General features: G+C 47.2%; 2 protein-coding genes across 2 annotated transcripts; one reads left to right on the top strand and one right to left on the bottom strand.

Moving 5' to 3' along the window:
* The first annotated feature begins 30,728 nt into the window (after window positions 1–30,728).
* LOC117866837 (protein NRT1/ PTR FAMILY 1.1) lies at window positions 30,729–58,929 on the top strand. The gene is made up of 5 exons (XM_072290255.1): window positions 30,729–30,849; window positions 53,295–53,689; window positions 56,980–57,126; window positions 57,277–57,830; window positions 57,965–58,929. Exons 1-5 carry the CDS (start codon window positions 30,729–30,731, stop codon window positions 58,839–58,841), a joined length of 2,094 nt encoding a protein of 697 aa, XP_072146356.1. The 3' UTR covers window positions 58,842–58,929.
* Window positions 58,930–59,075: 146 nt separating this feature from the next.
* Window positions 59,076–59,925, bottom strand: LOC117866838 (uncharacterized). Its single transcript, XM_034751127.2, has 3 exons — window positions 59,780–59,925; window positions 59,596–59,630; window positions 59,076–59,402 (listed from the first exon to the last, which is right to left on the bottom strand). Exons 1-3 carry the CDS (start codon window positions 59,859–59,861, stop codon window positions 59,274–59,276), a joined length of 246 nt encoding a protein of 81 aa, XP_034607018.1. The 5' UTR covers window positions 59,862–59,925; the 3' UTR covers window positions 59,076–59,273.
* Between the last annotated feature and the right edge of the window lie 12,164 nt (window positions 59,926–72,089).

Below are 72,089 nucleotides of genomic sequence, written 5' to 3'. Positions count from 1 at the left end.
AGCACGTAGAGTGAAATTCTTCTTTACCTTTGCATCCCATATCTAAACACCGTTGAGCCAAAGATCTTTGAGCTCATCAATAAGGTGCTGCAAATAAACATCAATGTTATTTCCTGGAGATTTTGGCCCCGGTATCAATATTGACATCATCTAGAACGGTTGTTTCAAACACAACCAAGGAGGCAAATTGTAAGGGATTAGGATCACAGGTCGTGTAGTGTATGTCACGTTCAACATCCTAAATGGATTGAAACCATCAGATGCAAGACCCATCCTAACATTACGAGGATCCAAAGCAAATTCCTTATAAATTTCATCCACGTGTTTCCATGCCATGGAGTTAGCAGGGTGCCGCATTTTTCCATCTTGAACAAGTCCCTCCTTATGCCAACGCATATATTCAGATGTGGTCGCTCTCATGTATAACCTTTGCAGACGAGGGGTCACTGGAAAATACCTTAGGATTTTCTGTGAGACACGCTTCTTAGGTGCAGCATCACCACTAGCTGCCTCCTGTTGGAGGTATGCCCTAGAGGCAATCATAGAGATGATGATATTCCATTTGTATCCATGATTTGTATATTGTGTTCATTGAATATCCATTAAAGGCTACTTGAATTGATTTGCAATTATGTGAATTGTATGTGAATCTCTTTACTTGTATGGTTATTCTAAAGTTGTCCCTAGTCGGAGTTCATGTGAGGACACACATGAATATTAGACTAGCACATGTATTAGTTGATGACTATGTTTCACAAGTCATGGACATGGAGATGTTGAACTAATAATGTGGATACATGTGGAGACATGTGTTAGGACTGACCCAACACGAGAAGTAGTTCTCTCTTTAAACAACATATACGCTTTGTCCTTAGACCTGAGATTGTCGCATGTATTCTAGATGTGGATCGACCTACTTAGGGGCTACCAAACGCTACGCCGTAACAGGGTAGTTATAAAGGTAGCTTTCGGGTTTGTCAAGAAGCATGCTATGAGACATGGTCAATCAAGAAGGGATTTGCCCCTCTCTGATTGAGAGTGATATCTCTGGGCCCCTCGAGTGATCGGATCTGAAAATGCATGGCCATGCTACGTACGGTTAAGAGTTAACCTACAAAGGGATTCCGAATCACAGGATCGAGAAAGAGCGGTCGGCTTGAAGCTAGATCAAATATCGTGAGGCAAAGGGAATAGCATGTATATTATGTTGTGATGGTTCGTCTGATATGATCTTCGTGTGCGTATAGGAGTTGGCACGTCTTGCTAGAGGCCGCTACCGACTATTGGGCCGAGTAGGAGTACTCGGGCCATGTCTATACGTATCCGAACCCAAAGGGTCGCACACTTAAGGGGCTGGAAGCCCAATTCGGATTTGATCCGAGTTGGATTAGGTTTAGGAGTACTAATGGGCCTCGGATCCAGAGGCCCATCAGGAACCCCTATAAATAGAGGGGTGGGGGCGCCCTAGGGTTTCACACCTTTTGGCTGAACACACTTGCCGCGCCTCCCACGCCCTCGCCTGTTGCAACTCGCGGATCTAGCAGTCCGGCTTGCGACGCTTCCTCCCTGCACGTGTGGATACCTTGGAGGTGTTGCGCCTGCAGCACTTGGACGAGCCATCGACGAGCCGCCGACGAGCCACGACGAGCCGACGACGAGCCGCGGCACCGGAGGCGATCTTGCTGTGCACGTGGACGAGCTGCTGAGGAGCTGCTGGACGTGATCGACTACGTACGACTACGTTGATCGACTACGTACGACTACGTGATCGTCTTCACTGCACCGACGCATATCTACATCTTCCGCACCAGTAGTGCGTCGAGTGGTAATCCCGTGATCCTTATACGGCAGTTCTTCCTGGTTATACGCGGTAGAAATTTTGATTTACGCTAGCGTAGCCTACCTCGTATCCCAACACCTCCTTCTCACTTAAACCAACAGGTTTCCATCTACTCTCTCCACATGTTGGACATTTATCCAAGTCAGCATATTGTTTTCTAAATAAAACACAATCATTGATACATGCATGTATCTTTTCGTAGTCCAGCCCAAGATCACGAACTACCCTTCGCACTTTATCCAAACTATCTGGAACACAATGACCTTCAGGGAGCACAAGCGAGAATAGCTGAAGCACAGCCTCCACAGCACTGTTACTAAGACCAAACATGCACTTAATCTGAAATAGCCTGACAATGAATGAGACCTTAGTAGCCTCCTTACAACCTGGATATAGTTCTTTCTGCGTCTCAGTTAATAACTTAAAGAATTTCTTAGTGCTTTCATTTGGCTCTTCAGTTAGGATTTCTCCACGTATAGCACCACTGATTAGTGAGGAAACCAAATCATTCATAGACGGACCATCGCCTAATTCACCATCATTGCCAACTCCTTCAGTGATGCTCGCATATGAATCCTTTTCTTCTCCTTCCCCTTGGATGAAACATTCATAAAAAATTATTTCAAATTTCCTCAACTATTCTGTATGACATGGAATGGCATCTTGTACATGGACATGGTGCTGTATCTCCTTTACAAGTGCCTGCAAATCTAGTCTCCATAAATTTCTTCAATCCTTTTTGCCACATATCTGATACTTGTGGCAGCCGCATCCAACTCCGATAATCATTATGCGACATTAATGTCCTGCATATACAGTTAGTTGCTCATATCAGTATGCTAATAAGTCCCTACTTTCTCCATCTATATATAATTACCTCCACGTCATCCGACGTCCGGCCGTCGCCGCCCTGCTGCAGCCGTAACCAAACCCTGGTGCTGTCGCCGCCCTGTAATTACCCTAGGGCAACAACAAGGGTAGCGACGCCAAATATTAGGCACGAATGCAATGACCAGGGTCATAAGATTAAGCAAAGCCCAGCGCCATGAAAAACTAAAGCTCAACCCAACCGTTTTTTCCTTTGACACCTTGCCTCCAATCCTCGTCCAGTCCGCCTCCTCTCGTCGAGCCCAAACCTCCTCCCCATCCTCCTCCAGTCATCCTCCGCCAAGATCCGCACACCTCCCCCTAGATCCGGTCCCCTCCCAAGTCCCCGCTGCTCCCCATCCGCACCGCCCAGGTGTAATGACCGACCCAAAAATCTTCAAGTTAATCTTAATCTAAATCCCTAATCCTGTCTCAGCTTTACCAAGTTTAAGTACTCAACCTCCAGCCCCGGTACCGACCCCTGAGATCCGACCCCTCTCCGTTTTTCCCCCAGTTCCGACCCCGCCGACCCCAACTCACCCGCCGGATCCTTCTAAGTCTTCCCACAGCGCCTCCCTTCAATCTGAGTAGTGGACCATCCGAGACTGACCAGTGGACCCGCAAATATCTTTTTTGCAGATCTCCCGCGGCAAATGCACTCGAGTAGCATGCCCGCTTTAGAGTTCCCCTGCCGCGTGGCTCAACTTCTCCGACACCCGCCGCTCCGCCTCGTCGCCGGCCATGACCGGATGGATTCTTGCGCCCCCTTCCCCAATCGCAGCGGAAGCTTCTCTGCAACCCTTTCTGCAGCACCTCGCCTCCCGCGCCCATCATCACCTCGCCGGACCCCCCGGCTGCAGAACCCGATGCCGCCCGTCATTTCCGTCACCCTCCACAGTCGCGCCGCCTGGTCCGCGCTACGCGACGATTCCTCCTCCGCCAGCCCAGACCACGGCCGCGACAGCTCCTTTTCCGCCTTGTCAGAACTACGCCCCCGACAATCTGTTGCTCCACGCTCGCCCGCGCGACCGCAGCCGCCTGTCTTCTCACCTGTGCGCCCTCGTTTCTAGCACTATTTCCCCGGTCACTTCCATCAGATCCAACGCGCGACGACGCCCGCCTCCGCCAAATCTCAACCACAAGCAAAACCGTGCCTGCGCTGCCCTGTCCTTGGTAAGCTACCGACCCTTTTTCCGTCTCAGCCGACCCCTCATTTTGCCCGACCCCTTTTTTGTCTCGTCCGACCCCTCTGTTCGTCCGACCCCTTTTTCCGTCTCGTCCGACCCCTCTGTTTGTCCGACCCTTTGTCTTGTTCTCTATCCACTGAAGCTTGAACCTCCACACTTTTTCCGTAGCTTTTGCTACCGGTTTCTGGGCTAAAAACTTGCAAGTGTTACTGTTGAAATAACCGTCTAAGTGCTAACTCTTGCATTTGCATTCGTGTAGAGTTGAATCTCGCCGACGGCGTCTACGAACTGCACCCGGTGCAAGAAGACGGAGCAGTAGCGGAGCCGCCGACCGCAGGAGCTGTAGTAGAGCCCTTTGAGGACCAGTTTCCCTTCCCTCCGCTTGAAGGCAAGCCCCGGAGCATGAACCCAGTTTTTCCTAAACTTGCGCATGCCTTCTTATCTTGTTTGTGCATTTACGTATAGGAGTTGTTTGGAACCGTAGATGCATGACTTAGATCCCTTGATCTGGACACTAGCTGTTGGACCGAGTAGATGCTTTGCTTAAATAGGAAACTGTAAAAGCCAAGTGATTTCCTATCACTCGCGAGTTGTAGGAGTTGGTTGATTCCTCTTCTGTTACAACTATAAGGATTATGGACGGGGCAAGGTTTTGGGTAACTCTTTGGTGGTCGGCTGATCGCCCCGTTTGTCTATGGAACTTGCTAAGGCCCGACAGTGGTGGTGTTCGTGATCAAGTGTTTGAAAGTACTAATCTCATACCTAGTATGGGATGGGGAAGCCTAGTACCTGATTGAACTAGGGCGTGGCTTATACCCCTGCTGTCCCTGGAACAAGGTTCCCATGGTGCATCATGTTGGTGCAAGTGCGGTCACAGTACGGTAGAGACTGGGACTGTGGAGCATTGCATGCCAAGGGAAGTTTGGACCTGACACGTGCCTGGGAATTGATGGGGACTGCCGACGCAGGAAGCGACCCTCGTGGTGTGCGGATGTTGTGAGATTAGGTTCGCCATGCATGGTTAAGAAACTCGAATCGATTCGTCTGCCTCTCACAGTTTGAGACTGCTTGATCGCTATGCTACCCTGAGTAATAAAGGAATCTGATGATGACATGGTCTTGATGTGGATCTATATACCTTTTGGTTGGTTCTATGTTTGCTTAGAGTAAGTTGCTAACTTAGACCGGATAATGAACTTAGAACCTGAGCTAAAACTTGAAAGTAGGGATACACCTAGTGCTTTTGGCAAACAAACCCCTCAGCCAAAGAGCCTTGCATGTCTAGAAGTGGTGGAGTAGCTTCCTCCTGTTGGTTAAGTCTTGTTGAGCTTAGTAGCTCAGCCTTGTTGTGGCTTCTCTTTTTCAGGTGAAGTTGCTGCTCCTGAGCCCTCCTCTTTTGGCACTTGGCCACCCCAACTCCCTCCGGGTTGGACGGTTGAGTGGGATCCCTCCTCGGACAGCGAGGAGAGGGATCACTGATGTCCCGGTTGGCCTCACCAGGGATGTTCGACCCCGAAGAAGTAGCTTCCGCTCGTTGTTTACCTTCTGTTGTTTTCCTATAAACCTTGTAAAAATCTGATGTTGTTTTATGGCAGAACTAAATGGTTAATTTGTTTAACTCGGTGGACTTGTTGTATTCTCTGGAACTACTCACCTTCGCGTGGGTTTTGCTATTTCGGTCCTATTCAAGTGGTTAAATCGGATGAAATTCGACGGCACTTCATGTTGACTTGGTTAAGGCATGAGTGTCGCGTATTAGGTGACTTAACCATGTTTAATCAAGCTAATCTGAGGTGGATCCGCCACAGCTGGTACCAGAGCTGGTTTAGCAAGACAAAGAACACAATAGGCCCTAATCACTTCTTTTAATTAAAAGTTACAATGAAACCTTTTGAAAAATCTCGTACGATCGTTAAGGATGACCTTAGTACGAGAGGCCCTAGGGGATTTTGGGGTTGTTTTTAGGTGGCTAATATTTATTGGTTATCTTGCTAACCCCCAGCACTTCGCCACGTGTATCATACGTGTGCCGAGTCCGCATCACGAGTATGCGAGGGTTGATAGGGAGTTCTATTCAATGGACCCTATCATCGCTGTTGTTTCGCCCACGTTTATCATACGTGCGCAGGTTCCGCATGTTAATTCATACGAAGGGTGGTATGGTTCGATTCCAACGAGCCTATCATCACGGTTGTTCGCCATGTCTATTATATGTGCGCTGATTCCGCATCACGAGTATGCGAAGGGTTATACGGTTCCATTCAAAGGGGACCTATTTCCACGGTTGTTGTGCTGTCCATGCAGCCTTGAATGCATGGGTGCCGTTTCTATAGTGAACAGTAATGTTTGGGGACGCTTTCATGGGTGCTGGCATGAAAGGTTCATGTGGTTGTGTTTCCTGCAGGTACACTAACCGCGTTCGTTTAGGAGACGTTTCTAGAACCGACTAGCTACTATAGGGAGAGACGTAATGGTTGCCTTGCCACCGGCATTAACCGCGTAAGCCCAAGTTTTGGCAGTTGTTTTGGTTAAGAACGGAATAGGCCGTGTATGCGTCATAAACTAAAATCTGTAAAACCACCCTCCCCAAAAGCAACCTTGCTTGGAAAAGCTCTTCTTCGGTTCTAAGGACTTCTAGTTTCTTCCAGCTGGTTCTCGGTCAAATATGAGTGCTTTTCTGTCCGACCCTTTCTTCTATGAGTCCTATCTCATGTTGTTTTGGTTCTTGGTTCCAGATGGCCGCCCCCGGACACGTTCTATACGGCGCCAATGGCATCTCTCATTCGACGTGCTTGCACTTCGAGGGTTTTCCTGCTATTCTGTGGGACACCTTGAAGTGGTTCGGTTATCAGTCTCCACCTTTGTATGTGGGACGGATGTACCTGGAGCACGGCGTCCAAAGGTGCAACGTGCAAGCAGTGGTACCTCCACCTCCTGTACTGCCCGAGTGGCCCCAGCTCGGAATCTCAACTTACGGTCACGCACTGGAAGATACATGGGAGTCAGCTGCTCTACAACTCCTCACTCAGTTCTGTCAGATGCACCCGCTGGAGATCACCCTGGACCCGATCGGCCTTTTCCCTGCCAGGAATCGGCTAGACCCGACGTGGCTCGACCGCGTCAACAACATCGAGGTGTTGGCCACATCCCACTCGATGATCACCATCTCCACCAACATTAGATGCATGTCAGCCTTATACCGGCTGATCGAGCTTCAAGGCTGAGCCATGGCTGTCTTCGCTCGGATTGCCGTGGATACTCAGGGACACCTCAACGCCGCCAAAAGGGACATTGTGGGCCAAACATATCAACTCATCCAAAGAGGCATCCAAATCCACGACATGCAAGACCGAATCTCCGAGCTTGAGGGAGAAGTAGCCAATCTGGTGGACGGCATGATTGAGCTTTCCGAAGAGAAAATGGAAGTGGAAATGGAGCTGGCAGTAGCTAATGCCCATTTGGACGAACATCACGCCGAGCTCGACGACATGCATGCCCTCCAGATGCAGTTGGAAGAGCGAGAAGACCCTGAGGAGGTCGAGGAAGCGTCCAGCATGGACATTGAGGAGGATGATGCCCCTTCTCCAACTCACAGTGTTTCCTCGTAGATGGAAAGATGTAGGAAGCTAATCTTTTGTTGTACTCCTCGGCAACCTAAGTTTTGGATAGTCCTGTAATAGGTTATCCTGGAGTTGAGTACTTCCTCTTGTACTGTAAGACCTGCAAAGTAAAGATAACAGTTGAACTCAGATCTTAGCATGGCCTTTGACCCTTTTTGCAACACGTTTGGGATGCCAGACCGTGTGAGTTTGTGCTGTGAACACACGCCCGTTTTCTGTGGGTCTATCCAAGTTTGGCCGACCCCGGGTCGCGAGGTCGGACACGCCCAACCCCTCGAGGTAGTTCTCCACCTCTCCCGACCCCTTTTTGTGTGGTTCATTTTGCCGACCCCTTTTCTTGTGCTGTTTTGCCTAGCCGACCCCTTGGCCTAAGATCGGATATAGTGGAACTCCTGGGATAGGGTTATGGTTCACCCGAGGTCATGTGCAGAACTAAGATAGTTGCTAACTAAGATGGCAAAAGGAAGTGTGTGCCTCCTTAATAAGAGTTGTGGTTGTGTCGCCTTATCGCCAAGAGTTGCATTTGCGGATTTAACACATGCGTTCCCACATAATTGGAGTACTTCTGAGGTTATGGAATTAATGGGACGTTGACTCTTGCAGATGGCGCATCGCACCAGATCCGGCTCTATGCCTAGCAGCAGCGAGCAAAGACAGGATCTTCCCCCACCCCCGCCTCCATCTCCACTAGAGGCGATCTTAGCGGCTCAAATCGAGCTGCTGAGGCATCTGGTACAAGGACAACAACAGCAGCAGCCCCATGGGGGAAGGGCCCAACAGCAGCCGCACGTTGCTCGCTATGAGGACTTCTTGGGGACGCAGCCCCCTTTGTTTCAGAAGACGCAAGACCCGCTCGACGCAGACGCCTGGGTTCGTACGATCGAATCCAAGTTCGAGCTCCTCACCGCCTCATGCCCCGACCATAACAAAGCCCGGTTTGCGGCTCAACAGCTGCGTGGCTCCGCCAGGCTCTGGTGGGATCACTACCACGCCATGTTGCCGGCCGACCATGTTGTCAGCTGGAACGAGTTCAAGACAGCGTTCAGAGGGCATCACATCTGAGAAGGTCTCTTGGAGCGCAAGCTCAACGAGTTCCTGGCTCTTACCCAGGGAACCCGAGATGTCCTGCACTACGCCCAAGCCTTCAATGACCTGTGTCGTTATGCCGGCTATCATGCGGACACAGATGAGAAGAAGTCGGACAGATTCCGCCGAGGACTAAGCTTGGAGCTCAGAGAAAGGTTAAACCCCATTAAGGTGGATACGTACAATGAGTTGGTCAACTTAGCCATCTCACAAGAGGACTGCATGAAGGCTCTGGCAGCCGAGAGGAAGAGGAAGGCTCCACTAGCAACGCCCAGCCCACCTGCACAACGTTTCAGAATGGTTCCACCCCAGGCGCCCAGCCGACCCCAGCAGTCGGGAAGATAGGTTGCCCGACCCCCACCAGCAGTAGCACTTCGTTATCCGGGATTTCAACCTCAGGCTCCGCGGCCGACCCCACCGCCGCCACCGCGCTCTGCAAATGGTAACCACTGCTTTACCTGCGGCGATGTGGGGCATTTCGCCAAGGACTGCCCCAGAAATCAGAGCCAGCGCCCAGGGCAGAGCAATGCAATGCTCAACAAAGGGAAGAGGCCCAAGATGCAAGTTTGCCAAGGTCGGCTGAACTTCACCCACGCAGCAGAGCTTCCTGAAGGTGCGCCGATAATGACGGGTACCTTTCTGATTCACAGTTTTTCAGCTTTGGTTTTGTTTGACTCAGGAGCCTCACATAGTTTTATCGGAAGAAAGACCCGTGACAAGTGTGGGTTACAGGAATGCCAAACAAGAGGGTCTTTTAGGATATCCACCCCGGGTGGAATAATCACATCTGATAGGATGAGTGTCAATGTGCCTATCCAGCTAGGCCAAAACCTTTTTAAGGAGAATCTTGTTATCCTTGAGCTAGAAGGGATTGATGTCATTCTAGGGATGGATTGGATGACCAGACACCAGGTTGTGCTAGATGTTCCAGCCCGAGCTATCCAGGTCAAATCCACCCACCAAGGCCCCTCTATTATCCAATTGCCTCGCCAAGAAAATGTGAATTCTTGTGCGTATCCCGCAATTGAGGCCAAACCGAAGGACATCCCTGTAGTCTGTGAGTACCCCGACGTGTTTCCTGATGACTTGCCGGGCATGCCGCCCGATAAAGAGGTGGAGTTTTCGATAGAGTTGATCCCCGGCACTGCCCCTATCTCCAAAAGACCTTATCGGATGCCACCCGCTGAGCTAGCCGAGTTAAAAACCCAATTGGAGGAGCTGTTGGAGAAAGGCTTTATCCGACCCAGCACTTCACCTTGGGGTTGCCCAGCCCTGTTTGTGAAGAAGAAGGATGAGAGCCTATGCATGTGTGTAGACTACCGACCCCTCAATGCGGTGACTGTCAAGAACAAGTACCCCCTTCCCCGCATTGATGATCTGTTTGATCAGTTAGCTGCAGCAAGAGTGTTCTCCAAGATCGATCTTCGGTCCGGTTATCATCAAATCAAGATCCGACCCTGTGACATTCCCAAGACTGCCTTCTCCACCAGATATGGACTCTACGAGTACCTAGTCATGTCTTTTGGACTCACCAATGCACCCGCCTATTTCATGTACCTCATGAACTCGGTGTTCATGCCCGAGTTGGACAAGTTTGTGGTGGTGTTCATTGATGATATTCTAGTGTACTCGAAGAACGAAGAAGAACATGCCGATCATCTTCATGTGGTTCTTCGACGGTTGAGAGATCATCAGCTTTATGCCAAGTTCTCCAAGTGTGAATTTTGGTTAGATAGTGTCAAATTTTTGGGACACACCATCTCTCGAGATGGCATAGCAGTTGACCTCAGCAAGGTACAGGATGTCATGGACTGGAAGCCTCCCACTTCAGTTCATCAGATCCGAAGTTTTCTTGGAGTGGCAGGCTACTATCGGCGTTTCATACCGGATTTCTCCAAGATAGCTAAGCCAATGACTGAGCTGCTGAAGAAAGAGGTCAAATTTGTATGGAACAACAAGTGTGAAGAAGCCTTCAAGACCCTAAAGCACTTGCTGACCTTAGCCCCGGTTTTAGCCTAACCCGACCCCTCTAGGCCGTTTGATGTGTACTGTGACGCCTCTGGCACTGGACTTGGGTGTGTTCTGATGCAAGACAACTGAGTCATTGCCTATGCCTCACGGGCATTACGACCTCATGAGCTGAACTACTCGACCCATGATCTTAAGTTGGCGGTAGTGATTCATGCCTTAAAAATATGGAGACACTATCTGATGGGCACACACTGCAACATCTACACCAACCATAAGAGCCTCAAGTACATCTTCACCCAAGCCGACCTCAACATGCACCAAAGAAGATGGTTGGAGTTGATAAAGGACTATGATTTGGAAGTGCACTATCACCCCAGCAAGGCCAATGTGGTGGCAGATGCTCTTAGTCGCAAGAACTGTTGCAACTGTTTGTCGACAACAACCTTCACCGAGACACTGTGTCACGAGATGGGAAAACTCAGTTTGGAAATTGTTTCCCATGGAGCCCTCGGCCACATATCACTTGAGTCTGCTTTGGAGGATCAAATTGGGTCAGCACAATTGGAGGATGAGGAAGTAAGGCGAATAAAAAGGAAGATTTCATGGAAGGATGAAGGGTATAAGCATTTTCGACAGGATGAGAGTGGGAAGGTGTACTATAGAGACCGACTTGTTGTACCATCTGACCCCAACCTTAGGAAGCAAATCCTAGATGAAGCTCATCTCTCCAAGTTCTCAATCCATCCTGGCAGCAACAAGATGTATCATGATCTCCGTCAAATCTTTTGGTGGAGTGGAATGAAGCCCGAAATTGCACGGTATGTTTCGGAGTGCGACACCTATCAATGTGTCAAGGCCAGCCATCTAAAGGTAGTAGGTACCCTGCAGCCCCTACCTATTCCCTCTTGGAAATGGGAAGACATCAGCATGGACTTCATAGTTGGACTACCCCTTACATCACAGCGACCTGACTCCATTTGGGTTATAGTGGACTGCCTGACCAAGTTTGCCCACTTCCTTCCTATCCACACCACCCACACGGCCAAGCAGTATGCAGAGTTGTACCTTGACCGCATTGTTTCCTTACACTGTGTGCCTAGGACGATCATCTCTGATCGAGGAGTTCAGTTTGTAGCACGTTTTTGGGAACAACTACAAGCAACCATGGGCACCAAGCTCATCCGTAGCTCAACCTATCATCCTCAAACCGATGGTCAAACTGAAAGAGTCAATCAGATCCTTGAAGACATGTTGAGAGCTTGTGTCATCCATTACGACAAAAATTGGGACAAGTGCCTACCATTGGCAGAGTTTTCCTATAACAATAGCTACCAAGCTAGCTTGAAGATGGCACTGTTTAAAGCCTTATATGGCTGGAGATGTTGGACACCCTTGAATTGGTCACAAACTAGAGAAAGACAAACCTATGGTCCTGATCTAGTGATAGAAGCCGAAGAGCAAGTGAAGGTAATTCAAGCAAATCTCAAGGCTGCCCAATCTCGACAGAAGAGTTACTCTGACAGGAGAAGAAGACCCCTGCAGTTTGACACTGGTGATCATGTGTATCTTCGGGTCTCCCCGACAAAAGGAGTGCAACGGTTTGGAGTGAAAGGGAAATTGGCTCCCCGTTACATTGGCCCATATGAGATTATGGAAATTGGTGGACCAGTTGCCTATCGAATCCAACTCCCGGAACAGCTCTCGGCCATACATGATGTTTTCCATGTATCTCAACTGAAGAAATTTGTCCAAGTCCCAGCCGAAATCTTAGAGCAAGAGCAACTTCAAATCGAGCCCGACCTAACCTATGATGAATACCCGGCCAAGGTTCTTGACCAGAAGGAGAGGCACACCCGACGCCAAGTGGTTAAAATGTACAAGATCCTCTGGAGAAACCACACCGAGGATGAAGCAACGTGGGAAACATAAGAGTACTTGAACAAGCATTTCCCAGGTTTCCTTTCCAACCAAGGAGGTAAGGACTGCACGCCCCCACTAGTTACCCTTGCACCAGAATCTCGGGATGAGATTCTTTTAAGGGGGGTAGGCTGTAACGACCGACCCAAAAATCTTCAAGTTAATCTTAATCTAAGTCCCTAATCCTGTCTCAGCTTTACCAAGTTTAAGTACTCAACCTCCAGCCCCGGTTCTGACCCCTGAGATCCAACCCCGCCGACCCCAACTCACTCGCCGGATCCTTCTAAGTCTTCCCACAGCGCCTCCCTTCAATCTGAGTAGTGGACCATCCGAGACTGACCGGTGGACCCGCAAAGATCTTTTCCGCAGATCTCCCGCGGCAAACGTGCTCGAGTAGCATGCCCGCTTCAGAGTTCCCCTGCCGCGTGGCTCAACTTCTCCGACACCCGCCACTCCGCCTCGTCGCCGGCCACGACCGGATGGATTCTCACGCCCCCTTCCCCAATCGTAGCGGAAGCTCCTCTACAAACCTTTCTGCAGCACCTCACCTCCCACGCCCATCATCACCTCGCCAGACCCCCCGGCTGCAAAACCCGATGCCGCCCGTCTTTTCCATCTCCCTCCACAGTCACGCCGCCCGGTCTGCGCTACGCGATGATTCCTCCTCCGCCAACCCAGACCACGGCCGCGATAGCTCCTTTTCCGCCCTGTCAGAACTACGCCCCCGACAATCTGTTGCTCCGCGCTCGCCCGCGCGACCGCAGCTGCCTGTCTTCTCACCTGTGCGCCCTCATTTCTAGGCCGTTTCCCCGGTCACTTCCATCAGATCCACCGCGCGACGACGCCCGCCTCCGCCAAATATCAACCACCGGCAAAACCGCGCCTGCGCCGCCCCGTCCTTGGTGCCCAATGACCACCGGTGTCATCCCCGAAGTCCTGCTCCACCACCCTCGTCGCTCAATCGCCGCCCCAGCAGCGCACTCCATCGTTTCTTCCCGGTCTTCGCGCCGCTCCAACTCTCTCTCTCGTCCGCATGGCTATAAAAGGGAATGCCGGAGCCCTGCCAGAATTCCCCTCTGCCATCGCTGCCCTCCCACCTTGCTCTCTGTTCGTGCTCAAAGTGCCACTGCCTAAGTCCCTGCGGAACTCTCCTCTCCACTCCACTTCCGCCCTTCCCAATCCACCCAGCCGCTTGCTCCTCCGCGCTGCGCAAAAGCTTGCTTGTGGTCCACAAGAAGAACCGCCGCCGCCGGAACCCCGCCGGATCTCGCCGCTGTCCAAAGCCTTAGTCCTTCCGTACAAGTCTACTTTTTCCCGACCCCAAGCTTCACCTGTAAGACGAAGGTAAGCTGCCGACCCTTTTTTCGTCTCGTCCGACCCCTTTTCCGTCTCGTCCGACCCCTCTGTTCGTCCAACCCCTTTTTCCGTCTCGTCCGACCCCTTTGTTCGTCCGACCCTTGGTCTTGTTCTCTATCCACTGAAGCTTGAACCTCCACACTTTTTTCGTAGCTTTTGCTACCAGTTTCTGGGCTAAAAACTTGCAAGTGTTGTTGTTGAAATAACCGTCTAAGTGCTAACTCTTGCATTTGCATTCGTGTAGAGTTGAATCTCGTCGACGGCGTCTATGAACTGCACCCGGTGCAAGAAGACGGAGCAGTAGCGAAGCCACCGACCGCAGGAGCTGTAGCAGAGCCCTTTGAGGACCAGTTTCCCTCCCCTCCGCTTGAAGGCAAGCCCTGGAGCATGAACCCAGTTTTTCCTAAACTTGCGCATGCCTTCTTATCTTGTTTGTGCATTTATGTATAGGAGTTGTTTGGAACCGTAGATGCGTGACTTAGATCCCTTGATCTGAACACTAGTTGTTGGACCGAGTAGATGCTTTGCTTAAATAGGAAATGGTAAAAGCCGAGTGATTTCCTGTCACTCGCGAGTTGTAGGAGTTGGTTGATTCCTCTTCTGTTACAACTATAAGGACGATGGATGGGGCAAGGTTTTGGGTAACTCTTTGGTGGTCGGCTGATCACCCCGTCTGTCTATGGAACTTGCTAAGGCCTGACAGTGGTGGTGTTCGTGATCAAGTGTTTGAAAGTACTAATCTCATACCTAGTATGGGATGGGGAAGCCTAGTACCTGATTGAACTAGGTCATGGCTTATACCCCTGCTGTCCCTGGAACGAGGTTCCCATGGTGCATCATGTGGGTGCAAGTGCGGTCACAGTACGGTAGAGACCGGGACTGTGGAGCATTGCATGCCAAGGGAAGTTTGGACCTGACACGCGCCTGGGAATTGATGGGGACGGCCGACACAGGAAGCGACCCTCGTGGTGCGCGGATGTCGTGAGATTAGGTTCGCCATGCATGGTTAAGAAACTCGAATCGATTCGTCTGCCTCTCACAGTTTGAGACTGCTTGATCGCTATGCTACCCTGAGTAATAAAGGAATCTGATGATGACATGGTCTTGATGTGGATCTATATACCTTTTGGTTGGTTCTATGTTTGTTTAGAGTAAGTTGCTAACTTAGACCAGATAATGAACTTAGAACCTGAGCTAAAACTTGAAAGTAGGGATACACCTAGTGCTTTTGGCAAACAAACCCCTCAGCCAAAGAGCCTTGCATGTCTAGAAGTGGTGGAGTAGCTTCCTCCTGTCGGTTAAGTCTTGTTGAGCTTAGTAGCTCAGCCTTTTTGTGGCTTCTCTTTTTCAGGTGAAGTTGCTACTCCTGAGCCATCCTCTATTGGCACTTGGCCGCCCTAACTCCCTCCGGGTTGGACGGTTGAGTGGGATCCCTCCTCGGACGGCGAGGAGAGGGATCACTGACGTCCCGGTTGGCCTCACCAGGGATGTCCGACCCCGACGAAGTAGCTTCCGCTCGTTGTTTACCTTCTGTTGTTTTTCTTATAAACCTTGTAAAACTCTGATGTTGTTTTATGGCAGAACTAAATGGTTAATTTGTTTAACTCGGTGGACTTGTTGTATTCTCTGGAACCACTCACCTTCACGTGGGTTTTGCTATTTTGGTCCTGTTCAAGTGGTTAAATCGAATGAAATCCGACGGCACTTCATGTTGACTTGGTTAAGGCATGAGTGTCGCGTATTAGGCGACTTAACCATGTTTAATCAAGCTAATCCGAGGTGGATCCGCCACACCAGGTCAATGAGGGAGTACCATCGCGATGCTAGGGGTCGTTTTGCCTAGGGTAACAAGCTCATAAAGTTGGAGACGCCGTCAAAGGCCCACACCATGGGAGGTCGGGGCCGCCGTGGTGACTCTTCTTCCTCACGTCATCAACAATTACACAGCGGCATCAATAGGTGGCCTACCACGCGGTCGGTTTCGAGGGGGTTTACCCTGGGGAAATCTTTTCAGGTGAAGATAACTATCGACTTCGACTACGAAACTGAGTCCGACATAGAGACGGATGACGTTATTGACCACATGTGCGAGCAGTGCATCGATGAAATCGTAATGTTCTTACTTTCTTATATGTTTTTATCTATGTATCCCTCATTTGTACTACAATTCAAAGATGGTTAAGATAGTCATTGAACATGACAGGAGTGTGAACAGGGGAATGTCTATGTTTTTACCTGTGTATCTATGTCAGAATGTCAATCATGCATAAAACCCTCAAACATTAATCATTGAACATTAAAATAATCTGAACATTGAATGTCAAAATGTATTGCAGACTGATTTTATTTAACTGTTTGATGTATTGCAGACTGATTTCGATGAGTTGAAATCTACTTTCAAGAAGTACACGAATCATGCCAACGAAAAGTACAACAAAGTGGTGCGGGAGCGCCATGACCTTGCCAAGAAGCTTGACATAACTAAAGAGAAGGCAAAAACATTAGTTGTAGTAGTTAAGAGGCTTGGCAAGAAGAAGGTAGACATTAAGTAGGTCTTGGTTCACAAAGTGTTTAGTTTCGTCTGTAACATAACCTCTAGTGCTATGATCCCCATCTGTCATGTTCTTTTGGACTGCCTGTGTGCATGGTGGAAAAATGTTGCTTGATAAGCCTCATTTTGATCAATGTCTTTGCTATGATCCCCATCTGTCATGTTATGTTTCATCAATCTGTTGGTTTAGCTGTAAAAATGTCAAAGCCTTGCAACATTGCGTATTTCTTGGCAATAACCCGTCGATATTGCAACGAAAACAATTAATTATTGCAACGAAAAACACACGTGGCAATGTCGCCTACCTATTGCAATGAATTTTTAAATGGTGGCAATAATGCCTACCGGTTGCAACGAAAACTCAAATCGTTGCAATAACCCCTACCTATTGCAACAAAATTTGAGTTGATGGGATGATGGCTGTGGCAATAGCCCTTAAATCTAGTAGTGAAGGTGGCCGGCTATGTGATGGACATGGTCCAACTAGAGGCCGACCCAACTGCGCCAACGCCAGTGCTGGATCATCTCAAGGCCGCACCTGGTCGCCTCAAGGCACTACTGAAGGACACCGTGGTGGAGTGCATGAAGAACGTCTTCGCTGTGGCAGAACCACCAAAATTAACCCGGTTAAAGTGTACTCAACCTCACCTCAAATGCGAATGGTCACTTTAATTGAATTCAAATGGTAGTTTGTTGGGTTATACCCGATAAACCACTTGTCTCGGATAAAAAAAAGCATACTCACACGAAGGTGAGTCTAAAGTTTACAACAATCCAGATAGATTAATACAGGTCCCAACTTCCATTATTACACCACGAGTTCAAAATGCATAAAGTAAAGTTTTTCAGAATTTAGTAGCGGAAAATAAAACGATACAACTAACATCGATACAGAATACCATGGCAAAGCCGGTCATGATATCAGTCACCACGTTCCTCGCCGTTCGAGGACGGGTTCCACTCAACCATCCAACTCGGAGGGAGTTGGGTCGGCCAAGTCAAACTAGCAACCATTTTCTCAAAATCAACACTACCTAAAAACATAGCCACAAGCAAGGCTGAGTATACTAATACGGAACAAGACTTACCCGTCAGGTGGTAACTACTCCACTAACTTCTAGACATGCAATGCTTTTTGGCTGAGGGGTCAGTTTTTGCCAAAAGCAACTAAAATAGGTCCTTACTTTCATGTTTTAGCACCATGTTCTAGTAGATTAACCATTCTAGGTAAGCACCTGTTCTAAGCAAGCATGTTGATCAAACATTTTATTTCAAACATCATCATTAAAATAATCATTCTCTATTCCACTTGTTACTTAGTGCAGCATAGTAGTCAAGCAGTCTCAAACTGTGAGAGATAGACGATTCGAATTGAGTTTCTTAACCTTGCATGGTGAAGCTAATCCCACGACATTGCAAACCACGATGGGTCCACACATGTCAGCCGTCCCCATCAATCCTCAGGCACGTGTCAGGCCCAGTTCCCTTGGATACAATGCCCCACGATCCCGGACGTCGCTATATCGTGACTGCACTTGTACCCACATGATGCACCAGGGGAAACTCCATTCCAGAGATAGTAGGGCGGTCTGCTCATGTCTCTATTCAATCAAGTAGTAGGCTTCCTTGTCCCATACTAGGTATGAGATTAGTACTTTCAAACACTTGACCGCGAACACCTTCACATTTCAACCTTAGCACATTTATTACTAGAAAGACGGGGCAAATCCACCGAGTTAGAACCAAAGCCCATCATCCTTATGGTTGCAGTATAAGTAAGCAAGCAACTCCTATAACTCGCGAGTGAAAGGAAATCACTCAACTTTTACTGATTCCCTATTTAGCATAGCAACTACATGGCTTAACTTACTAGTATTCAGCACATAGGTACCTAGGATCATGCAACTAAGATTTCAAGCAACTCCTATGAACTTAGTGCACAAACATAACAAGCATAAGTAGTGCATATTTTTAGAAACCAGGGTTATGCTCCGGGTCTTGCCTTCCTGTTCTAAGTAAGTAAGAAGCTCATTGGATGCTTGACTGGGCTCTTGATCGGCCTCGACGTGATGTAGCTTGGCAGGTACTTCCTCTATCATTGGGAGCAGTTCGTACGTCCCGTCTGCGAGATTCGCTTCAATACGAGGTGCATATGCAATATTTCAAGATTTTACGATTTCACGTGCAAGATGCATTCATAGGACATTACAGAAGTGTAAAGCTTACAATGAACACGTAACCCAAGTCAAGATTCAAACTTGAGTTCTTCATGAGATAAAGTGATTTCGTGTTTTAAACCCTGGGTTTGATTGATGGTGATTGTGTACACATATAAGTTTTTAGAAACTTAGATTTCACAAAGAAGGGGGGGTCACTTAAGGGTTGCTCAAAACTCATTTGGAAAGTTATCTTGTTTCTAATTTTTTTAAACAACTCAAATTATCATATTTGAAGTGTATTTAACTACATGCATTTATTTGAGCAAGGTAAAACATGTATCAAGTAGAAACCAGCATTTTTCCTAGGGAAACAATGCTATCAGGAACTCAACAAAGGTGCTTTCACATTTTTATCTATTTTCTTCCATTTTTAGTGTTAATAACAAGATCTAGCCTAGCAGTACATTGTTTGCCTTAAGCCAGTGTGTTCAACACCTAAACTAGTGTCACAAAATTCATATCTAGAACAAGCATGAGACAAGTGTTCTAATAGAGGTGGATGTACATTTTTACAATTTTTTTGTGATTTATGGGGCATTTATTGACTTAAAAACAAAATAAATCCTAGAAAAAAAAATCTACAATAGTGACATGATCAAAATTATTTTTTAGTGAAACTACTTAACACCAGGAGGCTAACAAAGTTGGTTTCACATTTTTAGCATTTTTCTACACTTTCTTATGCATTTTCAAAGTTTCAGCCAATTTAAACCAAAATAAAATAGAAAAAGGAAAAAAATTTCATGCTTAGGCCCCTGGAACTTTTAAACTTCGCAGCTAGGTCCTGGATTCTTACGTGGGGGACCCTAAAATGATTTAGGGCTATGCAATGTAGTCCCTGGGGTGGTCGACGGCTTCTCCGGCGAAATCTCCGACGAGCAGCGGCGCTAGAGGGGCAAGGAAGGGCACGGGGGCGACGAGCTGCTCACCATGAAGAGGCGCGCTGAAGATTTCGAGGGCGGAGGCGGCTTGACGGTGGCTGTCCGTGGTGGCGCTTCAATCACGATGGCGGGGAAGCTTCTCCGGCGCCGACAGTGGTGCGGGCGGCTGAGAGGCGACTCGTTGAGCTGTGGTGGGACGTGTGGTGCTCCGGTGGGCTCAGGAGGCGGTAGGGAACACCGGAGGGTGGGGCTCCATGGGGAGGTGGCGGCGGCACGCTGTTTTTTTGGCGGCGGAGGGGAGAGGGGTGCGGGTGAGGCACCGACGAGGGGCTGGGGCTCCGTTTATAGCCAGGCGAGGGTGAGGAGGAGCCAAGGGCACTGGAGATAAGCTCGGGCTGTGGTTGTGTGAAAGGAAGAGGGCGGCGATGTTGTGGTTCCTGGGGACATGGTGGAACTCAAGACCATTGAAGTGGGCCTCAAGTTTGCGGATTTCCATGCAGTAAGAGTCCATGGACTCCTTGGTGCAGTCCCAGTTCTTCTTGACTTGCTTGATGACATCCTTGGAGTCACCATAAGCAAGGATGCGCTTGATTCTGAGGGAGATAGCGATGCAAAGGCCGTGGATGAGAGCTTCGTACTCAGTGCTGTTGTTGGTGGCCTTGTAGTGGATCTGGAGCACGTACTTGAGCTGCTCACCTTTGGGGGATATGAAGAGGACCCCTGCATCGGCTCCTTCAAGGTTGAGGGCACGTACATAGTCTAGTGTTCAGGCCTCTCCAAGGAGGGCGGCTTCTAGATCTCCATCCACTCGGCCATGAAGTCGGCCAGGATCTGCGACTTGATCGCATGACGTGGGCAGAAATCGAGGTCAAACTCGCCGAGCGCCACAGACCACTTGACAACTCGGTCGTTGACGTCCCTGTTGTGGAGGATTTTGCCGATTGGGTATGAAGACACCATCTGGATCTTGTTGTGGCAGAACTACCCAAATTAACCTGGCTAAAGTGTACTCAACTTCGCCTCACATGCGAACCGACACTTTAATCAAGTCAATCTAGTAGTGTGTCGGAGTCTGTCGGGTTATACCCGATAAACCACTTGTCTCGGATCAAAACAAAACATACTCACACGAAGGCGAATCCAGAGATTACAACAATACAAATAGATTAACTCAGATCCCACTTTAATTATTACACCACAATAGTTCGAAATTGCATAAAGTAAACTTGTTCAGAGTTTAAGCAGCATAAATAAGGCGATAAACTAGACGTCATAGCAGAGATGTCATTGTGAAGCGTGCCATGTCATCAGTTACCGCGATCCTCACCGACCGAGGATGGGTCCCACTTGACCGTCCAACCCGGAGGGAGCTAGGTCGGCCAAGTCAAGCTAGCAGCACATTCATCGACATCTACCAAATTACCTGAAAAACAAGTTACAAGCAAGGCTGAGTATACTAATACTCAGCAAGACTTAACCATTGGGTGGTAACTACTCCACCAATTTCTAGACATGCAAGGCTTTTTTGGCTGAGGGGTTTGTTTTGCCAAAAGCAGCTAAGATAGGTCCTTACTTTCAAATTTTAGCCTCAGGTTCTAGTTGATTAACCATTCTAGGTAAGCACTTATTCTAAGCAAGCATGGTGAACAAGCAATTTAATCAAGCATCAATCTTAATCATCATCCTTTGTTCCACTTCTTACTGAGTGCAACATAGTGATCAAGCAGTCTCAAACTGTGATAGGCAGACAATTCAAATCGAGTTTCTTAACCTTGCAAGGTAGACTTAGACCCATGACATATGCTACTGCCGTGATGGGTTCATATATATCAGCGATTCCCATCAATCCACGGCGTTTGTCTAGAGCCCACTTCCCTTGGATACAAGGCCCCACCGGTCCTCGAAACGATGCCGTGCCGTGGCCACACTTGTACCCACATGGTGCACCAAGGGAACCTGGTTCCAGAGAGAGCGGGGAAAAGTTCCACACCGGTTCAATCAAGTACTAGACTTCCCCATCTCATACTAGGTATGATCTTAGTACTTTCAAACACTTGACCACAATCACCGTCACGGTTCAACCTTAGCACATTTATCACTAGACAGACGGGGCATTCCACCAATTCAGAATCAATTGCCCGGCCTCGCCCGTCATCCTTATGGTTCCAACATAAGTAAACAGGCAACTCCTATAGCTCACGAGTGACAGGAAATCACTCGACTTTTACCGTATCCCTATTTAGCATAGCAACTAAATGACTTATCATGCTAGTATTCAAACATGGGTACTAGGGAGCATGCAACTAAGGTTTCAATACAACTCCTATGAACTTAATGCACAAACATAAGTAACAAAAGTATTGCATAATTTGGAAACTAGGGTTATGCTCCGGGGCTTGCCTTCCTAAACTGTGTTAGTTTGTAGGTCGTTGGAAGCTTGGCTGGGGTCTTGTTCGGCCTCGATCTGATGCAGCTCCGCAGAATGTTCCTCTTCAGCTATTAACAGTAGCTCGTACATTCTGTCGACAAGGTTTGCTTCTACACGAGATGCATATGCAACAGTTCAAGTTTTCATGCTTTCACATGCAGGATACAGTTCACGAATTATTGCAGAAGTGTAACATGCATTGTGGCCATATTCACCTAGACAAGGATTTAAACTTGATTTCTTCATAAAGTAAGGTGTGTTACAATTTAAAACTCGGGCTTGACTTGATGGTGATTGTGTACACATATAAGGTTTTAACATCTTAGACTTCACAAAGAAAGGTGGGGGTCATTTTGGGGTTGCTCAACATTCATTTGGAAAGTTATCCCATTTCTGAATTTTTAAACAACTCAATGTCACATTTACCATATTTTAAGTGTATTAACTCACATGCATTTAATTAAGAAAGTTAAAACATGTGGCGACCAAAAGCTAGTATTTTCCTAGTTAAATACAGGCATCAAGAACCTAACAAAAGTGATCTTGCATTTTTATCTATTTCCTTCCATTTATAGAGCAAATAACAAGATCACACCTAGCATTCAAGCATTTAACTCAACTCAGTGAGTTTCACAACTAAACTAGTGTTGCAAAAGTTCTATTCAGAACAAGCATGCCAAAAGTAAATCAACCGAGGTTGATTCATATTTTTCTCATTTTTCCATGATTTATAAAGCATTTATTGGCTTAAACCCAAACTAAATCCTAGAGGAAAAATCTACAATAGTAACATGTTCAAAACCATTTTTCTGTAAAACTACTATCACCAAGAATCTAACAAAGTTGGATTTGTATTGTTAGCATTTTTCTACATTTACCTATGGATTTTCAAAGTTCAGCCGATTTAAAACAAAAGTAAAATAGAAAAGATAAATGTTTCGTGCTCAGGCCCCTGGAACTTTTGAATCCTTACAGATAGGTCCTACACTTTTACACGGTAGACCCTAAGAAGATTTGGGGACTTGTAATGTAGTCCCGAGGCTCGGCCGGCGGCACTCCGGTGAAAATCGAGTGAAGTCCGGCGACGAGGGGTTCGGGGAAGGGTAGGGTTGTGACTCTCACCGTGAGGGATTGCACTAAAAGGAGCTTGGGTGGAGGCTGGCCAAAGATGGTGAATCATGGCGGTGCTACGGGTGCGGCGGCGGTGAGGTGTCCGGTGCTGGTGGTGGCGAAGAAGGCCGGAAGCAGGCTCTGGAAGCTTCAGGAGGGCTCTGGTGCTCGACGACGACTGGGGGAGGGCTCAAGGATGGCCGGTGACTAGTGCAGGCGCTGCGGGCACGGTGGTTGGCCGGTGATGCCGTGGGCGCGCGCGGGTGAGTTCTAGGGGTTGGCGGGTGGCAATTTTGTGCAGCGGTGATCCTCTTTGTCGCACACAGCTACTGGGCAAAGGGCACGCATGAGTTGTCGTGTCGCCGATGAGGACTAGCCAAGTGGTGGAGCCAGTGATGCATGGTGATGTGGCGGCCATAGTGGTGAGCTGCGGATAGAGACGCGCGTGGGCACTTGGCGTTGACTGGCTGGGAGGATGCGCAACAGGTGATAAGGATGCACGCGTGGGGCTACTAGGCGAGCGCCGGTGAAGGTTGGGTCACGTCACGATGGCGGTTGGCTGGCGGCCTATGTGAACGCCGAGGCACCGCGTGGCGTGGTACGACGCGACACGGACTGAGCGGTAACCACGCGCTGGTGCGCATGTGCGCCGCAGTGGCGTGTAAGGCAGGGAGTTTTGAGCCGAGTTTCCGCGAGATTTTGAAACAAAACTTGAAATTTTTCGAATACAAATGTTCTTGTACAAACTTCAAACTTCAACTTGTACAAAGGCCTCAGGTCCAAAACTAGGCTAGATTTGAAGATAAAAGAGTGTAAACTTTGGAGGAACGTCGGTTTAAAGAAATAGTTGGAAAAAGAACTAAGTTTGAGGTTTGGCTGAACTTTAACCCAAATTTTGAACACCTTCCACTCCAAATCAGTGAAAGTTCAAATAACAAAAGTTGTTTGTTTTGAAAAGTTCTACAACTTTTATATTGGCAAAATGTTGAGTTGTCATACAAAATCTGTTTTTCCATTTCCCCCCTTTTGAGTGCTTTTTGAGGCATTTTTCAACACTTGGTGCATTGGAAAGGCTTTCAGATGTTGGGATTTGAACTTTTGGTGTTTTTCTACCTTCCCAACCTAAAATTGCTTGTTTTATCACATTTAGTTTCTTGTTTGGCCCTGTTTGACTTCAATTTGCCCTTTTGGTGCCTTTCACATTAAATTTGAAATTTGTAACTTGCAAGTGGCAACTTAAGGTTTAGAGATTTGAGTGCTTAAACACTTTATTAAACCTTTGAATTGTTTACTTAAACTAGGGATGTTACACTTGTGTGCTTGGAAGTAATGATGCAACTTTCTTGATGAGATTAGAACTGCGTAGAGCAATTTCTGAACCTACGTGTACCGGATCTTGGAGTCGCTGAGGACCTCACTGACATAGTACAACGGTCACTACACCGGTCACTTGCACGGTGCTGACAACATGCGTTGTTGCGGAGATGTAGAGGTACAACGTTCTTGATCGGCCGGGGCCATCATGACGGGAGGAGTGGTGAGAAAAGCCTTGAGCTCTTCAAGTGCCCTGGTGGCCTCATCATCCTACTCGAATTTTTCCTCCTTTTTGAGCAGCTTGAAGAAGGGCAGACCTTTTTCTCCAAGTTTGCTGATGAAGCTGTTGAGAGCCGCCATCATGCCGGAAAGCTTCATAATGTCCTTCTTGTTGAATGGTTTCACCATGTTTCTGATTGCATCCACCTTGACGGGGTTGGCCTCGATGTCGCGCTTGCTGACCATGAAGCCCAGAAGCTTTCCAAACGAGACACCGAAGACACACTTGCCCGGGTTGAGTTTCCAGCGGTGAGCCCGAAGGCTGTTCAAGGTCGGCTATGAAGCTTTCCTCATCCTTGGTCTTCACAACTACATCATTGATGTAGGCCTCGACGTTCCTACGAAGTTGCGTTGTGAGGCAACCCTGAATTGCCTTCTGGTAAGTGGCGCTAGCGTTTTTCAACCCAAAGGACATGGTGTTGTAGTAGTAGATGTCGAAGGGCGTTATGAACGCCGTCTTGTCTTGGTCGGCAGGGTCAAGGGTGATCTAGTGATAGCCCGAGTAGTAGTCGAGGAAGTAGAGCAGGATGCTCCCCACCGTAGAGTCTATGACTTGGTCGATGCGTGGAAGAGGGAAGGGGTCCTTAGGGCAGTGCTTGTTCAAGTTGGTGTAATTGATACACATTCTCCATTAATAGGTTTTCTTTCTTACAAGGACTGGATTTGCTAACCAGTCAGGATGCTTACATTCACGGATGAATCCAGCAACTAAGAACTTATTCTACGCTAATAGCCTCCTGATCTTGGGTGAAGCGGTGAAGTTTTTGCTTGATCAGTCATGTAGTCTTGATCAAGTCCAAGGAGTACTCAGCCAGCTCCCTTCGGTTATCGGGACTATTGGATGGCTTCCACGCGAATATGTCTAAGTTTTCCCGGAGGTAATTGGTGAGCGCGAGTTCCTATTTCTCTAAGAGGTCGGCCCCTATGAGGGCCGTCTTGGTCGGGTCCTCCAAGTCAAGGCAGATCTTCTTGACCTTGGGGTCGGGCTGCAGCAATGTGAGCATCGGCTCCATCTCTAGGTTCTTTAGCTGGTCAGAGTCCACCTTCTGGGCCTCGGCTACCATGGTGATGGCCTTGGCTGAGTACTCCCGGGCTTCCTCAAGCTGAACTGCCTCAACATCGCACTTGTACGACGTCTCGGCGTCACCGTAGATGGAGAGGACTCCATTTGGAGCTGGCATCTTGAGGACGAGATAGGTGTGGTGTGGGATCACCATAAACCTCGCCAGCATGGGCCTACCAAGGATGGTATGGTAGGAAGTCTTAAAGTTTGCTACCTCAAATGTGAGGTACTCCGTGCGGTAGTTGGCCTACTGTAACGACCTTGGATAATCAGCTGAGTTAATCTTAAGCCAAGTCCCTAATCCAGCTGACTCCGCCTTTCCTGAGCTTAAGCACCCAAGGTCCCGATCTCAGCCCCGACCCCTAAAAACCCAACCAAAACTGCCGGTTCTCTCTAAGTCCCAAAGACAGTGTTCCTTCAAAATCTTGGAACCAGAGACTGACTGGTGGACCCGCAATCAGTTTCCCTTCTCTCGAGACAAACGCGCCCGAGCAGCGTGCGCCCCACTTCAGAGTTCCCCCGCCGCGTGGCTCAACTTCTCCGACGCGCGCCGCCCTGCCCAGTCGCCGGCCGCGACAGCATGGATCAGCGCGCCTTCCTCCCCAATTGCAGCGGAAGCCCCCTGCAACCCTTTCTGCCTCGCCTCGTCTCGCTCGCACCCTCGCCGCCCGCGCCAAGGTGCCCTGTCGCCGCCGTGGCAGAGTTTTTGCCGCTGCTGTGTTAGACCGCCTCGCACCCCTCACCCATCACCTCGCCCAGATCCCCGGCTGCAAGCCCCGATGCCTTCCAGTTTTTCCGCCTCTCCACAGTCACGCCGCCCACGAGCTCGCTCCACGATGACACCGCCCTCGCCAACCACGACTTTGGCAGAGACAACTCCTTTTTCCACCTCGGCAGTGATGTGCCCCGGCAAGCTACTGTCTGCGCTCTCCCGCACCACCACTCGCCCTGTCACCTCGCCTGCTGTGACCTCGCCTGTAGCGCCTTCCTTCTTGTCACGCCAGTCAAATCGCCACCCATAATCCACCACGCGGCGCGACCAGACCACGCTCGCCTTCGCCAAATCTAAATCCCGGCAAAACCGTGCCTACATCGACCTCGTCTCCAGTGCCCAATGACCAAAGACTCTATCTCCAAAGCTTTGTTCCACTGCCCCTCGCTGCTTAATCACCGCTAGGGCAGCGCACTCCATCCTTTCTTCCCGATCCTCGAGCTGCTCAAACTCTGTCTCTTCCGCGCAGCTATAAAAAGGAGTACCAGAGCCCCCAGCGGAGTTTCCTTCGCCATCGCTGTTTCGCCGCCCCCTACTCTGCTCGCACTTGAGCACTGCTATTTGAGCTCTTGAGAAGTTCCCCTCTCCGCTCAAACCCGCTTCTCCCCAACCCACCAGCCGCCTATTCCTCCACGCTAAGCCAGAGCTTTCTTGTTGTCCACAAGAAGCACCGCCGCCGCCGGAGCATCGTTGAACATCGCCGCCACCCAAGCCATAGCACTTTAGTCTCTCCGCCAAAGTCTGTTCCTCCCCAACCCCAAAACTTCACCAATAGACCTTAAGGTAAGCTGCCGACCCCTTCCCGGTTCGCCCGACCCCTTTTTCCGTCCCGCCCGACCCTGTCTGTTTCGCCGACCCTTATCCACCTCACCCGAGGGCTCGGCTGTATCTTTTCCTTGACCCGAGGGTATCTGTGTAAAATATCAGGGACTTCTCTGCATTAAGTTCGAGGATCCCAGTACAACTATTCCTTAAGTATAAAAGTTAGATCATAAGTTTATCCCCATCCGACCCTTTTATCCTGTTCTCCCCACCTTTCCTGTAGCTTTGGTACAAGTGTCTGAGCTAAAGCTTGCAAGTGTTGTTGAAATAACCATCTAAGAGCTAACTCCTGCATTTGCATTCATGTAGAGTTACATCTTGCCGACAGCACCTACGAGCTACATCCGGCGCCTGAAGACGGAGCAATAGCTGAGTCGCCGATCACAGAAGCCGAAGCAGAACCCGCTGAGGACCAGTTCACCTCCACCCCGCTTGAAGGCAAGCCCCGGAGCATGAACCCAATTTTCTAAACTTGCACATGCCTTCCTTCTTAGGTATGTGCATTTACGTATAGGAGTTGCTTGCAACCATAGATGCATGACTTAGTTCCTTTAATCTGAACACTAGTCTGTTGGGTCGAGTAGCTGCAATGCTTAATAGGACTCGGTAAAAGTCGAGTGATTTCCTGTCAGTCGCGAGTTATAGGAGTTGTTTGTTCTTTTCTAGTTACAACTATAAGGACGATGGAGGGGGCAGGGTTTTGGTGAACTTTTTGGTGGTCGACTGATCGCCCCGTCTATTTATTGAATCTATTAAGGCCCGACAGTGGTGGTGTTCGTGATCAAGTGTTTGAAAGTACTAATCTCATACTCATTATGGGATGGGGAAGCCTAGTACCTGATTGAACCTGGACGTGAGCGGTCGATCCATTGTCTCTGGAACAAAGTTCCCCTACGGCCGCATGTGGTGGCAAGTGTGGTCACAGAACGGCAGAGGCTGAGTCTGTGGAACCTTGCATCAAGGGAAGTGGGCCTGACACGGGTTAGGGAATTGAGGGGGAAGGCCAACACAGGAAGCGACCCTCGGTGGTGCGCGGATGTCGTGAGGTTAGGTTCGCCATGCATGGTTAAAGAACTCGAATCGATTCATCTGCCTCTCACACTTTGAGATTGCTTGATCGCTATGCTACACTGAGTAAAGAAGGAGTCTGATGATGACATGGTCTTGATGTTGAGCTTATATACATAATGTTGGATCTATGCTTGCTTAGTGTAAGCTGCCAATGTAGACTGGTTAATGAACTTAGAATCTGAGCTAAAACATTGAAAGTAAGGACCTAACATAGTTGCTTTCGACAAACAAAACCCCTCAGCCAAAGAGCCTTGCATGTCTAGAAGTGGTGGAGTACTTCTTCCCACCGGTCGGTTAAGTCTTGTTGAGCTTAGAAGCTCAGCCTTGTTTGTGGCATCTCTTTTTAGGCAAAGTTGAAACTTCCGAGATTGCTGCTGTTGGCACTTGGCCACCCCAGCTTCCTCCTGGGTGGACGGTCGAGTGGGATCCTTCCTCGAACGGCGGGGAATGGGATCACTGATGTCCGGTTTGGCCTCACCAAGGACATCCGACCCCGGCGTTGGCTTCCGCAGTATTTTGTCTTCCGTTGTTTCAAACCTTGTAAAACTCTGATTTCAAACCAGTGTGTAATGAATTGTTAAACTAATTATGGATCTGTTGTATTCTCTAGAACCACTCACCTTCGTGTGAGCTATGCTAACTCGGTCCTGTTAAGTGGCTAAATCGGAGGAAATCCGACGGATCGTCGAGTTAACTCGATTAAGGCATGAGATTTGCGTGTTAAGCAAAGTAACCGTCCTTTAGTTGAGTTAATCTGAGGTGTTCCGCCACAGCTGGTACCAGACCAGTTTTAGTAGGACAGAGAGCACAATGGGTCCTAAAACACGTTCTTTTGGATAAAAATTGCAAGAAAAGTGTTGAAAAATCTCGTACGATCATTAAGGATGACTTTAGTACGAGAGGCCTTAGGGGATTTTGGGGTTATTTTAGGTGGCTATTACTTATTCGTTATTTTGCTAACCCCCAGCACTTCGCCACGTGTGTCATACGTGTGCCGAGTTCCGCATCACGAGTATGCGAGGGTTGATAGGGAGTTCTATTCAAAGGACCCTATCATCACGGTTGTTTCACCCACATCTATCATACGTGCGCAGGTTCCGTATGTTAATTCATGCGAAGGGTGGTATGGTTCGATTCCAACGAGCCTATCATCATGGTTGCTCGCCCACGTCTATTATACGTGCGCTGACCCCGCATCTCGAGTATGCGAAAGGTTATATGGTTCCATTCAAAGGGGACCTATTTCCACGGTTGTTGTGCTGTCCATGCAGCGTCAAACGCATGGGTACCATTTCTATAGTGAACGGTAATGTTTAGGGACGCTTTCGTGAGTGCTAGCACGAAAGGTTCAGGTGGTTGTGTTCTTCTGCAGGTACACTAACCGCGTTCGCTTAGGGAAACGCTGCCAGAAGTTGACTAGCAACTATAGGGAGCGACGTACTGGTTGCCTTGCCAGCGGCACTGACCGCGTAAGACCAAAGTTTTTGGCAGTTGTTTTGGTTGAGAGGATGAGGTAGGTCATGCATGCGTCATGAACTAAATTTTGTGAAACTACCTCCCTAAAACAACCTTGCCTTGGTAAAAGCTCTTCTTCGCTTTAAGGATTTCTAGTTGCCTTCTCAGCTTGTGCTCTGGTCAAAACTCCGAGTGCTTTTCCTGCTCGATCTGTTCTCCTTGGGGTTTCTATCTCACGCTTGTTTCGGTTCTTGGTTCCAGATGGTTGCTCCCAGACATGTGTTTCACGGCGCTGATGGCACTTCCCACTCCACGTGCCTACACTTTGAGGGTTTTCCTGCTATTTTGTGGGATACCTTGAGGTGTTTTGGGTACCAGCACCGCCTCTGTACGTGGGATGGGAGTACCAGGAGCACAGAGTGCAGAGATGCAATGTGCAAGTGGTTGTACCTCCACCCCCTGTACAGCCCGAGTGGCCCCAGCTCGAGGTCTCAACCTATGGACACGCCATTGAGGACACCTGAGAATCGGCTGCCCTGCAGGCTCTCACCTAGTTTTGCCGGCTACACCCGATAGGGATCGGCTGGACCCGGCTTGGCTTGACAACATCAACAACATGGAAGTGTTGGCAACCTCCTACTCGTTGGTCACCCTCTCTACCACAACCAGGTGCATGTCAGCCTTGTACCAGCTGATTGAGCTTCAATGCCGAGCTATGGCTGTCTTGGCTCGGATAGCCGTGGATACCTAGGAGCATTTCAATGCCGCCAAGAGAGATTCGGTGGAGCGGTCATATCAGCTCATCCAGAGAAGGATACAGATCCATGACATGCAGGCCAGGATTTCTTAGCTTGAGGAAGAAGTGACGGACATGGAGCATGACATGATTCAGCTGGCCGAAGAAAAGATGGAGGCTGAGATGGAGCTCGCAGTAGCTAATGCCCACTTGGACGAGCACCACGCCGAGCTCGATGCCATCCATGCCCTTGAAATGCAGCTGGACGAGCAAGAGGATCCTGTGAAGGTAGTGGGAGCGTCCAGTATGGACATCGAAGATGGCGCCGCCCCTTCTCCGACGCATAGTGTTCCCTCAGTAGGCAACCTAGATAACTTTTAGGTTGAAGACTGTAGGAAGCTAATCTTTTGTTGTACTCCTCGGCAACCTAAATTTTGGATAGTGATGTAATAGGTTAGCCTTGAGTTGAGTGTTCCTCCTGTGCTATGAGAACAACAATGATATGATCTTGGTGAAAGTAGTTCTTGTTTTCCCCCTCACTTTTGACCCTTTGTGACATGCCTTGGATGCCAAGTTGTGTGAGTTTTTGTGCCGTGACCGCACACAGGTTTCCGTCCTGCGGGTCTCTCCAAAATATGGCCGACCTCGAGTCGCAAGGTTGGATGCACCCAACCCCTTGCTGCAGGTCTCCGCCTCGCCCGACCCATTGTTGCACGGTTTCGTTTCTCCGACCCGAGCACCTAAGGTCGAATGTAATGGAACCCATGGGATACAGGTTTGGCTCGCCTGAGGTTGTGTACAGGACCGAGCTAGTTGCTAACTAGGATGGCAAGAAGAACTGTACATCCCCTTAGTGAGAAATGTTGTTGTGTTGCACTATCGGCAAGAGTCGTTTTTAAGGACTTAACATATAAGTTCCCGCATGAGTGGAATACTTCTGAGATTATGGAACTAATGGAACGGTGACTCTTGCAGATGGCGCACCGCACCTGATTCGGCTCTGTGCCCAGTGGCAGCGAGCAGAGGCAGGACCTTCCCCCGCCTCCGCCCCCACCTTCGCCAGAAGCCATCTTGGCGGCTCAAACTGAGCTGCTAAGGCACATTGTCCAAGGGCAACAGCAGCAGCCCCATGGAGGGAGGGCTCATCAGCAACCTCCGGTTGCTCGTTATGAAGACTTTTTGAGCACGCAGCCCCCGACCTTCAACAAGACTGAGGACCCTCTCAACGCCGATGCATGGGTTCGTACGATCGAATCCAAATTCGATCTCCTCACCGCCCCGTGCCCCGACCAGAACAAGGCCCGGTTTGCGGCTCAACAACTGCGTGATTCCGCCCGGCTTTGGTGGGACCACTACCGTGCCATGTTGCCGGCCGACCATGCTGTCAGCTGGAATGAGTTCAAGACAGCTTTCAGAGGGCACCATATTCCAGAAGGTCTTCTGGAGCATAAACTCAATGAGTTCTTGGCCCTTACCCAGGGAAGCCGTGACGTTCTACACTACGCACAAGCCTTCAACGACCTGTGCCGCTACGCAGGCTATCACGCGGATACCGACGAGAAGAAGAGGGATAGGTTCCGCCGAGGGTTGAGCCTAGAGCTGAAGGAGAGGTTGAATCCTATCAAGGTGGATACCTATAATGAGTTGGTGAATCTGGCCATCTCCCAAGAAGACTGCATGCAGGCCCTCAAGGCCGACCAGAAGTGGAAGGCCTCAGTGGCATTACCGAGCCCGCCCACTCGAAGATTCAGATTGGTTCCCCCTCAGGTACCCCAAAGGCCACAACAATCGGGATGATGGATTGCTCGCCCTCCACCACCAGCGGCACCTCGTTTCCCCGGTTTCCAACCGCAGGCGCCCCGGCCGATCTTACCGCCGTCGCGCCCTATGAATGGTAACCGCTGTTTCACCTGCGGCAATGAAGGGCACTTTGCCAAGGACTGCCCCAGAAACAAGAATCAGCGGCCTGGCCGAAACTCCATGGCCAACAGGGGAAGAAGGCCCAAGGTGCAGGTTCGCCAGGGTCGGCTCAACTACACCAGCCTGACCGAGCTCCCCAAAGGTGCGCCAGTAATGACGGGTACCTTCCTTGTCCATAATCAACCTGTTGTTGTTTTGTTTGACTCGGGAGCATCCCATAGCTTCATCGGGGGAAAGACTGGTGAGAGATGTAAGCTGAGCGTTGGTCGCACTAAAGGGTCATATGTGATCTCCACCCCGGGAGGGAAAATAGCTTCGGACAAGATAGTTAACCTTGTGCCCATCCAGTTAGGCCAGACTCTTTTTAGGGAGAATCTCATCATCCTTGACCTAGAAGGAATAGATATCATCTTGGGGATGGATTGGATGACCCGACACTAGGTGGTTCTAGATGTAGCCGCCCGAGCTCTCCACATCAACTCACCCCTGCATGGCAACTCTACCCTATGCTTGACCCACCCTAAATACGCAACTCCTTGTGCGTACCCTGTAACAAAAGCCCGGATAAAAGACCTTCCTGTGGTCCGCGAGTACCCGGATGTGTTTCCAGATGACTTGCCCGGCATGCCGCCAGATAGAGATATCGAGTTCGCCATTGAACTGCAGCCAGGCACCGCCCCGATATCTAAGAGACACTATCGGATGCCACCCACCGAACTGGCTGAGTTGAAAACCCAACTACATGATCTGTTGGAGAAAGGCTTTATCCGACCCAGTACTTCACCCTGGGGTTGCCCAGCCCTGTTTGTGAAGAAGAAGGATGGAAGTCTACGCATGTGTGTGGACTACCGACTCCTCAATGCGGTGACTATCAAGAACAAGTATCCACTTCCCTGCATTGATGTTCTGTTTGACCAATTAGCTGGTGCCAAAGTGTTCTCCAAGATTGATCTTCGTTCCAGATACCACCAAATCAAGATCAGACCCTATGACATTCCCAAAATTGCATTTTTTATAAGATATATGGACTCTATGAGTACTTGGTTATGTCTTTTGGACTCACCAATGCACCCGCTTATTTCATGTATCTCATGAATTCGGTGTTAATGCCCGAGCTGGACAAGTTTGTGGTGGTGTTCATTGATGATATTCTAGTGTACTCGAAGAGCGAAGAAGAACATGCCGAACATCTTCATGTGGTTCTTCAACGGTTGAGAGATCATCAGCTTTATGCCAAGTTCTCCAAGTGTGAATTCTGGTTAGAGAGTGTCAAGTTCTTGGGACACACCATCTCTCGGAATGGCATAGCAGTTGACCCCAGCAAGGTATAGGAGGTCATGGACTGGAAGCCACCCACTTCAGTTCACCAGATCCGAAGTTCTCTTGGACTAGCAGGCTACTATCAGCGTTTCATCCCGAATTTCTCCAAGATAGCTAAGCCGATGACTGAGCTGCTGAAGAAGGAGGTCAAATTTGTGTGGGGTAACAAGTGCAAAGAAGCCTTCCACACCTTGAAACACTTGCTGACTTAAGCCCCGGTTTTAGCTCAACCCGACCCTTCCAGGCCGTTTGACGTATACTGCGACGCCTCTGGCACTGGACTTGGGTGTGTTCTTATGCAAGACAACCGAGTCATTGCCTATGCCTCGTGGGCATTGCGACCGCATGAGCTGAACTATCCGACCCATGATCTTGAGTTGGCAGCAGTGATTCATGCCTTGAAGATATGGAGACACTATCTGATGGGCACCCACTGCAGCATCTACACCGATCACAAGAGCCTCGAGTACATCTTCACTCAAGCCGACCTCAACATGCGTCAAAGAAGATGGTTGGAGTTGATAAAGGATTATGATCTAGTTACATTATCACCCCGGCAAAGCCAACATGGTAGCCGATGCTATTAGCCGCAAGGCCCATAGCAATTGCTTGTTGGCAACCAACTTCACAGAGACCCTGTGTAAGAAGCTGGAAAAGCTCAGTTTGGAAATTATTTCCCATGGAACCCTCGGCCATATATCCCTTGGGTCTGTTTTGGAAGACCAAATTGGGTTAGCACAGTTAGAGGATGAGGAAATAAGGCGAATCAAAAGGAAGATTTCATGGAAGGATGAAGGGTACAAGCAATTCCGATAGGATGAGAATGGGAGAGTGTACTATGGAAACCGACTAGTTGTACCGTCTGACCCCAACCTTAAGAAGCAAATCCTAGATGAAGCTTATATCTCCAAGTTCTCAATCCATCCTGGCAATAATAAGATGTATCATGATCTCCGTCAAACTTTCTATTGGAGTGGAATGAAGCCAGAAATTACACGCTACATATCGGAATGTGACACCTGCCAACGTGTCAAGGCTAGCCATTTGAAGGTAGCAGGTACTCTGCAACCACTACCTATTCCCTCTTGGAAATGGGAAGACATCAGCATGGACTTCATTGTTGGACTGCCCCCTACATCGCAACGACATGACTCCATTTGGCTTACTGTGGATCGCCTTACCAAGTCTGCCCACTTTCTTCCTGTTCACACCACCTACCCGGCCAAGAAATATGCAGAGCTGTATCTTGACCGATTGTTTCTCTGCACGGTGTGCCTAGGATGATCATATCCGATCAAGGAGTTCAGTTTGTAGCGCGTTTCTGGGAACAGCTACAACCATCACTTGGCACCAAACTCATTCATAGCTCTACCTATCATCCTCAAACCGATGGTCAGACCAAAAGAGTAAATCAGATCCTTGAAGATATGTTAAGAGCTTGTGTCATCCATTATGACAAGAATTGGGATAAGTGCTTACCCTTGGTAGAGTTTTCCTATAACAATAGCTACCAGATCAGCTTAAAGATGGCACCGTTTGAAGCCCTATATAGTCGGAGATGTCGGACGCCGTTGAATTGGTCACAGGTTGGAGAGAGACAGACCTATGGTCCTGATTTAGTAGTAGAAGTAGAAGAGCAAGTGAAGATAATTCAAGCAAATCTCAAGGCAGCCCAATCTCGACAAAAGAGTTACTCCGACAGGAGAAGGAGACCCCTCCGGTTCAATATTGGTGATCACGTGTATCTTCGAGTCTCCCCGACCAAAGGAGTGCAATGGTTTGGAGTAAAAGGAAAATTGGCTCCCCGTTACATTGGTCCTTATGAGATTGTGGAAATTTGTGGACCCGTTGCTTACCAAATCCAACTACCAGAACAGCTTTCGGCCATTCATGATGTTTTCCATGTATCCCAACTGAAGAAGTGTGTCCAAGTCCCAACTGAGGTCTTGGAACAGGAGCAACTTCAAATCGAGTCCAACCTGACTTACACCGAGTATCCGGCCAAAGTCCTCGACCGTAAAGAAAGACACACCCGACGGCAATCTTTGAAAATGTAGAAGATACTATGGAGCAATCACACGGAGGAAGAAGCAACCTAGGAAATAGAGGAGTATCTGAACAAGCACTTCCGAGGTTTTCTTTCCAACCAAAAAGGTAAGGACCGCATGCCCCCACTGGTTGCCCTTACACCCCAATCTCGGGACGAGATTCTTTTTAAGGGGAGTAGGCTGTAACGACCTTGGATAATCAGTCGAGTTAATCTTAAGCCAAGTCCCTTATCCAACTGACTCCGCCTTTCCTGAGCTTAAGCGCCCAAGGTCTCGAACTCAGCCCCGACCCCTAAAAACCCAACCAAAACCGTCGGTTCTCTCTAAGTCCCAAAGATAGTGTTCCTTCAAAATCTTGGAACCAGAGACTGACTGGTGGACCTGCAATTAGTTTCCCCGGTTCTCTTGAGACAAATGCGCCCGAGCAGCGTGCGCCCCGCTTCAGAGTTCCCCCGCCGCGTGGCTCAACTTCTCCAACGCGCGCCGCCTCGCCCAGTCACCGGCCACGACAGGATGGATCCGCACGCCTTCCTCCCCAATCGCAGCGGAAGCCCCCTGCAACCCTTTCTTCCTTGCTTCGTCTCGCTCGCACCCTCGCCGGCCGCGCCAAGGTGCCCTGTCGCTGCCGTGGCAGAGTTTTTGCCGCTGCTGTGTCAGACCGCCTCGCACCCCGCACCCATCACCTCACCCGGATCCCCGGCTGCAAGCCCCGATGCGTTCCGGTTTTTCCGCCTCTCCACGGTCGCGCCGCCCACGAGCTCGCTCCACAACGATACCACCCTCGCCAACCACGACTCCGGCAGAGACAGCTCCTTTTTCCTCCTCGCCAGTGATGTGCCCTAGCAAGCCGCTGTCTGCGCTCGCCCGCGCCACCGCTCGCCCTGTCACCTCGCCTGCTGCGACCTCGCCTACAGAGCCTTCCTTCCTGTCACGCCAGTCAAATCGCTGCCCACAATCCACCGCGCGACGCGACCAGACCATGCTCGCCTTCGCCAAATCTAAATCCCGACAAAACCACGCCTGTGCCGGCCTCATCTCCAGTGCCCAATGACCAAAGACCCTTTCTCCGAAGCTCTATTCCGCCGCCCCTCGCCGCTCAATCGCCGCCAGGGCAGCGCACTCCATCCTTTCTTCCCGATCCTCATGCTGCTCAAACTCTCTCTCTTCCGCGCAGCTATAAAAAAGAGTACCAGAGCCCCCACCAGAGTTTCCTTTGCCATCGCTGTTTCACCGCCCCCTACTCTGCTCGCACTTGAGCACTGCTATTTGAGCTCTTGAGAAGTTCCCCTCTCCACTCAAACCGGCTTCTCCCCAACCCACCAGCCGCCTGTTCCTCCGCGCTGTGTCAGAGCTTTCTTGTTGTCCACAAGAAGCACCGCCGCCGCCGGAGCATCGTTGAACATCGCCGCCACCCAAGCCTTAGCGCTTTAGTCTTTCCGCCCAAGTCTGTTCCTCCCCGACCCCAAAACTTCACCAATAGACCTTAAGGTAAGCTGCCGACCCCTTCCCGGTTCGCCCGACCCCTTTTTCCGTCCCGCGCGACCCTGTCTGTTTCATCGACCCTTATCCACCTCACCCAAGGGCTCGGCTGTATCTTTTTCTTGACCCGAGGGTATCTGTGTAAAATATCAGGGACTTCTCTGCGTTAAGTCTGAGGACCCCGGTACAGTTATTCCTTAAGTTTAAAAGTCAGATGATAAGTTTATCCCCATCCGACCCTTTTATCCTGTTCTCCCCACCTTTCCTGTAGCTTTGGTACAAGTGTCTGAGCTAAAGCTTGCAAGTGTTGTTGAAATAACCATCTAAGAGCTAACTCCTGCATTTGCATTCGTGTAGAGTTACATCTCGCCGACGGCACCTACCAGCTACATCCGGCGCCTGAAGATGAAGCAGTAGCTGAGTCACCAATCATAGAAGCCGAAGCAGAACCCGCTGAGGACCAGTTCACCTCCACCCCGCTTGAAGGCAAGCCTCGGAGCATGAACCCAATTTTCTAAACTTGCACATGCCTTCCTTCTTAGGTATGTGCATTTACGTATAGGAGTTGCTTGCAACCATAGATGCATGACTTAGATCCTTTGATCTGAACACTAGTCTGTTGGGTCGAGTAGCTGCAATGCTTAATAGGACTCGGTAAAAGTCGAGTGATTTCCTGTCACTCGCGAGTTATAGGAGTTGTTTGTTCTTTTCTGGTTACAACTATAAGGACGATGGACGGGGCAGGGTTTTGGTGAACTTTTTGGTGGTCTGCTGCTCGCCCCGTCTATTTATTGAATCTGTTAAGGCCCGACAGTGGTGGTGTTCGTGATCAAGTGTTTGAAAGTACTAATCTCATACCCATTATGGGATGGGGAAGCCTAGTACCTCATTGAACCTGGATGTGAGCGGTCGATTCACTATCTCTGGAACGAAGTTCCCCTGCGGCCGCATGTGGTGCCAAGTGTGGTCACGGAACGGCAGAGGCCGGGTCTGTGGAACTTTGCATCAAGGGAAGTGGGCCTGACACGAGTTAGGAAATTGAGGGGGAAGGCCGACACAGGAAGCGACCCTCGGTGGTGCGTGGATGTCGTGAGGTTAGGTTTGCCATGCATGGTTAAAGAACTCGAATCGATTTGTCTGCCTCTCACAATTTGAGACTGCTTGATCGCTATGCCACACTAAGTAAAGAAGGAGTCTGATGATGACATGGTCTTGATGTTGAGCTTATATACATAATGTTGGATCTATGCTTGCTTAGTGTAAGCTGCCAATGTAGACTGGTTAATGAACTTAGAATCTGAGCTAAAACATTGAAAGTAAGGACATAACATAGTTGCTTTCGGCAAACAAAACCCCTCAGCCAAAGAGCCTTGCATGTCTAGAAGTGGTGGAGTACTTCTTCCCACCGGTCAGTTAAGTCTTGTTGAGCTTAGAAGCTCAGCCTTGTTTGTGGCATCTCTTTTTAGGCGAAGTTGAAACTTTTGAGATTGCTGCTATTGGCACTTGGCTGCCCCAGCTTCCTCCTGGGTGGACGGTCGAGTGGGATCCTTCCTCGGACGGCGGGAAATGGGATCACTGATGTCCGGTTTGGCCTCACCAAGGACATCCGACCCCGGCGTTGGCTTCCGCAGTATTTTGTCTTCCGTTGTTTCGAACCTTGTAAAATTCTGATTTCAAACCAGTGTGTAATGAATTGTTAAACTAATTATGGATCTGTTGTATTCTCTAGAACCACTCACCTTCATGTGAGCTATGCTAACTCAGTCCTGTTAAGTGGTTAAATCGGAGGAAATCCGACGGATCGTCGAGTTAACTCGATTAAGGCATGAGATTCACGTGTTAAGCGAAGTAACCGTGCTTTAGTTGAGTTAATCTGAGGTGTTCCGCCACAGCTGGTACTAGAGCAGGTTTAGCAGGACAGAGAGCACAATGGGTCCTAAAACACATTCTTTTGGATAAAAATTGCAAGAAAAATGTTGAAAAATCTCGTACGATCACCCACGTCTATCATACGTGCGCAGGTTCCGTATGTTAATTCATGCGAAGGGTGGTATGGTTCGATTCCAACGAGCCTATCATCATGGTTGCTCGCCCACGTCTATTATACGTGCGCTGATCCCGCATCTCGAGTATACGAAGGGTTATATGGTTCCATTCAAAGGGGACCTATTTCCACGGTTGTTGTGCTATCCATGCAGCGTCAAACGCATGGGTACCGTTTCTATAGTGAACGGTAATGTTTAGGGACGCTTTCGTGAGTGCTGGCATGAAAGGTTCAGGTGGTTGTGTTCTTCTGCAGGTACACTAACCGCTTTCGCTTAGGGAAACACTGCCAGAATTCGACTAGCTACTATAGGGAGCGATGTACTGGTTGCCTTGCCACCGGCACTGACCGCGTAAGACCAAAGTTTTTGGCAGTTGTTTTGGTTGGGAGGACGAGGTAGGTCATGCATGCGTCATGAACTAAAATTTGTGAAACCACCTCCCTAAAACAACCTTGCCTTGGTAAAAGCTCTTCTTCACTTTAAGGATTTCTAGTTGCCTTCTCAGCTTGCGCTCTGGTCAAAACTCCAAGTGCTTTTCCTGCCTGATCTATTCTCCTTGGGGTTTCTATCTCACGCTTGTTTCGGTTCTTGGTTCCAGATGGCTGCTCCCGAACATGTGTTTCACGGCGCTGATGGCACTTCCTACTCCACGTGCCTACACTTCGAGAGTTTTCCTGCTTGTGGGATACCTTGAGGTGGTTTGGGTACCAGTCACCGCCTCTGTACGTGGGATGGGAGTACCAGGAGCACAGAGTGGAGAGATGCAATGTGCAAGTGGTTGTACCTTCACCCCCTGTACAGCCCAAGTGGCCCCAGCTCGAGGTCTCGACCTATGGACACGCCATTGAGGACACCTGAGAGTCGGCTGCCCTACAGGCTCTCACCTAGTTTTGCCGGCTACACCCGCTTGAGGTCCTTTTGGACCCGATCAGTTTGTTTCCCGCCAGGGATCGGCTGGACCCAGCTTGGCTTGACCGCGTCAACAACATGGAAGTGTTGGCAACCTCCCACTCGTTGGTCACCCTCTCTACCACAACCAGGTGCATGTCAGCCTTGTACCAGCTGATTGAGCTTCAAGGCCGAGCTATGGCTGTCTTGGCTCGGATAGCCGTGGATTCCCATGAGCATTTTAATGCCGCCAAGAGAGATTCAGTGGAGCGGTCATATCAGCTTATCTAGAGAAGGATACAGATCCATGACATGCAGGCCAAGATTTCTGAGCTTGAGGAAGAAGTGATGGCCATGGAGCATGACATGATTCAGCTGGCCGAAGAAAAGATGGAGGCTGAGATGGAGCTCGCAGTAGCTAATGCCCACTTGGACGAGCACCACGCCGAGCTCGATGCCATCCATGCCCTTGAAATGCAGCTGAACGAGCAAGAGGATCCTGTGAAGGTAGTAGGAGCGCCCAGTATGGACATCGAAGATGGCGACGCCCCTTCTCTGACGCATAGTGTTCACTCAGTAGGCAACCTAGATAACTTTTAGGTTGAAGATTGTAGGAAGCTAATCTTTTGTTGTACTCCTGGACAACATAAATTTTGGATAGTGATGTAATAGGTTAGCCTTGAGTTGAGTGTTCCTCCTGTGCTATGAGAACAACAATGATATGATCTTGGTGAAATCAGTTCTTGTTTTCCCCCTCACTTTTGACCCTTTGTGACACGCCTTGGATGCCAAGTTGTGTGAGTTTTTGTGCCGTGACCGCACACAGGTTTCCGTCCTGCGGGTCTGTCCAAAATATGGCTGACCTCGAGTCGCAAGGTCGGATGCGCCCAACCCCTCGCGGCAGGTCTCCGCCTCGCCCGACTCCTTGTTGCACGGTTTCGTTTCTCCGACCCGAGCACCTAAGGTCGAATGTAGTGGAACCCATGGGATACAGATTTGGCTCGCCCGAGGTTGTGTACAGGACCAAGCTAGTTGCTAACTAGGATGTCAAGAAGAAGTGTACATCCCCTTAGTGAGAAATGTTGTTGTGTTGCACTATCGGCAAGAGTCGTTTTTAAGGACTTAACATATACGTTCCAGCATGAGTGGAATACTTCTGAGATTATGGAATTAATGGAACATTGACTCTTGCAGATGGCGCACCGCACCTGATCCGGCTCTATGCCCAATGGCAGCGAGTAGAGGCAGGACCTTCCCCCACCTCCGCCCCCACCTTCACCGGAAGCCATCTTGGCGGCTCAAACTGAGCTGCTAAGGCACATTGTCCAAGGGCAACAGCAGCAGCCCCATGGAAGGAGGGCTCATCAGCAACTTCCGGTTGCTCGTTATGAAGACTTTTTGAGCATGCAGCCCCCGACCTTCCACAAGACTGAGGACCCTCTCGACGCCGATGCATGGGTTTGTACGATTGAATCCAAATTCGATCTCCTCACCGCCCCGTGCCCCGACCAGAACAAGGCCTGGTTTGCGGCTCAACAACTACATGATTCCGCCCGGCTTTGGTGGGACCACTACCGTGCCATGTTGCTAGCCGACCATGCTGTCAGCTGGAATGAGTTCAAGACCGCTTTCAGAGGGCACCATATTCCAGAAGGTCTTCTGGAGCGTAAACTCAATGAGTTCCTAGCCCTTACCCAAGGAAGCCGTGACGTTCTACACTACGCACAAGCCTTCAACGACCTGTGCCGCTACGCAGGCTATCACGTGGATACCGACGAGAAGAAGAGGGATAGGTTCCGCAGAGGGTTGAGCCTGGAGCTCAAGGAGAGGTTGAATCCTATCAAGGTGGATACCTATAATGAGTTGGTGAATCTGGCCATCTCCCAAGAAGACTGCATGCAGGCCCTCAAGGCTGACCAGAAGCGGAAGGCCTCAGTGGCATTACCGAGCCCGCCCGCTTGAAGATTCAGAATGGTTCCCTGTCAGGTACCCCACAGGACACAACAATCGGGACGATGGATTGCTCGCCCTCCACCACCAGCGGCACCTCGTTTCCCTGGTTTCCAACCGCAGGCGCCCCGGCCGACCTTACCGCCGCCGCGCCCTATGAATGGTAACCGCTTTTTCACCTGCGGCAATGAAGGGCACTTTGCCAAGGACTGCCATAGAAGCAAGAATCAGCGGCCTGGCTGAAACCCCACGGCCAACAGGGGAAGAAGGCCCAAGGTGCAGGTTCGCCAGGGTCGGCTCAACTACATCAGCCTGACCAAGCTCCCCGAAGGTGCGCCAGTAATGACGGGTACCTTCCTTGTCCATAATCAACCTATTGTTGTTTTGTTTGACTCGGGAGCATCCCATAGCTTCATCGGGGCAAAGACTTGTGAGAGATGTAAGCTAAGCGTTGGTCGCACTAAAGGGTCATATGTGATCTCCACCCCGGGAGGGAAAATAGCTTCGGACAAGATAGTTAACCTTGTGCCTATCCAGTTAGGCCAGACTCTTTTTAGGGAGAATCTCATCATCCTTGACCTAGAAGGAATAGATATCATCTTGGGGATGGATTGGATGACCCGACACCAGGTGGTTCTAGATGTAGCCACTCGAGCTCTCCACATCAACTCACCCCTGCATGGCAACTCTACCCTATGCTTGACCTACCCTAAATACGCAACTTCTTTTGCGTACCCTGTAATAGAAGCCCAGATAAAAGACCTCCCTGTGGTCCGCGAGTACCCGGATGTGTTTCCAGATGACTTGCCCGGCATGCCGCCAGATAGAGATATCGAGTTCGCCATTGAACTGTAGCCAGGCACCGCCCCGATATCTAAGAGACACTATCGGATGCCACCCACCGAACTGGCTGAGTTGAAAACCCAACTACATGATCTGTTGGAGAAAGGCTTTATCCGACCCAGTACTTCACCCTGGGGTTGCCCAGCCCTGTTTGTGAAGAAGAAGGATGGAAGTCTACGCATGTGTGTGGACTACCGACTCCTCAATGCGGTGACTATCAAGAACAAGTATCCACTTCCCCGCATTGATGTTCTGTTTGACCAATTAGCTGGAGCCAAAGTGTTCTCCAAGATTGATCTTCGTTCCGGATACCACCAAATCAAGATCAGACCCTGTGACATTCCCAAAACTGCTTTTTCCACAAGATATATGGACTCTATGAGTACTTGGTTATGTCTTTTGGACTCACCAATGCACCCGCTTATTTCATGTATCTCATGAATTCGGTGTTCATGCCCGAGCTGGACAAGTTCGTGGTGGTGTTCATTGATGATATTCTGGTGTACTCGAAGAGCGAAGAAGAACATGCCGAACATCTTCATGTGGTTCTTCAACGGTTGAGAGATCATCAGCTTTATGCCAAGTTCTCCAAGTGTGAATTCTGGTTAGAGAGTTTCAAGTTCTTGGGACACACCATCTCTCGGAATGGCATAGCAGTTGACCCCAACAAGGTATAGGAGGTCATGGACTGGAAGCCACCCACTTCAGTTCACCAGATCCGAAGTTTTCTTGGACTAGCAGGCTACTATCAGCGTTTCATCCCGGATTTCTCCAAGATAGCTAAGCCGATGACTGAGCTGCTGAAGAAGGAGGTCAAATTTGTGTGGGGTAAGAAGTGCGAAGAAGCCTTCCACACCTTGAAACACTTGCTGACTTCAGCCCCGGTTTTAGCTCAAGCCGACCCTTCCAAGCCGTTTGACGTATACTGCGACGCCTCTAGCACTGGACTTGGGTGTGTTCTTATGCAAGATAACCGAGTCATTGCCTATGCCTCATGGGTGTTGCGACCGCATGAGCTGAACTATCCGACCCATGATCTTGAGTTGGCAGCAGTGATTCATGCCTTGAAGATATGGAGACACTATCTGATGGGCACCCACTGCAGCATCTACACCCATCACAAGAGCCTCGAGTACATCTTCACTCAAGCCGACCTCAACATGCATCAAAGAAGATGGTTGGAGTTGATAAATGATTATGATCTAGTTACATTATCACCCTGGCAAAGCCAACGTGGTAGCCGATGCTCTTAGCCGCAAGGTGTTCGGATACGAGGTAGGCTACACTAGCGCAAATCAAAATTTCTACCGCGCAAAACCAGGAAGAACTGCCGTATAAGGATCACGGGATTACCACTCGACGCACTACTGGTGCGGAAGATGTAGATTTGCGTCGATGCAGCGAAGATGATCATCGTAGTCGTACGTAGTCGATCACGTCAACGTCCAGCAGCTCCTCAGCAGCTCGTCCACGTGCAGCAAGAACGCCCTCGTGCCGCGGCTCGTCGTTGGCTCGTCGTGGTTCGTCGGTGGCTCGTCGATGGCTTGTCCAAGTGCTGCAGGCGCAACACCTCCAAGGTATCCACACGTGTAGGGAGGAAGCGTCGCAAGCCGGATTGCTAGATCCGTGAGTTGCAACAGGCGAGGGCGTGGGAGGCGCGGCAAGTGTGTTTCGTAAAAAAGGTGTGAACCCTAGGGCGCCCCCACCCCTCTATTTATAGAGGTTCCTGACGGGCCTCTGGATCCGAGGCCCATTAGTACTTCTAAACCTAATCCAACTCGGATCAGATCCGAATTGGGCTTCCAGCCCCTTAAGTGTGTGACCCTATGGGTTCGGATACGTATAGACATGGCCTGAGTACTCCTACTCGGCCCAATAGTCGGTAGCGGCCTCTAGCAAGACGTGCCAACTCCTATACGCACACGAAGATCATATCAGACGAACCATCACAACATAATATACATGCTATTCCCTTTGCCTCACGATATTTGGTCTAGCTTCAAGCTGACCGCTCTTTCTCGATCCTGTGATTCGGAATCCCTTTGTAGGTTAACTCTTAACCGTACGTAGCATGGCCATGCATTTTCGGATCCGATCACTCGAGGAGCCCAGAGATATCACTCTCAATCAGAGAGGGGCAAATCCCATCTTGATTGACCATGTCTCATAGCATGCTTCTTGACAAACCCGAAAGCTACCTTTATAACTACCCTGTTACGGCATAGCGTTTGATAGCCCCTAAGTAGGTCGATCCACATCTAGAATACATGCGACAATCTCAGGTCTAAGGACAAAGCGTATATGTTGTTTAAAGAGAGAACTACTTCTCGTGTTGGGTCAGTCCTAACACATGTCTCCACATGTGTCCACATTATTAGTTCAACATCTCCATGTCCATGACTTGTGAAACATAATCATCAACTAATACATGTGCTAGTCTAATATTCATGTGTGTCCTCACATGAACTCCGACTAGGGACAACTTTAGAATAACCATACAAGTAAAGAGTTTCACATACAATTCACATAATTGCAAATCAATTCAAGTAGCCTTCAATGGATATTCAATGAACACAACATACAAATCATGGATACAAATGGAATATCATCATCTCTATGATTGCCTCTAGGGCATACCTCCAACAGTCTCCCACTTGCACTAGAGTCAATCTAGAAGGTACCTAATACCCATAGCTCTTACATGCGCATCATGCTTAGCCTGCGGGAGTGGTTTTGTCAACGGATCAGAAATGTTCAGATCCGTGTGTATTTTGCATATCTTGATCTCACCCCGGTTAACAAAGTCTCGAATGAGATGAAATCGCCGCATTACATGTTTGTTCTTCTGGTGGTTCCTTGGCTCCTTTGCTTGCGCAATTGCCCCATTATTATCACAGTAGAGATTCAATGGGCTGGACGCATTCGGGAACACACCAAGCTCAATGAGGAAATTCCTTATCCAAACACCTTCCTTCGCGGCTTCCGAAGCCGCGATATACTCAGCTTCTGTCGTAGAATCGGCCACCATCTCCTGCTTGGAACTCTTCCAACTAATAGCACCACCATTTAGCGTGAACACAAATCCTGATTGTGACTTTGAATCATCTCTGTCAGTTTGGAAACTAGCATCGGTGTAACCTGTTACAACGAGCTCCTCCTCACCTCCATAGACGAGGAACATATCTTTAGTCCTTCTCAAGTACTTAAGAATGTTTTTCGCCGCTGTCCAGTGACTCTCACCTGGATCAGATTGGTTTCTGCTTGTCATACTTAGCGCATATGAAATATCTGGGCGAGTACTTATCATTGCATACATGATAGATCCAATAGCCGAGGCATATGGCACTCTACTCATGCGATCCCGCTCATCAGCAGTCGAAGAAAACTGAGTCTTGCTGAGATGTATGCCATGTGACATAGGCAAGAACCCTTTCTTTGCCTCTTCCATGCTGAACCGCTTCAACACTTTGTCAATGTAAGTATCTTGGCTTAAACCTATAAGCCTTCTCGATCTATCTCTATAGATCTTAATGCCCAGAATATATGCCGCTTCCCCTAAGTCCTTCATCGAAAAACTATTTTTCAATGAAGTCTTTACGGACTCAAGCATAGGAATGTTATTTCCAATCAGTAATATGTCATCCACATATAAGATTAGAAATACTACAGAGCTCCCACTAACCTTCTTGTAAACACAAGACTCTTCTTCGTTCTTGGTGAAGTCAAACCCTTTGACCACTTCATCAAAACGAATGTTCCAACTCCTAGATGCTTGCTTCAATCCATAAATGGATCTCTGAAGCTTGCATACCTTTCCAGCATTTTTCGGATCGACAAAACCCTCGGGCTGTATCATATACACGTCCTCAGTTAGGTTTCCATTCAGGAAAGCTGTCTTGACATCCATCTACCATATCTCATAATCGAAATATGCAGCTATAGCTAGAATAATCCGAATGGACTTAAGCATCACTACAGGCGAGAAGGTCTCATCATAGTCAACTCCTTGAACTTGTCGAAAACCTTTTGCGACAAGTCGTGCTTTATAGATATGAACATTTCCATCCATGTCCTTTTTCTTCTTATAGATCCACTTGCACTCTATGGCTTTAACACCATCAGGCGGGTCAACCAAGTTCCAAACTTGATTGTCTCCCATGAACTCTATTTCGGATTGCATGGTACTCTGCCATTTTTCGGAGTCTGGGTCCATCATTGCTTCTACTTATGTCGCAGGCTCATCATTGTCCAACAATAATATTTCCCGCATTTCGCGGAGCCTTGCTGACCTTCGTGGTTGTGGCGGTGCGTCTCTTGCCATGGGTATCTCAACTTGTTCTGCTACGTTAGCATCACTCATTGATTCTTGCCCGATCGGCTCATCTTGAACTTCTTCAAGATGCACTGTCTTTCCACTCTTTTCTCCTTTGAGAAACTCTTTCTCTAGGAAAACCCCATTCCGAGCGACAAACACTTTGCCTTCTGATCGGTTGTAGAAATAATATCCCAAAGTTTCCTTTGGATATCCCACGAAAATGCACTTATCCGACTTGGGTGTGATCTTGTCCGACTGAAGTCGCTTGACAAACACTTCACATCCCCAAATCTTTAGAAAAGACAAACTAGGAACCTTTCCAGTCCATATCTCATATGGTGTCTTAAATACGGACTTAGATGGTACCCTATTAAGTGTGAAAGCTGCTGTTTCTAGAGCGTATCCCCAAAATGACAACGGTAGGTCCGACTGGCTCATCATTGATCGAACCATGTCTAACAAAGTTCGATTACGTCGCTCGGACACACCGTTTCTCTGAGGTGTTCAAGGCGGCGTAAGTTGTGGAACAATTCCGCAACTCTTTAGATGATTGCTAAACTCGTGGCTCAAATACTCGCCTCCACGATCAGATCGTAAGGCCTTAATTTTCTTGCCACGCTGATTTTCAACTTCATTCTGAAATTCCTTGAACTTTTCAAAGGTTTCAGACTTGTGCCTCATCAAGTAGACATAGCCATATCTACTAAAATCATCAGTGAAAGTTATGAAGTATTGGAATCCTCCTCTAGCCGTCGTGCTCATTAGTCCGCATACATCACTATGTACGAGTTCCAACAAGTCTACTGCTCTCTCAGGAAATCCTGTGAAAGGCGTCTTGGTCATCTTGCCTAGCAAGCAAGCCTCACATGTCTCGTATGATTCAAAATCAAACGAAGTTAGAAGTCCATCAGAATGGAGCTTCTTCATGCGCTTTTCACTTATATGACCCAAACGACAATGCCACAAGTAGGTAGGACTCAAATCATTAGGCCGAGGCCTTTTAGCACTTACATTACAGACAGGTAAACCATCAAGATTTAAAACAAATAATCCATTCACAATGGGTGCAAAAGCCATAAACATATTATTCTTAGAGATCACACAACCATTGTTTTCACTCGCAAATGAATAACCATCCTTCATCAAGCATGAAGAAGATAAAATGTTTCGACTTAAACTAGGAACAAAATAACAATTATTCAACTCCATAATAAATCCTGACGGGAGGTGGAGTTGCATCATCCCGACGGTCAAAGCAGCAACTCTTGCATTATTGCCCACGCGGAAATCAACTTCTCCTCTTTCCACGCTTCTACTTCTTATCATTCCCTGCATCGAATTGCAAATATGAGCAACCGATCCGGTATCAAATACCCAAGAATTAATAATTGTATCACCGAGAAATATGTTGTCTATAACATTAACAACAAGCGTACCTGAGGTAGAAGTACTCTTACTTCCGCCATTCTTCAAGGAGCTAGGTACTGCTTGCAGTTTCTCTTCCAGTGACCAAGTTCATGACAGTAAAAGCACTCTTTGTCTGGAGCAGGTCCAGGTCCAGCTTTAACCTTGGGCGGTGGGTTTGGCTTGGACGTTCCAGCCTTGCCCTTCTTCTTCCAAGAATTGCCCTTCTTCTTAAAGCTGGGCTTGTTCTGTATCGCCATCACATGGCTGGTACTAGCGCTTTTCTTGATGTCAGCCTCTGCTGTCTTGAGCATACCACACAGTTCATTCAAACCCTTCTCCGTCCCATGCATATGGTAGTTCGAGATGAAGTTCCCATAGCTAGGCGGAAGAGATGAAAGAATGAAATCAGTGGCCAACTCTTGGCCCAGTGGGAAGCCTAGCTTCTCCAACCGTTGAGTGTAACCAACCATCTTGATTACGTGTTGTCCTACTGCTGCGCCTTCTGCTAGCTTGCTCTCAACAAAGGCCTTAGACACATTGAACCTTTCAGTCCTGGCCTGAGTTTGGAACATGTCTCTAAGCGCCACGATCATATCGTGCGCCTCATGGTTTGTTTCGAACTGCATCTGCAGCTCGGGTTCCATGCAAGCAAGCATAAGGCAGCTTACTTCGAGGTTAGCATCACATGCTTTCTTGTAAGCATTCTTAGCAGCAGCGGGTGCATCATCAGCAGGTTCTTCTGGTAGTGGGTTGTCTAGAACATCTTCCTTTTTCTCAGCCCTGAGAACAATTCTCAGGTTACGGATCCAATCCGAGTAGTTTGTTCTATTCAACTTGTCCTTCTCAAGGACCGAACGCAAAGCAAATAATGTGGTGGTGTTGCTAGGTGCCATTTAATCTACAACAAAAGTAATGCAAAATACACTAACACAAACGTATCCATGATAGAGCAAATTACATTAAACTATTTTAACAGAATCTACTCCCACTAAAATCAATATCCCTCTATTGAAACTTAGTGATTCAGGATCCACAACTAACAAGTCCACTAGTGAGCTTTAGCATCACCGCTAGCAAACGAGGTAGATCGGTAAGCAACTTTTGCTAATCATATCACATATGACTCCTGTTGTTGGGTGACATCTCTATGTCTCGGTGCCCAACCTTTATGCCCCAAGGACCTTAACCGTTAAGATAACCTTGTTAAGCAAACCAACCCTTATGCGTGTAAGTGTCCGACACAAACCCGTCTAGTCAAGGAAAACTAGTGGTACCCCAATTTCATAGACCCACCACTAATTGTACAAGACATGGGACGGTGCAAGTTTTAGTTGGGAGGGCATACTAACTTAAACTTTGTGAGGTCGTTCTACTTCTAACATCACAGCATGCAGAAAGTAAAACATAAACAGAATAGCATTCACACGGTTGTGACACAGTATGACCCGTTTTCATATGGTGATCTCCATCTCCATAGAACCTGTTCGCCATGGTGATCTCCATCTCCATGTTCCATGTGCGCCATCCTCCTGGTGATGAGTCCTCCAAGAACTAGAGCATGCTATTACGCCTAATAGCTAGTAAAGAATCTAGTAATGAAGATTACATAGTTGCTTGGATCATCACAGATTGGTACGCAGACCATTAAATACAATTAAGTGACAACACATATGGCTCCTGCCGTGTTGCCGTACGCGCGACACGCAAGTCACGAATGAGTTACACACATGCATCACATACACAAGGGGGCCATACTGATCACAAGATACATACATACATCCTGCAAAACAGAGTTAGGCGTCCTAACGTTCCAAACTTCGGAGGCCCGAAACTCCATCTTTCAAGCCGAATTTGGGAAATCTAATTTCGCCGAAAACGGCAAAGCCATTGAATTTCATGTGTAACTTTTTCTGTAGATTAATTTTCATATAAAAATCGCCCCGATCCGAGATCGTACCGAAAAGTTACGGCTGATTTACCGAAGCATACGCATACGGCAAAATCCCGACCCCGGCAGTAGATCCCATCTACTATTGCACATCTAATGCGCCTGGCGTATGACCCTGGATCTCGATTCAACCAATCATATTGATCTTCGCTCACTGCAACTGGATTTACGTGTATCACTTAACTCCGATGGCGGAAACCGATCGGTAGGAGTATGTCGTTACACTACCATTGCAGCAAGGGCACGAAACCAGGACATAGATCAAACAGAAAACTCGCATATCTCCATATGCACACATCCCGAATCCAAAACTAAGCAGCTACGGCTCTGATACCACTGTTGGGATACGAGGTAGGCTACACTAGCGCAATTCAAAAATTCTACCGCGTATAACCAGGAAGAACTGCCGTATAAGGATCACGGGATTACCACTCGACGCACTACTGGTGCGGAAGATGTAGATATGCGTCGGTGCAGTGAGGACGATCACGTAGTCATACGTAGTCGATCACGTCCAGCAGCTCCTCAGCAGCTCGTCCACGTGCAGCAAGATCGCCTCCGGTGCCGCGGCTCGTCGTCGGCTCGTCGTGGCTCGTCGGCGGCTCGTCGATGGCTCGTCCAAGTGCTGCAGGCGCAACACCTCCAAGGTATCCACACGTGCAGGGAGGAAGCGTCGCAAGCCGGATTGCTAGATCCGCGAGTTGCAATAGGCGAGGGCGTGGGAGGCGCGGCAAGTGTGTTTCGCCAAAAAGGTGTGAACCCTAGGGCGCCCCCACCCCTCTATTTATAGAGGTTCCTGACGGGCCTCTGGATCCGAGGCCCATTAGTACTTCTAAACCTAATCCAACTCGGATCAGATCGGAATTGGGCTTCCAGCCCCTTAAGTGTGTGACCCTATGGGTTCGGATACGTATAGACATGGCCCGAGTACTCCTACTCGGCCCAATAGTCGGTAGCGGCCTCTAGCAAGACGTGCCAACTCCTATACGCACACGAAGATCATATCAGACGAACCATCACAACATAATATACATGCTATTCCCTTTGCCTCACGATATTTGGTCTAGCTTCAAGCTGACCGCTCTTTCTCGATCCTGTGATTCGGAATCCCTTTGTAGGTTAACTCTTAACCGTACGTAGCATGGCCATGCATTTTCGGATCCGATCACTCGAGGGGCCCAGAGATATCACTCTCAATCAGAGAGGGGCAAATCCCATCTTGATTGACCATGTCTCATAGCATGCTTCTTGACAAACCCGAAAGCTACCTTTATAACTACCCTGTTACGGCATAGCATTTGATAGCCCCTAAGTAGGTCGATCCACATCTAGAATACATGCGACAATCTCAGGTCTAAGGACAAAGCGTATATGTTGTTTAAAGAGAGAACTACTTCTCGTGTTGGGTCAGTCCTAACACATGTCTCCACATGTGTCCACATTATTAGTTCAACATCTCCATGTCCATGACTTGTGAAACATAATCATCAACTAATACATGTGCTAGTCTAATATTCATGTGTGTCCTCACATGAACTCCGACTAGGGACAACTTTAGAATAACCATACAAGTAAAGAGTTTCACATACAATTCACATAATTGCAAATCAATTCAAGTAGCCTTCAATGGATATTCAATGAACACAACATACAAATCATGGATACAAATGGAATATCATCATCTCTATGATTGCCTCTAGGGCATACCTCCAACACTTTGAATCTGAGCTAAAACATTGAAAGTAAGGACCTAACATAGTTGCTTTTGGCAAACAAAACCCCTCAGCCAAAGAGCCTTGCATGTCTAGAAGTGGTGGAGTACTTCTTCCCACCGGTCGGTTAAGTCTTGTTGAGCTTAGAAGCTCAGCCTTGTTTGTGGCATCTCTTTTTAGGCGAAGTTGAAACTTCCGAGATTGTTGTTGTTGGCACTTGGCCGCCCCAGCTTCCTTCTAGGTGGACGGTCGAGTGGGATCCTTCCTCGAACGGCGGGGAATGGGATCACTGATGTCCGATTTGGCCTCACCAAGGACATCCGACCCCGGCGTTAGCTTCCGCAGTATTTTGTCTTCCGTTGTTTCGAACCTTGTAAAACTCTGATTTCAAACCAGTGTGTAATGAATTGTAAAACTAATTATGGATCTGTTGTATTCTCTGGAACCACTCACCTTCGTGTGAGCTATGCTAACTCGGTCCTGTTAAGTGGTTAAATCGGAGGAAATCCGACGGATCGTCGAGTTAACTCGATTAAGGAATGAGATTCGCGTGTTAAGCGAAGTAACCGTGCTTTAGTTGAGTTAATCAGAGGTGTTCCGCCACACCTACGTGCCAAAGGTGACCGGCAAAATGGCTCGGCTAATCAGGTAGAACCCCTTGCCAGGGATGATGCCGTAGAAGGGTTCTTCATAGGGTTGGAGCTGCTCAAAGTTGAAGTCCATGCACTTCAAGGTCTTGGTGAAGATTATGTTGAGGCCGCTACCAACGTTGATCAGCACCTTCGGGAGTAGGGCCCGGTCTATGCTCAGGCAAACCACTAGTGGGTAGGATCTAGGATCTGGGATGTGTATCCAATTATCTTCCTTGGAGAAGGTTATGGGCTGATCAGACCAGTGCAGATACTAGATTGGCCGTATGGAGACAAAGTGCACCTCTCGCTCGTGCAGTTTCTTCTTGCAGTTGCTGTAGTAGGTGTTGGGGCCACCCACGATGATGTTGAATTGCTGTTCCTATCATTGGAACTCTTCATTCTAGTCGATGCTGGGCTGGTGGGCATCTGGGTTGGGTTGGTCGGGGTGCTTCTCTCGGTGTTGGTCATCACGGTCGTCACGTTCGTCACGCCGGCTGTTGTCGCGATCATCGCGGTGGTGGTCGTCACGATTGTCGCGGCAGCAGTTATCGCGGTGGTGGTCATCACAGTCGTCGCGGCGGCGGTCATCGCGATAGAGGTCGTCATGACCATGGTCATCGTGGTTGTCATGGCAGCGGTAGTCGCGCTTGTTGTTGTCACAATGGTAGTCATTGCGGCAGCGTCGCTTGTACTCCACCGGGGTGCCGAGCTCTTTCTTGAGGATTGTGCAGTCCCAAGATTATGGCGTGCGTCCTTGCGGAAGGGGCACGGAGCACTGAGGGTTTCATCAAACTCTTCCCAGAGGAAGGAGGTCGGCCTAGCGGGATCGCATTCAGCAGTGAGGATCTCGAGGGCCCTTTTTCAAAGTTGGGACTCCAAACGTGCTTGATTTTCATCATGGATCGGCTGATCGTAGTCGTCACTCGGGCGATGCTTGATGCCCTAGAATTGTACTTTTGTTGCCTCCTTTTCTCAAGCAATACAAACCATCAAAATACAGGACATAGGGTATTACTCTCCAAAGGCCTGAACCTGTCTAAACTCTCGTGTTCTCATGATCACCTTCGAGTTCTTGGTCTCACGATCCCCTCTGCCTACAAATTAACCACTTGGGTAATCCCCTGGTGGACTGCTGGACTACTAAATCCGATAGAACGAACAAAATTTTGCTCCACTATATAGTGCATCAAATTTCCCTTTCCAACAAGTAGTCATTCTCCTGATACAGACTCTAGACGAGTGAGTTATGCCCCTTTTAATGCGGCACTGTGTTCTATCCTGAGCTGATTAATGAACGCACAACATTGAAATATTTTATCGTAACTCCTTCAACAGATCTCCAAACTTGACAATTCTTGATGCTTTGGAAATAAGACTTGATGGAGCTTCTAAATATCTAATTTTCTTCTATTGTACATCTCTAATCATGGGCACAAAGTTGATCACAACAGCAATGTTTAACCTAAGATGTTGATGATCCAACATGCTCCACTTCTAGCACGTCTTTTACCTTGTATACAGACTGAATAACTGAATCATTTGCCGCTGATGCCCAAGCATTATTATTACCAACCTTCTTGAACAAAGCATTAGCCTAAGTAGGAGTGAGGTCAACAATGGAACCTCTGATGTATGCATTGATGATTGCACGTGAAGCTAGTGTCAACCCGCCGTAGAACTTCACAACTAGGTCCTGTATTGGATATTTATGATGTTGATAGGGTAGTCGTTGAAGTGCTCGAACACCTCATAGATTGTCTCTGTAGTGTACTGGTCGAAGCTTGATATCCGATTGCGAAGAATTTGTGTGTTCCCTAGTGAGTAGTACTTGGCGAGAACCATAGTATCCAATTTGCTTGATGTCATCTTCTATAATCCATCGTGAATCGCTTTTAACATTTCCATGTGTAGAATGTCGCCTACTTGTATCTTCATTTGTCAATGCTCAAGAGGTTTTGTTTTTATTCAAAGCTTCTGAATTTGATCATGTACGACTAATGAAAGCATTGCCCAAGCTCCTCTTCATTGTCGTCATCTCTATCTCCTTCGTCTTGTTCTCATCGCTTTGCTCCTGCCCATTCTTCATGGATTTTCCCCTACATACAGAATAGAACATATACCGAAATGTAGCTCTATTGAAAACTTATGAAATTAACTTTCCAACTAGTGGTTATTCACCTAAAATGGAGTTCAAATGAGAGAGTTATGCCCATTTTATTTCAGCACTGTGTGCTATCTAGATTTGATTTTAGAACGCGAGACGTTCGATGATTTCGAAATAACTGCTTGTAGGAATCTCCGATTGCCTTGCTTCATGATTCGTTGGAATGTAGACTTCACGGGACTTCTTAATATCAAAAAATATTCTATTATTTTTTTCTGAGGTCTTGCAAAATCTTGATGACAACTGTAGCTTCTTGTAAATTGGTCTAGAGATGTTGATGATCTTAATCTTGTGGTCTTTGGGGCATTATGTGACGCACCTATTTTTTTTCTAACATCTGTCATGAGAATTAAAATGGAGGCTCAAAAGAAAACCTCCAATTACTGATAGTAAGATCAGATATCATAAGATTTTACTCTATTTTTTAATGTAAAAACCAGCGGCAGAATTATCAAAGGTATGAAGTTAATGTAATGATCTCAGAGATATTGTTTCTGCTTATCTCCAATTTTAAGATCTTTACATTCCATGTTTTCCGGTACAGTTATCACTCAATTCAATAGCTTGAAAGGCAAGCAGCGTGCAGCCCAGAGAGCTGCAAGGACAAATGGCACCTCTATTAATACATGTCCTCGCCTCCCAAAAGAGAGTATGCAGGGCAAGATAGTGTCAAAACCTGTATAGCGCATTTCTTCCGGCGTGGTGGTGCTTCTGGTTGTACAGAGTTTTCGAGACGATGGAAGGCGTTCATGAGGAACAGCAGCAAGCACATGTCCTGGGGAAGAAAGGTCTGCGACTGATTCCAGTAATCATTGGTAATGTCCTTGGACATAGATTTTTTACCTTGACAGATCAATCTTATGAGACGCTTATCAAGGCCATGGTTAGCTTGTTGTATCTCCTTAACAATGTCTATCCTATAATTTTTTTGTGCGCTTACAGTTCAACATGCATCGATCATTGGGGAAATCTGTAAGGAAACATTCTGTTTTTCCCCTCATAAATAATGTATCCAAAATGGTTATTACGGGGACTTACTTTTGCAGTTCCTCCAATAATCTCTTCCAATCCAACTACCGTATAATTAGCTATAATTAGCTAATGGGCATATCTCAATATCTTTTTTATAGTTACTGGGAGAGTTGCTTTTACAGTTCTCAATAATCCCATTCCAATCCAACTACCATATTACCATATTAGGAGAGTAACAACTCATTCTTTATTTAGAGTGAGTTGGGGTGGCCGATCATTGGTTTATCCCAATAATTATTGGGAAAAGAAAGGGGTAAAGGGGATCTGCTATAGCATTATTTTTTCATCAACACTCCCAATATGGTAGTTGGATTGGGGAATGGGGATCTGCTAGAGGAGTTTTGGGTGAGTTGGGGTATATCATTGGTTCATCCAAATAATTATTGGGAAAAGATTTTTACACAAATTCTTCTAATATAGTAGTTGGATTCGGGGAATAGGGATCTCGCAGCGGAGATGCTCTAAGTATGCGACAAAAGTGGTTTACATTCACTCCATATTCTAGATTAGACAATAAATCATATTGTATAATATTTTGAATCTACTATGCCTCCCTTAAAAAACATGGGAGGGTCAGCAATTTCTTCCAAACTGTTGTAGAGACAAAAAAGAAGAAGAAAGAAGCAATGTTGCTAATAGAACTGTCCCATTTGTTTTCAGCAAACGAAGTATCTGAACGGATTGTGAGCGCATCTGTTGGCGCAAATCTTATGATTTACCTCACAACAAAGTATCACCTCGGCGCTGCAAGCAGTGCCATCATCATCTTCGTGTACATAGCGGCCGCAAATTTCTTGCCAGTCTGCGGAGCCATTGTGTCCGACGCACTGTTGGGTCGCTGCCTCATGGTTACAGTCACACTTTTCTCCTGCACAATTGTAAGAGCACCGAACAATCCCTTTGGCCCTTGTACAACTGAAGAGCATCAATTTTTTTAACTGAATATTATTTATATAAAAAGGTATTGATTACTGTTACAAGACTGCAAACTCGCATCTATTTGATTATTCCTTTCGTGTTCCACACAGGGGACTACCCTTTTGTGTTTGACATCAGTGATTCCACGCTTGACACCACCGGATTGCACCACTCCAAACCAAGGCTGCACTTCATCTACTCCACTTCAGCTATTTGTGCTGTGTGCCTCCCTTGGTTTCATGGCGCTTGGAGCAAGTGGCGTCCGCCCCTGCTGCCTGGCCTTTGCCGAGGATCAGATTGCGCATTGGGACACCGCAAGGAAGGACCGTGCTCTCCGGGTCTTGTTCAGCTGGTACTACGTATCCGTGGGTTTCTCGCAGATCGTGGCCGTGACTGTGCTTGTGTACTTCCAAGATAAGATGGGCTGGAAGGTTGGCTTCATGGTTCCGGCAGCCATCATGACGTCTGTCACGCTCCTTAACCTAGCAGTGTCACCATTCTACGTGAAGGTGAAGCCTCAGACGAGCATGTGGGCTGGCTTACTGAAAGTGGCTGTCGCGGCTGTGAACAACCGTGACCTTGAGCTGCCAGAGGCAAATCATCATGGTGTCCAGTTCCACAGCTTACCAGGTTCAACACAGGTGGTCCCATCAGAAAAAATGAGGTGATTGCTACTTATGGCTCTGTTTCTACTATTAAGATAGCTAGGGTGCATCTAAACAAAACCCCATAGTTTCACTTCACACTTTTGGTTAGCATTTTAACTTAGTTCTACCCCGTACAAATAAACTCATTCAGGTTTCTGAACAAAGCTTGCTTGGTGAGGACCCGAGCAGGCAGCAGCACAAACAATGAAGGATCTGACAGCACGTGCCCACGGTGCACCTGCACAGTGGAGCAAGTAGAGAACCTCAAGTCTGCTCTGAGCGTCATGCCCATGTGGTCAGCCATGGTGATGTCCTTCCTGTTGCAGAGCTCCTCGTTCGGGGTACTGCAAGCAGCAACCACGGACCGTCGTATCGGCACGACGAGGTTCCAGATACCCGCAGGCTCCATATCAATATTCGAAATCACGACCTTCACCGTGTGGTCAGGCTGCTACGACTCCTACATACTCCCTCTGCTCAGGAGGGTCACGGGGCGGCAACGCGTGCTCACGCTGAAGCAGCGCATGGGCATTGGTTTGTTCCTGGCCGTCGTGTCCATGGCAGTGGCATCGGCAGTAGAGGCTCGAAGGAGGGAGGCGGCAACGAGGCAAGGGGCCCTGCGGATGTCAGCCCTGTGGCTGGCGCCCCAGTACGTGCTCATGGGGCTCGCGGGCGCGTTCGGCGCCATCGCGCAGATCGAGTTCTACTACGCGGTGCTTCCGAAGTCCATGGGCAGCTTCGTGCTGGCGCTGCTCTTCTTCGGGGGTGGTGTCGCGAGCATCATGGGAACGGTGATCATTAAGCTCGTGAACGTGGTCACCGGCGGGGGCGGGGCGGTCCCGTGGATCTCCGACGACCTGGACCGGGGTCGCTACGACTGCTACTACCGGTTGCTCGCAGTTCTTGGCGCCATCGACTTCGTCTACTTCGTCGTTTGCGCTTACGTTTTCAATGAGACGGCGCAGAACATGTCACTGGAAGTTGATGCTGACGATGAAGCGGAAGAGGCGGTAGAGTTTACAGGCTAGCTCAGGGCTCAGGCAAGTGCTTGTTCCATGTTGGACTGTTGGTATGGCGGGCTGCAATAAAAGCACTTGATATATGTTGTTTGCTGTGACCAATCGGATTCATATTCGAAATAAAGGGCCCGGTCTACATAATAACCTGCTGTTCTCAATCAGAAACACCCAAATTCTGCCTTGGGAAGTTGGGATCAAAGATCCAACACAAGAACACGTCACCAAACCGAAGCACACTGCCACTGTCTAAACTCTAGTACATATATTCAGTAGAGGCACCGAGGCCACCAATATTACACAAGTTACCTATATACTAGTACACGACTACTTCTATGATCCATCACTCCACAGTCCACATATGTCATCTATCTATATAATATATGTTGCTAATAAGTTTAACCTCGCTCAGTACGGAGTACACAGAAGCAAAGTAGCAGTCAGTCAGTTGGGTATAAGCTTGAAGCGAGGCTTGGCAAACGCCGGAGTCGGATCGTAGCGTCCGTAGTCGTTTGTCTTAACCATGTCGCCTGAGGCTGTTGCTCCCTTTTCAGATGCAGCGGCGGGATGCACCTGAATTAAACCACACATGTAATGGATGTTGGTAATCTTTTCCAAATAAACATCCTCTTGCGTTAGTAGAGCCGTTCTCAAACTTACTAATATGAATTTGTAAATCCAGAAAAACTATCCTTTTTAGCTCTAAACAAATTCTCAACAGAACTTTGCTAGTCTTTGACCCATCAATTTTCTATTCAGTTCATACCTTGTGAACATTTTCTTTCGCTAGCTCCCTTCCTCCTGCAAAAACCACCATGGAAGGAAGGTTAATAAACCAATTCCTGAATATTCACCTCTTCCTCTTTATGCAGTACAAATGAAAATTACAGAAAGTTGAAGATATTTCATAGAAAGTCAGGGAAAAAGCATGGTGCGACAGGGAAACCAACCTTCGGTGCATACCGAAAGCGCTGACACAACAATGAGCAGAAAAACAAGCACCGAAGCTCTGCATACTATCTTCGAAGTCATCTTCTTGAACACTGCATAGAAACAGTGTACGTTCAGGTTTATATAGCTGAAGAGCAGTGCCCCAATGTCCAACCTTAGGATGATTGGTGCTCCCAAATTCTTGATATAATACCGAAAAGCAAAAGGTACCGTGGAGATAATGGGCACTTTGCCTCCATGGTTTCTGAGTGTGCAGTCAAGTGCTAGTGGGGTGCTAATATGCTACTCCCTCAAGGCAAGAAAAAGGAAGAATCCATTAGTGGAGCGCCTGATTGCTCCGGTTCTTTAAGCTTGTGTGCTCAGCTCCTTGTCTACCGTTGGAGCAAGGGACAAGGGGAACCACTGGAGCCATCAGGCAAGCACCATAGAAAAGGAGAGTGCAAAAACAAAATGCACTGTGGCTTCCGAGTCATTAAGCAGAACTAGTGATTGCACTTGATTATGTTCGTGTGTCAGAAAGGATGGGTTGAGCATCATGCGCTAGCTAGTTTGTGCCAAATTTCCGTAGTTTAATATTGCACCCCTTATAAACAATAGAAGTTAATATGCCTGTTGAATCACTGGTAGAGAATTGGCCTTTAGTCCTGGTTGGTAAGGTGCAAATCTCCCGAAAATCCATCCGGGATAAACCAATTGGTACAAAGGGGGGTCCTTTTGTCCCGGGTCACTCAACCGGGACAAAAGACTCCCCTTTTATCCCGGTTGGTAATACCAACCGGGATAAAACGGGTCACCATGCCAGGCGCCGCAAAAAAAAAAGAATGCTCCCAGGAGCCCCTCCCCCCAAGACACGCGACGTCGCAAGCCACAAGTCACGCGATTTTTCACACGAAATATGTGCGTGCGCGCTGCATGGTATTCGAACCCACAACCTCCAGCCTCGCGTGTAGCTTCCTTGCCATCCCACCTACACAGCACATATGACTATATAGGGGATGCAATCCTTTTGTATTAACTCGTGGGGGATCCTTTTATCCCAGTTGGAAACACCAACCGGGATAAAAGACCCTCTTTTATCCCGGTTGGTATTACAAACCGGGATAAAAGGGTTCGAGGGATTTAATCCAATTTCAGCCACCCCGTTGGGACCCTTTTATCCCGGTTTGAAACACCAACCGGGATAAAAGACCCCACCTTTTATCCTGGTTGGTAACACCAACCGGGATAAAAGGGTCAGGGTCTTTTTTTTCCACTAGCCTTTGCAACCGGGATAAAAGGTCCCGGTTGGTGAGCCCCCCACCAGTGACTGAGCTTTAGTCCCAGTTGGTGAACCTTTTGTACCGAGCCAACTTTAAACCGGGACAAAATAGGACATATGGAAGGTGAATTCTCTACTAGTGAATCATTTTCAACAGATGAACCATGATCACGTCAGGTCATTAGCTAGTGTGGCATTATTTATACTTTTCGAGAAGAAATACTAGCAAACTGATCACCTAGTAAGGTTCCTTATAGTTAGATCTTACTCACCCGGGTTTAAGTCCTCGAGTCGGCGTGGATGCTAGTGTTTTTGTAAAACCTCTACCTTTCATGGTTGTCCTTTTGTCATTGTAGGGAATGGGTGCATCACTCCTTCCACTTAGACTGTCTCGTACCTTGCCTTCTCCGTCTTTGCTTCCAAGCAATGCTTCCTGTCCTTCCTATACACTACAAGAAAACTGAGTAACACCCCGTCCTCCAAAGCCGCACCGCCCAACCCTTCCGAGGGGCGGGCACGCGTACACATAGCACCCTGCTTACACTTTCGTCCTCGCTTCGTGTAAAAGGGTTAACCCGAAGGTGCTATGGCTGGTTGACGAAGGCTTATAAGTTGCCTCCACCCTTGCTAAACTAGCAATGTGGTACTAAACATGCGCACCTGCGCTAATGGGCCTCACTGGGCCAACCAAATTGGGTCGGGTGTCACACTTCTCCGTCTTTGCTTCCAAGCAATGCTTCCTGTCCTTCCTATACACTACAAGAAAACTGAGTATTCATCCCGGTTGGGTTTCCCCCAGTACTCATAGGAGCATTAGTACCGGGCCTAACGGCTAGTCCCCCAGGACGTCCTGTGAGGGACTTTAGTACTGGATGGAGGCTTCACCCGATACTAAAGGTTATCAATTAGTACCGGTTGAAGCCTCCAACTAGTACTAATATGCCTGAGGGCCTTTAGGAGGATGGAAGATGATTATGAAGATGATAACTACGTTCCGAACTAGACTCAAGGAGGTGCCTTTGCAGATGCTGCAATGGGCGAGGCTGAAGAAGAGACGGTGTCAAAAGAAGGTCCTACTGATGATCTAGGTCAGGTGTTGCGAGATGCAAAGAAAGACTGAAAATGTGGAGTCAAAGATGTTTGAGCGTATGTTAGATGATCATAAGAAAATGTTATACCCAGATTGCAAACATGGGCTCTAGTAGCCAACCTATTCTGAACAATAAGGATGGACATGCACCCATGTGGAAGAAGTCTATATTTTGGGAGCTACCTAATTGTGAAGTCCTTGAGGTCCGTAATGCAATCGATGTGATGCAGAAACTCTTTGCGTGAACATGCTTGGCTTCCTAGGTACATGTGGAAAGGAAAAATATATAATTGAAGCACGTCGGGACCTGAAATGCATGAAATAATGAGATGACCTACATCTGGAAAATAGAAATGATGGACATTATTTACATCCTGTCAATTACACTCTCAGCAAGGAAGAGAAGGAAAGCATATTTGATTGCTTGAATAGTATCAAGGTTCCATTAGGTTACTCCTAGAATATATACAGGGAATAATAAATATTAAAGAGAAGAAATTCATAAATCTAAAGACCCATGACTGACACAATTGCTGCCTGTTGCACTGAGGGGTATTCTACCAAATAATGTGAGAATGAAAATCGTGAAGCTATGTGCATGCCTCAATATGATTTCTCAGAAGGCAATCCATCCAAACAATCTACTAAAGCTGCAGAATGACGTGGTGCAATGCCTTGTTAGCTTTAAGATAGTCTTTTCACCTCCCTTCTTTAATATCATGACCCACCTTCTAGTTCACCTTGTTGAAGAGATTTTTATTCTCGGTCCTATATTTCTACACAATATGTTCCCTTTCGAGAGATTTATGGCAGTTCTGAAGAAATATGTTCGTAATCATGCCCGTCAAGAAGGAACCACCGCAAAGGGATATCGAATAAAGGAGGTCATTGAGTTTTTTATTGACTTTATTGATGACCTGAGTTCGATTGGAATTCCTATATCACGCCATGAGGGGGGACTCAAGAGAAAGGGCACACTAGGGAAGAAAGCTCGGATGGACATCAATGAGATTAAATTTTGTAAAGCACACTTCATAGTCCTGCAACAATCATCCCTGGTGGCTCCATATATGGAGGAGCACAAGACTATTGTACGGTCCTCAAACCAGGGGAAGACTCAGGTCTGGATTACACATCATCACATTGAAACTTTCGCCTCTTGGTTGCGACGATGACTGATGGGTGAGGACATGATTGAAGAACAACTAGCATGGTTGGCTAGGGGTCCATCTATCTCAGTATCGACATTCCAAGGATACGAGATAAACGGGTACACATTTTACATGAGAGACAAGACCATAAGAGCACAAACCAAAATAGTTGTGTCCGTATAGATGCAATAGACAATAATGGAAAAAAAGATAGATACTATGGTGTCATTGAGAAGATATGGGAACTCGACTATGGATCTTTGAAAATCTCTCTATTTCGGTGCCAATGGGCGAAACTTATTGGAGGAGGCGTAACAACAGATAACTATGGGATGACAATAGTGGATCTCAATAAGATTAGATATAGAGACGGACCATTCGTCATAGCCAATGATGTGACTCAAGTTTTCTATGTGAAGGATATATCAAGCAAACAAAAGTAGTGTGCTAATAAGTCAGATGACCAGCCAAAGCACCACATAGTTTTACAAGGGAAAAGAAAAATAGTACATGTTATAGCCATGGTAAACATGTTAATAACACTACAAGCACTATTTTTCAAACTTTTTGCATGGTCAAAATATTTATTTTTCCTTATTTTTAAGTTAACACAAGTATTATGACCATTTATAACCTATGCTAAGTTAAAATTAGTAATTTTACTATGTTTGATATTTAACTACATCTAATGATTTTATAGTGTATATCTAATCAACATCAAGCTAGCAAACATTTTTTGCAATTTTGTTAACTGATAAATTAATAGCAATTGTAAAAGAAAGTAAATAAAAAGATGTTTGGGCAAGAAGCGAGAACAGTGGGCTACAAAGCCCTTTAGTACCATGTGCTAAAGGGGGCAATTTCGTCTTGGCGTGCTCGGCCCCCCTTTAGTATCGGGTTGGTAGCTGGACCCGGTACTAAAGGGTCGACTTTTAGTACCGATGCTAGCCAACACGTGGTACAAAAGGGCCCATCGTCTTCCTCCCCTGTCGCTCAACAACACTTAGTGAAATTTTTCGATCGATGCCACCAGCCCTCTTCGGATCCTCCACGCTGCCGCCCCAACGTCCTCCCGCTCCTCCATGATGCGCGCCCCTATCATCGCATGCTACCGTGTTGATGCAAAATCTTGGCTCCAGGCTTTTGTGTTGAACAACATGGAGGACCTGGGAGATTTGCTTAACTCCAGTGCAGCATCCAAATCAGCTCACCAAGGTGCAAGGCGTGCTAGTCAATTTGACCTGAAATTGACAAGGGAAACATTAAATTCCTAAGCCGATAGGCGGCTAAGCCTTCGAGCTCATTGACAGACGTTATTTGAATAAACACCACAATAGATAGAAATTATATAATCATGCGGTGTAAATAAACAAAAGCATTAATGGCATGCACCATGAGCTATATGAGCCGACGGGCTAAGATAGATGTAGTATAAAACAGCAGCCATAAAAAGAGCACTTGTTAACAATGAGCACATCAGATAAACTAGCATATCTTAATGAATGTCATGAGACAGGACTGAGAGGACATTAACCTTAATTTATTAACCTAAAAAATTAGAACATGACAACAAAAACCTCTTGCCTACAGCTTACAAGCTGATTAAGCTAATGGATCTAATTAACATCATGATACGTATATTGAACTTAGACAAGGTAATACGAATAAGAGGACATTAACTTTAGCCTACTAACTTAACAGACTACCTTGAGGCAACAAGACCTCGTACGCGCACCTATCAGCTCAATGACATCATCACGCCTCTGTGAGATATGGATGATAACCAGCCGATGCATTGGCTCTCAATGGTAACGTTATGATGTTAACGATCAGATGGCTAGCAGTACGAGGGGTAGCAGCAAAGATCTATCAGACCTAGCATATGTAAAGCAAATAAAGCATGCAATATCTAAACAGCCGAAACCATCAGATAACTGGTGAATGCTTAAACAAGATGAAGGAGCCGATAAAGACCGCCTAATCAAATCTAAGTCGTTCGATAACTGTGAGTACTTGATAAAACTAAGAGGTCAATACGATACAATTTAACAAAATCAAACAACTCGATAACTATGTACAATGTTGAAGACAAATATAATATTTGACAAAGCCTAGAAAGTTCTATTTACAATGTAAGTTATCTCGATAACTAGCCACACGATAAAAGATCAGAATATTGGACGATGTCTAGAAAGTTCTGATATAGATAATGTGATGACCGGGTGACATTTACAAGTTCACCTGAGATCAAAGCTGATGCAGCCCTGCATGCAACAAGAAACTCATTTGTTTCCACTCTACTCCTACTTCTAGGGTTTTGGCAGCGTGACGCTGAATGGTTGTATTGATTGATTGATGATTATTTTTTACAATCCTAGAGCAATCTAAAATCCTAGTCGGTTATGATATGAACCGATACAAACAAGCCTAAAAACTACTAAATATAAATCTCCACACTTGCCCTTATTTGGTGGAGTCATTTTTCACTTCAAATCGGATTCCTCCCGATTTTCTATCGGCTTTTAGGACCCGATCACCCGTGGTGGGTCTTGATCAACGTCAAGTCGCCAACATACTTTTTCTCTCTCCAGCATCGGTTGTCAAAACCTTATCTTCTTCAGTTGACTCTAGTCAAAAACCGGTGTCAACACGCCACCACTGCGTGCCCCCATCATCGTGAGCTGCCATCGTCTCGCTCCAGCCCCGTCGTGTCGCCCCTCCACGACACTGGCGCCGTCCCCCTCCCAGCCCCCAGCGCCTATCCTAACCGTTGCGGCCCTACAACTTCGATCCTTTCCCGTTGCCACCGTGCGCCCCAACCGGCCCACGGCTAGCCACTCCCGAGTGGCCTGCTCGCCCGAGCCTCCACTGGTGGCCACCTCCACGCCAACGACCTCACGCTCGCCGCCGTTCTCGGCGCCGCCCGTCCACATTCCTCGCCGGCCGTCGGCCGCCAGTACCTTCCTCTAGCACGTCGGCTGCGGGCCTCGTTTGTGCTGACGTAAGCCCACGGTCGGATGAAGTCATCTTTTTCCTTTTTATTTCTAGAATATCTTAAAATAGTTAGAAATATAGAAAAAAGTTTAAAATAGCTAGAAATAATTGGAAAAATGTTAGAATATAGGAAAATAGTTATAAGTTGTTGGAAAAGCCTATTAATTGTAAATTATAGCTATGTACACATTGATTGTGCCATATTAATTGATAGAAAATCCTGTCATTTATAGAAAATTCTAGAAAAAGTGATGGAAAATCCTATTAATTGTAAATTTGATCTATATATGTACAACATTGATTATACATCCATGTTATTTGTTAAGAAAGCATGTTAATTGTAGAAATGTGCATAAAATATTAGAAATTTGTTGATGCCTAATACTAATTCTTAAAATAATTCTTTTTATATTATAATAGTTACAAGATATTTGATGATGGTTATCAATGCCTAGCAATTCGTTGTAAATTTTTTTGCAGCCATTTATTGTAATAAATTGTACAAGTATATTTCATTCTTTTGTGTAGTCATTTTTTGTTAGAAAATGTATAAGTATTAGTCAATCATTTTTGTAGTCATTTATTGTAACCAAATATATAAATATTGGTCATTCATTTTTGTAGTCATTTATTCTAACAAAATATATAAGTTATAGACATTTATTGTAAGAATTTGTTGATGCCTACTATTTTCTTAGAATAATTCTTTTTATATTATATTAGTTACAAAATTTGATGACGGTTGTCAATGACTAGCAATTCACTGTAAATATTTTTTAGTCATTCATTTTTGTACAATTTTATTTTAACAAAATGTATAAATATTAGTCATTCATTTTTGTACTCATTTATTGTAACAAAATGTATAAGTTATAGTCATTTATTGTAACAATTTGTTGATTCCTACTATTTCTTAAAAATAATTCTTTTTATATTACTAGGATCGTGCCCGTACATTTCTACGGGCAATAAATCATTCATATTGCAATACACATTGGATTAAACAGGACATGTGCATTCAACTTAACTTGTATGTGATCCAATGAGAATATTAACTGGAGAGAAAAACTAAATCACGGCCCTCTTTTACAATCTAGCAATATTATAGGATAGTTGTCCTGGATAAAGGAGATAACAGTACTGTAGCATTTCCTTCATCGGGTTTAGATGCAACTCAATAGTCTTGAAAACTGAGGCACTTAATAGAACAGACACAAAATGGAAACTTGGAGCGCTCCATCAACGAATATATGTTTTCAAAAACCAAGTGTCCTGAGCAGCATTATCCATACAGACTAAGTGCCAGTGGAACAGATTCATTGCAGTACCAGAAATGGGAACCCAGTTCGTTCGCCAATGCGAACCCAAAAATAGGTAAGCAATGATACATAACTGTTGCGAGCACATCTCTGGTTGAGAAAGATCAGTACAAAGATGACCAGGAACAATCCTTCATTCACTGAAAGATAATTATTGTGTTAAAAAGTTAATTGAGATATTAGCATTAAGAGTCAACTCTAATACATTCATTCTTTAGAAAATTTGTCCAGCATTCCTCTGAAAGATCAGAAATAAGAGGCAATGTCGTAGACATTCTACATTTATACTTTCCAGAAATATATGAGTGGAGGCTGAGGTTCTTGAGCTAGATTGATGGTAAAGCTAAAGATTTAGTCGAGGCAACTATGCCTTGAAAATTGCAAGTGCTAGCTTATCCGAAGGCTGGTAGTTAAACAAGATACCCATATATGATTTGATACCTAATAAATCAAAGTTTGCAACTAAACCCCGGATAATTTGCCTTGGAAATTCATACATACTATAGAACCACACTTCTATGCTTTCAAAGTTTCCAAAAAAATAGAAACAATAAGGAGTCCATACTTCACCTGACATGATTTGTGCGAGTACCTTCTACTGCATGTGGTGGCCAGTCTTGTGAGTACTTTGACAGACAAAATTTTTGGTCAGTCAGAAGGAACGTGCTTTTGCTGTTATTACACAATTGATAGTACCGACATATATACAGGGCTAGCATAGCAATTTTCTCCCTGACGAGTGTTACTATACTGTCAAACATAGACCTTGTGAAAGTGGCAGCCAAGGTTGTCGAACAATTGAGTTAATTGCTGCTCAAGAACATAAGGCCATGCAGATCATAGACAGCTAATTGGTTTTCACATTAAGACAAGGGTGCTGATTACAGTCTCCACACAGTGAGAGTAACATCAATGGTTATGGAGAAGATGAAGGGATGTCGACAAGGATCATAAAGTATCGTTTCCCCTTCATGATTTTTTGAAAGGCTAATTCAGAAATTATGAGAAGATGCCTTGCAGAGTGCAGACTGCGATATGAATGGTTATCGAGCACGAGTGAATTTTTAAAAGAACACAATTGTCAAAACAGCTTATCGTAATTTTCTTCCCTTGCAATGGAAGAGCAGCAGCCTGCTATAGTCATGTGCGCAGCACTGCATTATATTGTCGTAAGAGAATAAGAAGTACAATACTTCCACGTGCAAGACCCGTGTGTTGCTATTCCCAAACAAAAACCAGTTAAAAGCATCAACATTTGTATTGCTAACTATTTGCAAGAAGTTGCCCAAAGAATAAGAAATCACAATCCAATATTCTCTATCTTAAATAGACCGATAAGTTGTAATATTCTAATAGAATACTAAGCTGACCAATTTCTATAAAGGATAGCTGAGAGACCAAGTTAAGAAGTAACTTAGTCTATTTGTGATGAGTGATTGACCAGATGATTTGAGGCTTTACCGGCTGAGTCCATATTCCATATATGCACTTGATTATGCTAACGGCTAACCAGATGTGTGAGTTGTGTGAGTTGTGTTGTGGTGTTTGTATAAAACATATCTTGTGTGTTGTGTCTCTTAGCTTGTGATGTGCATGTGTAGGATGCGATATGGCGGTCGAAGGCATGGGGTGAAGGTCAAGTGAAAGGTTCATGCTGATGTACTAAGGCTATGAAGGGTGGACACGAGTAGGCTTGGACCGAGGGACCCGAGGAGTCTGGGCGGAGTCATGGGCGGTTCACATGGTGCACAAAAGAGCAAGAGTACATGGACGGTGATGGAGACGGCATCGATCGAGTCAAGCGGGATAGAGGCAAATCGAGTAGGCGGCCTGGGAGCCTGGCGTGAAAGACTTGGAGGCGTTGAAGGCTTGGCGGAGGCCGAACACGTGTCAACATCGGTGAGTCACGTCTTGCAGAGCGTGCAAGAGGGTTTGACCGGTTTGGCCTCAAAACCGAGGATGAGTCACGCCTGCGGGACGTGAAAGAGGGTTTGACCGATTTGACCTCAAAACCGGGGGTGAGTCACGCCAGGTGGGTGTGTAGAGGGTTTGGGTGGTTGGACCTCAAAACCACCACGTAGGCAGGTTTCCCGGTTTGGGCCTCCAAACCGGGGGTGAGTTTGGTGCGGCCAGACGGAGTCGAGTTGGAGGACGCATGACACCATCGCGAAGGTTGCGTTGAGGCGAAGCTAAGTCGTGAAGGTGCCAGGTCCGTCCGATGAACGAAGAAAAAGTTGGAAGGTTTTGCCCCTAGGAAGTTTGGAGTTGTATGCTTAATGTAAGGGCATGTTGGACATTGGCCAAATGCCTATATATGTGTAGGAGCGCTATTTGGGGCAGCTATCCCTTTGGTTGTTTTGATGGGGTTTTTCTCATTTTTTTTGTGAGAGGCTTTGGTAGAGGGAGAGGGAGAGAGGTGAGGGATCTTTGTGTTGATCTTATTGCCATCCTAGCTTAGATTGTGCTTAGGAGTGGCTTGTAATTGGACATGGTGGAGTAATACAAGAATCAATTTCGTGCTCAATTGCTTCTCCTTCTCAAGATTTGAAATTTGTCTTTTTCCCTATTTTCGGAGCATTTTTGGGTGAATTTTTGGATCTCACGATTGGCAGCATTTTGGGGTGTTTTTCTTGGGGCAAATCGGTGCTAGGACATGTGCAAGAACATCTAGGATGATCCCCTAGCAAATCCATGCACGAGCACCTTGGATTTTGAGATTTCCCGAAAATCCCCTTCTTGTGCTGTTCTCCAAATTCATGGAATCTTATGACCAATTCATAAGCTTTTCAACTTGAAACTTTGGGAACACATTTGGAATGTTGTTGTGAGGCTATGGTTCAAATTCTGTGATTTTTGGAGGTCATGTGGTTGAGTTTCAAATTTTTGGATTTTTCTTCTCTCCTCACGAAGGCTGAATCTGTGATTTCGGAATAATCTGGAAGTAATTTCGGAAATTTTCGGACCTCCAGAAGTTTCCAAGGTTTCTCCAGAAATCTTCAAAAATTCAAAATTTTCCGAAGGTTTGGCTGGATTTTTTCACACAAAGGTGTTGTTTTTCAAAGTACTTCTGGTACTCATTTGGACTCTTTCTTACTTCCACTATTCTCAAATTGGGTTCCTAGCATCATTCCTAGGTCCATTAGCTCGTGCATAGCTAAGTGGACTTGATTTTGCTAGAAGAGAGGATTGGGGGAGTTTAGCCGAAATTCTTGGAGAAAATTTGAATTGGCTCCCATTCACCCCCCTCTGGTCACCTTTCCGGTCCTTCAGTTGGTATCAGAGCTTGGTTAACGATTACACAACTTTAATCGGTTTTATGATCCACGGGGCGACAAGATAAAGGGCGTTTGTGCTTGCAGATTTGGTTTTTGTGATTTGAGCTTGCTTTTTGGCTAATCCTAACTGGTGCTTTGAGCTATGGCAACAAGCTCTTCTTCTTGTGTTTCATTGTCCTCAAGTAGGAGAAGTTCGGAGATTGAGTTGGAACCAGAAGTGGAGGCGGTGATGGATCTCCTCGAGAACTACCAAGATGGTGATCTCACGAAGGGCGAGTTCTACCGCGGGCTAAGAGACATAAGCCAAGGTACGCTTGCAAAATGCATCATGGTTCTATGCAATCGTGTTGATGATTGTGACGATGAGAATAAGAGAAACATTGAGCTTTGTGATGCTTTGCATAGGAAGAATGACAAGATGAAATATTCTCTTGCTAGGTTGAAATGTGGGATTGCTCATTAGAAGTGACATGCTTTAAATCCTTGCAATTCTTGTGATGTCTTGCTTAGAAAGAATGATGAATTGAACTCTTCTCTTGATTTCTTGAAATCTGAAAATGACTTGTTGAAATTCAATGCCTCTATGCCATGCAATTCTTCTGTAGCTTTAAATAATGATTTTTGATAAGGCTAGAGATGAGATTGCTTTGTTGAAGTTAAATGGTTCTTTACCATGTGTTTCATGTGAGTCTTTGCTTGCTGAAATTAATGAACTAAAATTGACTCACATCACATGTGTAGATCAACTTGAGCATGCTAGGGCTGAAATTTGTGAAATGAAGTCTATACCTTGCAACAGATGCTCTTTGGTGCTTGATGATAATGTTTGCCTTACTTCTTGTGATAATCATGATATAGTGCTTGATGTGAATGATGATGATTATTCATGCGGTCTTATATGCACATCATGCATTGAATTGGAAAATGAAGTTTTGGCTTTGAAGCAAATGCGTGATGATATGAGCGCGAAGTTGGTTGAGCACAATGAGATGAGTGCCAACCTTGAGAAAGAAAATGAACTCTTGCGTATCACATATGCTAAGTGCATTGGAAAGGAGATGGATAATTTCAGAAATGCTCCATGTGTTACATATAATCACCTCAAATTTGCAAATGAGGTTTTGGCCACAAGATGCAAGAGTCTTTGTGCTAAGTCTTTTGATTCTCACAATTTTTATCACTCCAATGTTGGTGTTTCCAAAATTGCTTCTTCTCAATCGGA

Source organism: Setaria viridis, chromosome 8 (genome assembly GCF_005286985.2).
Source record: "Setaria viridis chromosome 8, Setaria_viridis_v4.0, whole genome shotgun sequence".
In the NCBI taxonomy this organism is placed as follows: Eukaryota; Viridiplantae; Streptophyta; class Magnoliopsida; order Poales; family Poaceae; genus Setaria; species Setaria viridis.
The sequence above is the reverse complement of the archived record's forward strand: the minus strand, read 5'-3'. Positions and strand labels throughout refer to the sequence as shown.

Bases quoted from the DNA above. Each gene is read 5' to 3' on its own strand.
- LOC117866837 (XM_072290255.1), top strand. From the start codon at position 30,729: ATGGAGCTCGCAGTAGCTAATGCCCACTTGGACGAGCACCACGCCGAG. The intron at 30,850-53,294 runs GTATGGACATCG...TCCTTGGAGAAG, and splicing joins GAAGGTAGTGGGAGCGTCCA to GTTATGGGCTGATCAGACCA. The intron at 57,831-57,964 runs GTGATTGCTACT...AAACTCATTCAG, and splicing joins GTCCCATCAGAAAAAATGAG to GTTTCTGAACAAAGCTTGCT.
- LOC117866838 (XM_034751127.2), bottom strand. From the start codon at position 59,861: ATGACTTCGAAGATAGTATGCAGAGCTTCGGTGCTTGTTTTTCTGCTC. The intron at 59,631-59,779 runs GTTGGTTTCCCT...TGGTTTTTGCAG, and splicing joins GCTTTCGGTATGCACCGAAG to GAGGAAGGGAGCTAGCGAAA. The intron at 59,403-59,595 runs GTATGAACTGAA...GGTTTAATTCAG, and splicing joins CGAAAGAAAATGTTCACAAG to GTGCATCCCGCCGCTGCATC.